The sequence below is a fragment of the Thunnus albacares genome, chromosome 3 (genome assembly GCF_914725855.1).
Source record: "Thunnus albacares chromosome 3, fThuAlb1.1, whole genome shotgun sequence".
NCBI lineage: Eukaryota > Metazoa > Chordata > Actinopteri > Scombriformes > Scombridae > Thunnus > Thunnus albacares.
This window is the reverse complement of record NC_058108.1, coordinates 11,375,669-11,436,616: the sequence shown is the minus strand read 5'-3', so window position 1 is coordinate 11,436,616 and position 60,948 is coordinate 11,375,669. Positions and strand designations below refer to the sequence as shown.

General features: G+C 38.6%; 2 protein-coding genes, 1 long non-coding RNA gene and 1 pseudogene across 4 annotated transcripts; 2 read left to right on the top strand and 2 right to left on the bottom strand.

Moving 5' to 3' along the window:
* The first annotated feature begins 3,955 nt into the window (after window positions 1-3,955).
* LOC122979156 (von Willebrand factor A domain-containing protein 7-like) lies at window positions 3,956-15,047 on the top strand. Its single transcript, XM_044346385.1, has 17 exons — window positions 3,956-4,149; window positions 4,576-4,712; window positions 4,831-4,975; window positions 5,108-5,201; window positions 5,715-5,843; window positions 7,902-8,088; window positions 8,235-8,404; window positions 8,685-8,797; window positions 8,912-9,028; window positions 9,119-9,292; window positions 9,440-9,572; window positions 9,668-9,820; window positions 10,209-10,301; window positions 13,111-13,382; window positions 13,540-13,673; window positions 13,977-14,136; window positions 14,362-15,047. Exons 1-17 carry the CDS (start codon window positions 3,967-3,969, stop codon window positions 14,740-14,742), a joined length of 2,775 nt encoding a protein of 924 aa, XP_044202320.1. The 5' UTR covers window positions 3,956-3,966; the 3' UTR covers window positions 14,743-15,047.
* Window positions 15,048-21,930: 6,883 nt separating this feature from the next.
* LOC122979157 lies at window positions 21,931-32,173 on the top strand (annotated as a pseudogene).
* Window positions 25,828-35,011, bottom strand: LOC122979158. Its single transcript, XR_006402807.1, has 4 exons — window positions 34,825-35,011; window positions 27,168-27,265; window positions 26,897-27,046; window positions 25,828-25,905 (listed from the first exon to the last, which is right to left on the bottom strand). It is a non-coding gene; the product is annotated as an uncharacterized LOC122979158 (long non-coding RNA).
* A 5,624-nt stretch (window positions 35,012-40,635) lies between these two features.
* LOC122979155 (mucin-5AC) lies at window positions 40,636-56,603 on the bottom strand. Of its 2 annotated transcripts, XM_044346383.1 has the most exons (6): window positions 55,902-56,603; window positions 48,998-49,164; window positions 48,815-48,866; window positions 46,175-48,576; window positions 43,562-43,603; window positions 40,636-42,928 (listed from the first exon to the last, which is right to left on the bottom strand). In XM_044346383.1, exons 1-6 carry the CDS (start codon window positions 56,170-56,172, stop codon window positions 40,748-40,750), a joined length of 5,115 nt encoding a protein of 1,704 aa, XP_044202318.1. In that variant the 5' UTR covers window positions 56,173-56,603; the 3' UTR covers window positions 40,636-40,747. The 2 variants fall into 2 exon arrangements, with proteins under 2 accessions (XP_044202318.1, XP_044202319.1); XM_044346384.1 differs by lacking the exon at window positions 43,562-43,603.
* Between the last annotated feature and the right edge of the window lie 4,345 nt (window positions 56,604-60,948).

The window sequence follows — 60,948 nt, the reverse complement described above, 5'->3', positions numbered from 1 at the left end:
CACACACACACACACACACACACACACACACACACTCATACATATACCTCCCCTTGCTCCACCCTAAATGCTGATAAGATGATTGATGAGTGAGTGTTAGAATACATGAATAGAATACATGAACTTAGGTACACAGCACTACAAGCTGGTCATGGCAGATGGCCATCCACCTAGAGCCCGGTTCTGCTTGAGGTTTCTTCCTGTTAAAGGGGAGTTTTTCCTTGCTGCTGTCGCCAAGTGCTTGCTCATGGGGGAATGTTGGGTTGCTATAAATGAAAGAGCATGTTCTACACCTGCTCTCGGTGAAAAGTGCCCTGAGATAACTTCTGTTGTGATTTGGCTCAGGAGGTAGAGCGGGTCGTCGGAAGACTAGAAAGGTGCTATACAAGTACAGTCCATTTACCATTTACCATTTATTGACTTGACTTGACATGTCAAAGACCCACCTCTGTGTTGAATGCACAGAGATGAAATAATAATAGTTATAGCAAAAAAGAAAAAAAGAAAAAGAAACTCCCAACATAGTGGCTTTAATTTAATTGTATCATGGCCTACATAATAAGTCACAACACCTTGCGAAAGTGTTCGTTATCCAATTACAAAACTAGTTAGTCACCCCTGCTCCCTGTTCCTACTTTTGTAATCTTCTTGCTCTGAGCTCTTTACTCATTCTTCTTTGCTCTTTTATCTTATTTTTCTGTTGTCCCATCCCTCACTTTCACTTTAATTCATGTTTCAATGTGTTTCTTTCTCCTTTTAAGTTCCCATCTAACCACAGTCTTCTTGCTCTCTCTGCCATTTCACTGTCTCTTTCCACCCATAGTGCTATTTGGACCTTTGGATCTGGGAGGAGATGAGATGAGGTTGTCAAATGATTTTTAAGGTGGGGCGCTTGGCTTTTTCCAGGAAGTAGCTACATCTTCTGGGTTGCTGCACTTTCTGCCCTGTCCACATACATGGTTAGACCTGAGTACACTATTTCTCAGAGGAAAAACAAAGCACCTGAGATACCTTAATGAGGTTACCTGAGAAGTGAGAGTGCTTGAACATATTTCCAATAATGAACATAGAGGAACCACTCTGTAATGCTAATGAATTTGACTTGGTTGACCTTAATACCCTGCATAAGAACTATAATATCATATTGTGTTATAATATTTCCCCCAATAAAATAACATTTTCTGTAATGACAATGTTTATGTTGTCTTCAAACTTACTGATGAAGCGCTGAAACTGCTGAGCTTTTTCTGTAAAAGGGTTTTTTAGCAGGGCTGAGAAGCATCAGGTTGTGTTTCAGCATAAACAACAAAATTCACCATATGATAATTTAAACATTAATCCATAACTTCATTTACATTTTTATCCTTGTGTAACACTGGAAAATAAGCTTGTGTAACAAATGATAGCAATTAATCTGTGCCACAATTTCATATCAATTGGCTGACATCTGGCCTCATCTGGAAACAGTCAACATCTACATGAGTCAACATGAGTGTACATTCTTTCAAAAAGCACATTGTCATACAGTCATTTGGCGAGAAATGATAATGTCCCGATGGCCTGACAAGTTAGCTGGAATATGTTGGAGAAAGTGATAGATGAGTACATGGAGAACGTATCAACAAATCAAATTTAAAAAAGAGAGTAAAGCTGTGGACAATATTTATTTCATATTTAGTTTGTCAAGTAAACTTTTTGTGTATACTGCCAAGCATTTTTTATCATTATGAGGGGTATTTATGACAGCGAGAGAATGAACTCATGAAAAACAAACAAATAGATACATAAAAGTAAATTATTTGTGTATAATACTAAAATGAAAGTCCCAGGCAGTGAAGATGAGGAGAAAATAATTTATAGAAAATATCACGCTCTGACCTCAGAACATTTAAGACTATAATCCATCCCAGCACACTGGCAAGCTTTGACTAAGTCCTGTATATCCTGGATACAGATCAGGGATGAAATGGAAAACACATCAAATAAGGGAATATTTCACTTGAAAATGTAATTCATACTCAGTCTACATGTTTGCATGTGGACAGACCAGAAAGCATAGCTCAACTGACATGTTGAAATGAGTGAATATTATATAATGCTATTCAAAGTCTACACCATGTTGTTGGAATCATTACCCTCCACTCCTCCACCTCCAATGTGAGATGTGGGAGGGATGTATCAAGTCATATGTTAACTTGCCCACCCTTGTTTGAACCTTTGTGAACGGTAAAGCCCTTTTTCATTTTGAAACATATTTTTCGGAGTCATTTCCTGATACTATTGATTAGCCACACTGTTCGTTTAATAGACTATGTAAGGGAGAATATACAGTGAGCAGATCATAAATGTTTGGATGTTTAGATGGTCCATCAATAAAGAAGCCATCATCTGAATCCGCCTATAGATTTCACATAGTCTATATAGCGAATGCTGTATTAAGTGGACAGGTTAGGCTATAATATCACTACCATTCTGACACATTGCCTGTGTGCTAGAATGGCAATCTAGTTGCCATGATAATGGATTATGTCCGACAATTTGAGAAAGACTGTTAACCATTAAACAGGAAGTACACTGGCTGGGGGCTTTAATAAGTTGATGAGTAATGATGATATCCAGGTTATTGTTCCAGGGAAACTCTTGAACCATTTCAGTTTAATCAGATTATAGCTGTGCATGACTGGCAGTCACATGAAGGGGAAGATAGTACACACATACACACACACACACACGCACACACACATGTGCATGCACCTCTTTCAGATAACCTGCTTTGCAGTTCCAACCCTCTCCAACCTCAAACATAAAAAGGGGTGGTGAGATTGCACCTGACACTTCTGGTAAAGTCACTGGAGTCATCAGAGGTTAGACACGTCAAGGTATGATTGTATTTCAACAGTTTAATTTTGTTAATTTAATTGACAAGTTACTGTCACATTTTTTCCACATTGCTTATGACATTTTGAAGTGTTTCTTCTAAAAAAATTAAGTAATTTTAAATATTCTTGAAAAAAAAACATTCTTAAAAATTCTTGACTTTTTTTATAATAATGAAAAGATTATGGCAAAATAATTTTAGGTGTAGATAATGTGTTATTTATATAACACATCTACTTTATATGTTATTTTATATTTTATCATATAGTAGTTTTTGATGGGGAAAGTAATCAATATATACAGTACATTATTAAAACATTTTTTAAGTTTTCCTTTTGAAAAAAGTTTTCCTTTACATTACTTCATGTGCAGTTTGTCAATTAAATTGAAATAAAATGTACATTTTTGTGAGCTACTTTCATTGTACATTTCCTTTTTGTATATATTTTATATATTAATACTTTTAATAGTTTTTGGTTTCATTTTCTTTTTACACTTTGTTGCAGTTTATCTCAGAACTTTGTTGTAAATATTGCTGTATAGGAGGTGGGACTGATTGTCTCGATGGCTTTCAGCTCAGTGTTTACATAATCACTCTTATTGAGAAATCTGTCTGAATAGCAAATAATAGGAAAAAAAGTGCAATTATATGCTTGGTTGGGAGTGGCACACTAGGACATTCTTCAGGAGTGTATTTAATGTGTGTCTTTAACCCTTTATGTTAGGTTCAAAGTACAAATATACTGGTTCAGAATAGGGCAGATGAGGCTCCTAAAAATCAGTTCTTCATTATATATTAATTTTCTCTCTTTTTCTCCTTTACATAGTCATTATTTTGGGTTTGAAATCTCCATATTTGACACTGTTCCTGGCATTTTCTTTTCCCTTTGTCATTTTCAGTAAAACTGAAATAACATCATAACGTCATTCTCATTATTCATTAATGCATCTTCCAATATATCTTCCAGAAACATTTGGCAATGTTAGTATACACAATCAGAACACGTATCCATTGAACCAACTTAACTGACAGTCTTTTTCCGTAATTCACATGATAATTAATAACATTTTTCTCTCTGTAGATTGATCATGACTTCAGTGCTCGGCATAGCCCTGCTGGCCTTGGTCCTATCAGGGCCCACTGTTGCCTTTATCTCCATCTGGGGTGGGGCTTCAACTCATGTCAGCATTACAGGAACGGCCCTGTTAGAAAAAGTGACAGAGACATGTCGAGCGGTGGTTGAAGCTGCTGGTCATGAGTTCAAACCCACGGTAGGATTGAAAGATAAAACTGTGCAAACAGCACAAACATAATCACACACACACACACTCCAATATACACACATTCACCCTCATTTCAACATATTAGTGTGTTTTAATTCAGCCTTGATATACAGTATGTAGAATACTGGATAAATGATAATTTTGTGGTTGTTTCATGCTACATTTTTAAAATATAGCCATCAAATCTTACTGAAACTGAGTGTGATGAGAGTAGTGGAGGTGTATAAGAGTCATTTGTATCTAGAACAACAGTCATTAAGCTGATTTTTTGTAACTTCTTAATCCTATTCTTTGTGAGAAACATGGCTCCATTCTTAAGGCAAACAGACATTTGCGTACGTCCATAGTACTACACTCTCCCTTCTTGACTTGTTACTGCAGCTGTAACCTCTAGCCTCTTCCCTCTGACTGCAGGGTTCATCTCCTGAAGAGCTGGTCCAGGCCTGTCTTGGCCCAACAGCAACAGGAGAAGTATCAGGCGCCAAGTTTCACTCTGCTCTTCAAGAGATCTTCATCCAGCACGGACTGGTAGACCGTGACTTTGCCAACAGGTGGGAAAAAAATAACAGCTCACGATAATTAGAAATGAAATAAATGAATGTATGTATTGCAAAGTTTTAGATTTGCTTTCAAACTGTCCAAGTAATTACCTGCGGAAAATTCCCTCAGTGCTCCACATCACTTCAACTCAGAGACCTTCCTGGAGGGACGTGGCCTAATCATGGAAGGCATGACGGCCATTAAAGCTAACATTCCCAGGGAAAACTTCCAGGCTGCCAGGGAAACACTGGGCAGAGTCCTTCATACACTACAGGTGAGAGAGGTGGAGGGAAAGTCCTGGGCATGGAGATGTTGAAAAGAGAGGTAAGAAAAACATTGGAATAACAGACAGTATTGATAACTGTGTCTATAAAGTGTTAATGTGTGTGTTTCCATGTACTGACAGGACTTCTACAGCCACAGTAACTGGGTGGAGCTGGGATACACAGAGCCATACATCGCCCTCATACGTCCAGACCTTCCTCTGGAAAACCTAGCAGGTGCGTGTGTATTATTTTTGCCATATACATAGGAGGACTATCTGTATATTATGGTGGGTTCAATGTCATAAAGTAGACAATATTCATATCATTGTAGGCTGGGTAAAACTTGATCTGGGAAGATATTTATAGACCAAAGAGTAGAGTGGCTGGTGGGTGTGCATTACTTTCAGATAACTTGTTCTAAATGAAAAACAAAGTAACTGAATAGCTGGAAGACTACACAGCTGTTACCAGCTTTCTCCTATCTATTAAAGCAGTCAAGTTTATTTCAATGTTAATAAAAACAATACACACATCTTAATTGCAGAGACTGGTATAAGTGGGATCTTCCACTCTGACTGTACAGTTATGAAAACTACAAGACTCCTGACCACATGCATTTCTGTGTATTATCCCTAACATATACAGAAGAACAGCAGTTGTCAACCCATGTAAGTGATGCTCACTTACCTTGTTTTGCAGTTAAATTTATATTTCACTCTACATCTTCTTTGCATTTTGCTTGTGTAGACGTCGATACTGCCACCTGCCGTGACTGTGCCAGTGGAACTTGCCCCAATCCGATCCTTCCCAACATCCTGCAAGAGAAGAAACTCACATCAGGCTACATGGGAATCTTCTCTGCTGACAAGCCTAAAGGTATCAGTGACAAAGATCTCACCAAACCATATTTAAACACATATTCAAATACGCAGGCCCACATTCACAGTCAGGGCTACTGATTCTTAACAAAAGGCTAAGTGAGGCTTGTGATCACCAACAATAGTCTGTGAATTGTGCAGATGCCCTATCAAGGTCCACCACATTAAATAAATTCAGATTTAATTTCCCTCAAGCAAGAAATTAATTTCCACAGCGAGTCAAAATATGTGAACATTGATATGAAATCATTATTACCTGCATACATGACTCGACAAACACACCATGACAGAAAGAGCAAACAAAACAAGAGGATTTTTCACTTACTGATTTAGCAAATTATATTTAATATTAGCGAAAAATGTTGATTTATATAGGAGGCCACATTAAGAATGAAGTCATTAATGTATTCACAAACAGGGATAGGATCAGCCAATGCACCTTTTGGGAAATATTTTTGAGAAGAGTTTGATAAGAAGATTGATACCACTGACATCACGCCACCAGCTGAGGCTCCAGAAAGTGACTGTTCCTGGCCAAGAAATAGTCCCACATATAAAACATCAAAAGTTATTTTTACACTTTGTTTTTGTATGAATTCAACAAATGAGATAATGTGTCAATTATGGACTTTAAGAGAAGCTACTGGCTGGACACAGAGCACAGAGCCAGGTTATTCATTTCCCCCTGTTTCCAGTCTTTATGCTAAGCTTAGCAAACTGGCTGCTGGCTAGACAGACAGATATGAGAGACATGTCAATCTTTATCAAGTTCTCTGCAAGAAAGCAAATCAATTTTCTATTGGGAATCTAGATAAAACATTTAAAGATCCCCGCCAGACATGTCGTAAGATATGTAAAACATCCTCGGAATAATATGTATCTAAAATAATTTTTTCTCTCAAAAAAGGTACAATTACTTCGTTAAAAATTTCAAAATTCCATCTTTTCCTTCTCCGTCATTGAAAAATCAAGAATCTCTGAATATACAAATATTGAACAAATGTTGTTGTTGTTTTAAATGTTTAACTGCTGGACACAAGATGTCTCCTTCACTCTAAAGTCCCTTCTCAATGTTTGTGCACTGGAGGCTTCAAGTTTGCACGTCACACTTGTGTAAGTTGCATACTAGACCACGATTGGCTCCAAACTATCTAAGATGTCACAAATCATGCTCATGGGCCCGCCCCTTAAAATCAGATTTGGTTTTGAAAGAACAGTGTTGGAAGTTCAGCAGGCAAACTGTTCCATTTTTAAGGTGCAGAAATACTGAAAGCCATCTCACCAGACTTTGAAAGTGCTCTAGGCACACGGATGAGATTTCCACCTTTTGACTGGAGAGATCTGTTGGGGTTATAAACTGACAGCATGTCTGAGATGTACTGTGGAGCAAGACTAGCAAGTGCTTTATAAACCAAAAGGAGGATTTTGAATTGTATTCTGAAAACAATGGGTAGCCAGTGGAGGTTCCGGAGGACTGGAATTATATGGTCTGATCTTTCTGTCCTGGGTAGAAATTGTGCAGCTGAGTTCTGGATAAATTGTAATTAATGCATTGTTTTGTTTAGAAGACCCTGCTCATGACAGTCAGACTGAGAAAGACAGCCTCTGATTCTGGAAATGTTTCTGAGGTGGAAAAAGGCAACCTTGGTGCTGTTATTAATATGATCCTTAAAGCTTAGTTCACCAACCATGGTTACTCCTAGGTTTTTAATCTGGTCTTTTAGTGTCAAACTCTACACATACATCATTCTGCACAGTAAAGCTCAAACACATTTTTGACTAGAGGGGGACTTAAACCGATAACTAACACACATCTCTTCTGTCACTCTCATATGACATTCAAGATATCCCAGCATTTATTGAGTTTGCACTCATGAGCCAGTTGTCTAAAAACATGTTTGTTCTACTTAGAGTACAAGACAAACATAATTTTTCATGACGGGCAAGTCAATCTTCTTAGGAAAAGCACACATGAGTACATTGCAGGCACAAGTCTACTATAAATAGCTTTTTGAACCATGTCCCAGTTCAACCTGTCCCTTCTATCCTGTGACAGGTAAATGTAGCCATGGAGGTGCAGCTGACCTGACTAGCACAGTAGTTCCTCACAGAGGCATTAGCAAAGATGAGCGTCGCTCGGACAATGTGGCCCTCCACAATGCTGCTGTAAATGCAGCCACAGCCGCCAGCCTTCAGCTGCTGGAGGACATCAGGCTGGCCGCTGGGGACAATGACTTCCTGAGGTAAATCATCAGACGTGAAAAACATCTCAATCTAACTATTTGCTGTGCATGAATGAAAGAAAGAATTATACTATATGATGAAAATAAACACTGTGGCATGGTCTATTAGGTTTAACTTGACCTTTAATTTTTCACCTCTCTCACAGAATGATGGGCATTGCCCGTTCCTCTGTTGTGTGTTTTGTTATTGACACCACTGGCAGTATGTCAGATGACATTGATGCAGCCAGGGATGTTGTTTATGAAATCATTGACAGCAAAAAAGGAACACAGGACGAGCCATCCGAGTACATTCTGGTGACCTTCAATGACCCAGGTATGAACTCTTCTATGCAGCTGTTTAGGACACCATTAGTGCTGTTAGACCCCTGTTGTTGTGATATTGCCATATATTGTTTTCTATGTTATGCTTGACTACATAGTTGTTACACTAGTTAAATATTAGTGTAATATAATGTAATGTAGATTTATCAAACTGAATTGCATATAGTATATTACACAGCATACAGTCACAGTCGTTCTGCAGGATGAGAAATGATACAGTCCAAACCAGAATGATGTACTAGCATTTAGCCCTTTTTGTGTTTTATATGTAGAGTTTGGACCTATGATCAGGACAACAGACGCTGATAAGATGAAAACAGAAATCTCTAAGCTCACAGTGAACGGAGGTGGTGATCCCCCTGAGATGTGCCTATCAGGACTTCAGGTGCTAAAATGGATTGACATTTTCAAAATGTAGTTCCACATATTTTTATGGATCCCTCTAAGAGTATGATGATTCAGAATGAACTTAACAGGTTAATTATTTTGATGTCTCCAGTTGGCTCTTACCGGTGCCCCTGCCTCCTCCTACATCTATGTTTTCACTGATGCTACATTCAAAGACATCGACCTCAGGGATACTATTGATGCTCTCATCAGGAGCACCAAGTCAACGGTAAATACTGACATCCAGTTGTGTCCCATGTTCACTCACTATTTAACTTGAGAGGCTGGGGTTATAATCTCCCTATTAACTCATCTACAGGTGTCATTCTTCATCACTGACATCAGCACAAGGCGCCATCGTTCCCTCAGTGCTGCTTCCTTTGATGACTACAAGGACCTGGCTCTGGTCTCTGGAGGCCAGGCGATCCACGTATCCAAGAAACAGTTGCCTGAGGCCACAGACGTCATCCTTGACACATCCACTTCAGCCGTGGTAAGATTGTGCAGTTCTGATTAAGCATAAGTAAGTCCGTTATACAATTCCCACTATCTGAAGCATGTACCAGGCCTTAAATGATTAAACTATTATGAAGAATCGAGAGGTAAATCACTCATTTGGTTCCTCTTGTCCCTCCCTCAGGTGACAGTCCTTCAGCGAGCAAGGAACCCTGGGAAGCAGGAGACCTTCCCCTTCATGTTGGACGAACCTCTGAAAAATATCACCATCTACATCACAGGCACATCCATTACTTTCACACTGACCAACCCTGCAGGTAACACATCACTCCCAATGCAGCAATCAATCTTTCTTGCTGAGAATGCCATTGTGAAACAACTTGATGACTAATTTCATTCTTGTAAATTCCAGGTGTGAGTCAGAGCCACAGTGAGGCCAGCGGTAAGCTGGGAACCATTCAGACAGTAGGTAACCTGAGGAGAATTCGTCTCAATGCCGACAAGCTGACAGGCACCTGGCAGATCAACATCAACTCCAACCAACCATACACACTTAAAGTCACAGGTCAGATACTTATAATTTGATAATCACACAATGTCCTACAGAAAACGAACCTGCTGTTGAAATTGTGTCTTATACATACACATATAAGCTTAATTTGCCTTAATTTAAGGTGATCCAAGCCCATATTCACACCCCGACCCTGACTGTGGCATTTAAAATGGGTTCTAATCAGTAGCATGCTCACATTTATTCCCACTGCTTTTTTTGTCCATGCAAAACATCTAGATTGATAGTGATTCTGGTTTCAAAGTACCAAATAACAAATTATTGCAAATTTGTTAGTAAAACTTCAACAGTTAAGAGGCATTCAGTCAGATCTCATAAAAGTGCACTGAGCTTCTTTTGGTGTGTATCTGTATTTACCGTCAGTCTGTGCATATGTTTCCAGGCCAGAGTACTATCACCTTTATCTATGACTTTGTGGAGAGCTTCAAAGGATCTCACCCAGGTTATGCAATACTCAGTGGACGTCCACAGGCAGGTAGAGTACATGCAATAAAGAAACAGTATCATCCTGACTGAACATTTTAAAAACACAGAGTAAGTATGTGTAATTATCAATCATAAATGCTATGGTCCCACGACATTTTTGTTGTCATTTTTAATTTTGACCTATGGTAGGGGTTTATATTTTTTTAATGTAATTATATTTCTGTACATATTTTTCCAACCATACAGCATGTGTAAAAGTTTTAAGGAAATTTCCCACCCATAATACCAAGCATTCAAATTATTGTTTGTGAGTCATCATATGATGGCTATGAATGAAAAAAATGTTACAAATTACTTTGTAGTAAATTGCTGGACATGTTTTATCTAAATTAGATTTCACTGTGCTACAACTGCCTCATTAAAAAATTTAAGTCACCAGAGGTACCTCCTAAGTGACCTCTGCTCAAATTGGAAGAATATGGAAGAAGAATGGAAGAAAACTGAAAAAAAAATAAAGACACAACAACCTTCTTACTTCATCACTGCCTACTTCAGGCAGACAAGGCAATACCTATTTAAAGCAGCTATAATCAATATTTTTTCACATTAATGATGGATCACATCACTACTCATATGTAAAAGGTGTCACTCTAGCCACAAACCAACAGGCAATAATCATCCGACTACAGTTCTCCACAGCTCTAAGGAACGTTTTAGCATCTTTAAGCTTGTTGTTTTGGTGTTAAGACAAAACTTTATTATTTTGGTTCACTCTCAAAGCTCATAGCAGGCAAAGGGCACATGTGGAGAGCAAGTAAAAAAGCTCTGATAAACCCACTGTAGACAGATAAAGTTAGCAATTAGTTGGTGAACATAGGGAGCATTTAGCAGCTAAAGAGTCAGATATTTCCCTCAGGAGTTCATGAAGTTCATGACAGAGCTAAAACAGGTATCAAATGGTGGCCAGAAACACAATTTCAAATGAACACTAATGTTGCTCCACATCTGCTGGACATGTTAATAGGCACCTGTAAAGCTCTGCATAACAACTCTATTTGCCAACATGATTACAGCCTGTTTCTGCTGCCCCCAAGCGGCCAAAAACAGTTCCTGCAGGTTTAGCTTGACTGATAAGCAAATTACTCAGAATGGGTCAGAAACATGTTTACATGCACTCTAGCATCCTGGTGCTGATGCTGTTTTCGAGTATCTTGGTTATGCTTTGCACGTGTAAACACCTTATCCTGTTCTCAGAAAACTGTATAAGGCCTTATCCTGGTTTTGAGAAACCTGGATATGCTAACTGTAGTACTCTGATAGAAACCAGGATACTGTTGCATGTTAACACCTTATCCAGGTTTCTGAACATTATTGTTCATTATACATTATACATTTTGAAAGGTATGGAAAGAAGCAGAGTATGTTAGTGGTAATAAATACTTGGGTTTATTTCTTGATGAATTTATGACTTATGAGGTTGGAATTGGGTCCCTTGCTGACTCGGCTGGGAAAGCTTTGGGATCGATTATTACTAAATTGAAAGTATGTAATGATATTGGTTAAAAAAGTCTACGATGCCTGTGTCTCCCCCATATTGAATTATGCTGCAGGGGTGTGGGGTTTAAAAGAATCTAAAACTATAGACTTCATACAGAATAGAGCTATAAGGTGTTTTCTGGGGGTTCATTGATTTGCTCCAATTCCAGCAGTTCAGGAAGACATGGGTTGGGTACCAGGGTCTGTCCAATGAAAATGTGAAATGATCCGACTATGGAACCGTCTAATCAAAATGGCAGAGGATAGAATAAATAAGAAAGTATTTATGTGGAGTAAATTATATAGTTCTCCATGGGCAAAAGAGCTTCACTCAATTTTAGAGATGAATATGCTGTATATCTATAGGAATAATCTGTGCTGTAATGTTAACTCCATTAAAAATAAACATTTACTGAAATTTGAAGAAAAATGGTTTGAAAATGTTCTTTCAAAGCCAAAATTAAGGACATATATGCAAATCAAACAGAATTTTGGTCCTGAATTATATGTAACATCTCGTTTATCTAGAAGCCAAAGATCTTTGGTTTCACAGTTGAGAGCTGGTATTCTTCCTCTGCCTATTGATGTTGGTTGATTCAAAAATATTCCGGAGGAAAATAGACTGTGTGAGAATTGTGATCTGGGTGAAGTGGAAAGTGAGTCCCATTTGCTATTGTACTGTGCAAATTATGATAATTTAAGAGAGTTACTGTTTTGTGAAATTGCTCGACAAAACCCTGAAATATTCTGGTGTTCAGATGAGCAAAAACTGGAATAGCTGTTTAATTTTGATGTCTTCAAGTGTGCTTTCTCAAAAGCTTGGAAAAGAAAGCAAGATATATAGTTTAATTAGTATTTACTTAGTAATTTATGGTAAGCTTCTGACAGTAAATTAGAATGTCTTTACTATTTCATGATGGTCTCTAGATTTAAGGGTGAAAGATTTTCTTTTTACAATATATGCGTTGTACTCAGGTTCTGGCTTGTTGGATTTATGGTGTCTTGTAAACCCATGTGGGCTGGGCATACAGTTGTATGCATGACACAATAATAAAGTTTCATTCACTCATTTTCATTCATATGATCAAAACCAGGATAAGATTCAAAACCAGGATACTAGTGCACATGTGAACGCACTCAGTCCACAAATGATGGTGTATCCCAGTTTAAAAATGAGGTAGTGCAAATTGCAGCATCTTTCCACAACCCATTCCTAAAAGTGTACAGTGTTAACTCTAAAATCAGCCGCTGACTTTTGACCATGAAAACGAATTTCCCTCTTGTTCTTCCCCCTACATTGCATCTTTCTTCTCTACAACCAGGCCAGTCAGCCACCCTGATGCTCTCAGTGATGGGTCGAAAAGGCCCATCCTCAATAACAATTGGAGATGTTGGCCTGGTAATTGTGTCTGGTCCTGAGGCTGTTAGAAATGGTACAATAACTGACATGGGCAACGGAGACATCCTGGTGACAGTTGATGAAGTACCTGAGGGGGAGTTTGTCGTCATTCTGAAAGGAACTGACAAAGAGTCAAACAGTACATTTCAGAGGCAGTCTACCACCCAGATGTCTGTCTCCAAAGTGAACATCCAGGTCAGTCTTTTCACTTCCTCTACACATCTCATGTACCTGTCCCCACAGTTTTTATCCTGTTCATTATAAAAATTACATATTGAATTATATTAACTCTTGCAGACCTTGAACTCTCTAAGAGTATAAGAACTTCTTCTCTTACCACTTTTCCCTGCAGGCTCTGGTGAACAGCAGTGTAGAGCCAGGGAAAGCCTTCAAGCTCCCTTTCAGTGTCATGACCCAGGGCTCTGGAGATCAATACCTCATCAGTGCCAGAAATAACAGAGACTTCCACATGTCCTACCCAAACAGGTGAGGGGAAGCAGCCAAAAGCCATTCTTTGTTTCAAACTTTGTTAAATGTCCTGATCAATGCCAACACATCTCAAATCTCAAGTTCCCATTCCTGCTGCCTGTAGCTTAGGGCAAAGTTACATCTGGGTGGAGTACCATGCACAAGTACGCCACCCCACAGTTGGAGAAAAGTTTGAGTCATCCAAAGGTGTTACTCCACATCAATCTGCAAAGAATCTCCCCTATATATATCAAATCAAATGTGTGGCTTGCTCACAATAATTTCCTGTAACCAGTGTACTTTTCTTTTTTCACTTGACAGCCTAGGCTTGACAACCGGACAATATACTAATGCTACTTTGACCATCACGCCACCTGCTGACACACCAACAGGCACTGATGTCACTCTGACCCTGGAAGCCAAGTCATCCAGTGGCGTTGACTCTAATTACGCTGTTCTTAGATTGTCTGTTGTTAATAAGGTAACCAATCAAATTTTCCTTCACACCTAGTTGGAAAGATTAAAACAAATAAATAGAAAGGCTTTGAAACATAGCTACAAAGCCAGCCACAAAGATGGCTATTACAGATGCATAAAGTTATATACAAGTATCCTACGGATCTAAATTGAAGTTTCATGTTCCAATTTCAAAAATCACTGTGATTCATGCATACATTTCCCATCTTTCTTTTTCTGTTCTGTCCAGATTACAGATTTTATTCAGCCTCTGTGTGAAGTGATTAGTGTACTGGCTGATGATTGTCCCCAAGATGTATCTCAGTGTAAACCTTTCCAGTGGGAGCTATCAGCCAACCTTACTGATGGAAACGGCACCGGGATTGAGCGCATTTCTCTGCGTCAAGGTGGTGGAACCCTCACATACACCTCCCTGAGCTCTCCCATCATCCAGGCAAACTACAACGCCTCCTGTTGCTCTCAGATTGTTGAGTTTATAGCTGTTGATAAAGTTGGCAATGTGGGCAAGTGCTATCACTCCATTGTACGTTCTGCCTGCCCTCCTGCTCTGACTCTGTCGCTGCCACTGTGGCTGTGCCTGCTGGTAAATGCCTCTGTACTAAGAACTTGAAGAGCTTTGGTTAGGTTTCGCAGTATCTCATGTCTGTTCTCTGCATCAGGCATTGGACAGTAGAGGTGGACAGGTAAAGTCTAAAGGTATTTTACTTCCAAATATCGATAACAATATATCAATATCAACCTAAAAAGTCCAGTATCGGTCAGGCTACATTGAATAATCCCCCTTTTATGACTGTAAATTACTTAAAACAATGTGCTTCCACTATGGATGGACATTTTCTACTGGTGATGGTCTTCTGCCAAGATAACATATGAGCACTGATTAAAAACTGAATGATAAATAGTGACACAATTTTATCTGATCACTCATAAAAACCTGGAGGACATTATACAACATCTGAAATCCTCCTCCTGCTGCCTTGATATTCTGCCTACAGGCTTTTTCAAAATCATTTCAAATTTCATGGCCTCAGATCTTCTACAGATTGTCAACACGTCTCTTCTCTCAGGTGTCTTCCCACAGGTCCTGAAAACTGCCGTCATCAAGCCATTCAAAAAAGAGCAATCTACACACTTCACTAATGAGCAACTATAGGCCCTAAATGTAACCTCCCATTTTATGGAAAACAACAAAATATGTTACCACAGTTATGCAGATGACACACAAATTTACATAACCATATCACCAGGGGACTATGGTCCAATACAAGTACTGCGTAAGTGCATTGAACAAATTAACAATTGGATGTGCCAGAATCTTCTTCAATTAAACAAAGATAAAACTGAAGTAATTGCTTTTGGAGCCAAAGAAGAAGTTAAAAGTCAGCACTCAGCTTCAGTCAATAATGTTAAAAACCACAAACCAAGCCAGAAATCTTGGTGTAGTCATGGACTCAGACCTGAATTTCAACAGCCACATTAAGATAATTACAAAGTCAGCCTACTATCATCTAAAGAATATATCAAGAATTATAAGACTTATGTCTCAGCAGGCTTTGGAAAACTTGTCCATGCATTTATCTTGAGTAGACTTGACTACTGTAATGGTTTCTTCACAGGTCTCCCCTAAAAATTCTATCAGACAGCTGCAGCTGATTCAGAACACTTCTGCTTGAGTCCTCATAAAGACTGAGAAAGTGAATCATATCACTCCAGTTTTTGGATCTTTACACTGGCTTCCTTTCTGTCAAAGAATTGATTTTAAAATACTGCTGTTGGTTTATACAGCACTGAATGGTTTGGGGCCAAAATACTGATCTGCTGCTACGCTATGAATCATCTAGACTTCTGTGGTGGTCTAGGGCAGGTTTGCTTTCTGCCCCCAGAGTAAAAACTAAACATGGAGAAGCAGCATTCAGTTTTTATGCTCCACATATCTGGAAAACTCCCAGAAAACTGCAGGTCTGCTGCAACTCTCAGTACTTTTAAATCACAGCTGAAGACTGTTCTGTTTGCTGCTGCCTTTCATCAAATCAAATTTGAGGGTTAATATCTTACATTACGCTGTCACTTTTATTCTCCTGTTTTATCTGTCTTATTCTATTTTAGCCTCTTTTCATTTCCAAATGTAACATTTTTTAATTGTATTTAGATGTCATTTTACATTGCCTTGTGTTGCTTTTATATTCTGTCCTGGAGAGGGTGCAGGAATCTCAGAGGTGACAATTGCCAGTTCAATTTAAACCCAGACTATGTATAACATGGCTAGAGACAAACGAGATTATTTGTTAATGCTTATACTTTTATCACAGTAAACATATTCTGCACAATGAATTGTGAAAAAAGTACATATGTATCTCTATGATATTAAATGATATGAATTATTTGGAATATTTTTTTTTCTAACAAAAAGAGTGCAGAGGAGGGTTCACTTGATCATTCTACATTTATTGAATGCCTGTTATCCCCAATGACAGGAACTAAAAAACAGATATCTTCATTTGACAACTATCAAATCGAGCTCAATGCAGGATAGGTACAGTTTCTTGTACAGTTGGGGTTTAGGTTTATATAAAAAGAATGGGTCAGTATTGTCATACAGCCGTTCAAATGTAATTAGCACTTGGCAACAATCAAGCTTTAAACATCTCTTAAAGATGAAAAATGGATTTAAGTAAAGACAACAAACATCTTGTTTTTTCTGTAATAAAGCACAAAGTTAGACACAATGACAAAACGAAAATGTTTAACTTTAATGTGCTTCATTTCAACACAGTTGACAGCTTTAGCTGTGCCCCAGTGCTTCACTATTCTGGGACGGTGACCCACCCTTTATTATTGTGTTTAGACTGAATACAAAGCAAAAATTACAGATGATACAAATGCTTGAGTTGAACAGATGACGATTTATTAAAAAGTACTGAGGAACTGAGGCCAGGTTGTGTTTTCTCAAATTGTAAATGTACAGTATCGATTTGAGTGAAAACAGTGCATTGAGTTTAAGAGTCAAAATTGTGAATGTACAGTCACAAGAATGGGAAAAAATTCACACAAACTGGACTTCCTGGTAAGTTACAAAATCAGTCTGGCCTATTTCTGGTCTGTAGCACACAAGCAGTACAATTAACCCATTATTGCAAATGTAAAGAAAGAAAGAATCTAGACCGTATAAACTCAAACCATTTACATTTTTACAGTTAAATAATACTTTTAATCAAATAATTCATCATATATTTTTAACAGCTTTTAACAGCTGTCAAAATGTTTGCTTTTCAGTTAAAGGTTTACGCTTCCATCTTGATGACAAAAAAAAATCAATTAATAATTATGATTTTTAAACACGTCTGCTGACAAAATTTAAAAATTGAGGGTTTAATTGTAATTAACCAATAGAAGAAAATGTATGATAGCTCTAATGCGCAGCACTAAAACAAGTCTGAAACAGGTGTTTCATGTCGGCTTAACATTTTTTAACATTCTTAACATTACTAAGTTTACAGCATCTTGTGGTTGTGTGCACAATAAAGCTTGTTTGCAACACGGGCGAACCATTAAAAACGTCTTTCATCATAAAATTTCTAATATTTGTTGCCAAAATGTTTTGACAAAATGTCTGTTGCTAATGTGATCACAGCTAAGTACAATCATCATAATGGTGACAACTTTAATTTATTTAGACCTTCGGATAACACTCACCTAGATGTTACATTCAAAGAGAGAGTGAAAGTCTAACTCTTTCATTCCAAATTCCTTTTCTGTCTTCCTTTTTGTCTTACTGTCACAGGCACTCCTCCCTCCAGTTCTGTCATTTTACACAACCCTCCTGTTAGAGACACCCACTGAATCCCTGTCTCGCACACACATACACACACACACACACACACACACACACACACTCATACATATGCCTCCCCCTTGCTCCACCCTAAATGCTGATAAGATGATTGATGAGTGAGTGTTAGAATACATGAATAGAATACATGAACTTCGGTACACAGCACTACAAGCTGGCAGATGGCCATCCACCTAGAGCCCGGTACTGCTTGAGGTTTCTTCCTGTTAAAGGGGAGTTTTTCCTTGCTGCTGTCGCCAAGTGCTTGCTCATGGGGAAATGTTGGGTTGCTGTAAATGAAAGAGCATGTTCTACACCTGCTCTCGGTGAAAAGTGCCCTGAGATAACTTCTGTTGTGATTTGGCTCAGGAGGTAGAGCGGGTCGTCGGAAGACTAGAAAGGTGCTATACAAGTACAGTCCATTTACCATTTACCATTTATTGACTTGACTTGACATGTCAAAGACCCACCTCTGTGTTGAATGCACAGAGATGAAATAATAATAGTTATAGCAAAAAAGAAAAAAAGAAAAAGAAACTCCCAACATAGTGGCTTTAATTTAATTGTATCATGGCCTACATAATAAGTCACAACACCTTGCGAAAGTGTTCGTTATCCAATTACAAAACTAGTTAGTCACTCCTGCTCCCTGTTCCTACTTTTGTAATCTTCTTGCTCTGAGCTCTTTACTCATTCTTCTTTGCTCTTTTATCTTATTTTTCTGTTGTCCCATCCCTCACTTTCACTTTAATTCATGTTTCAATGTGTTTCTTTCTCCTTTTAAGTTCCCATCTAACCACAGTCTTCTTGCTCTCTCTGCCATTTCACTGTCTCTTTCCACCCATAGTGCTATTTGGACCTTTGGATCTGGGAGGAGATGAGATGAGGTTGTCAAATGATTTTTAAGGTGGGGCGCTTGGCTTTTTCCAGGAAGTAGCTACATCTTCTGGGTTGCTGCACTTTCTGCCCTGTCCACATACATGGTTAGACCTGAGTACACTATTTCTCAGAGGAAAAACAAAGCACCTGAGATACCTTAATGAGGTTACCTGAGAAGTGAGAGTGCTTGAACATATTTCCAATAATGAACATAGAGGAACCACTCTGTAATGCTAATGAATTTGACTTGGTTGACCTTAATACCCTGTATAAGAACTATAATATCATATTGTGTTATAATATTTCCCCCAATAAAATAACATTTTCTGTAATGACAATGTTTATGTTGTCTTCAAACTTACTGATGAAGCGCTGAAACTGCTGAGCTTTTTCTGTAAAAGGGTTTTTTAGCAGGGCTGAGAAGCATCAGGTTGTGTTTCAGCATAAACAACAAAATTCACCATATGATAATTTAAACATTAATCCGTAACTTCATTTACATTTTTATCCTTGTGTAACACTGGAAAATAAGCTTGTGTAACAAATGATAGCAATTAATCTGTGTCACAATTTCATATCAATTGGCTGACATCTGGCCTCATCTGGAAACAGTCAACATCTACATGAGTCAACATGAGTGTACATTCTTTCAAAAAGCACATTGTCATACAGTCATTTGGCGAGAAATGATAATGTCCCGATGGCCTGACAAGTTAGCTGGAATATGTTGGAGAAAGTGATAGATGAGTACATGGAGAACGTATCAACAAATCAAATTTAAAAAAGAGAGTAAAGCTGTGGACAATATTTATTTCATATTTAGTTTGTCAAGTAAACTTTTTGTGTATACTGCCAAGCATTTTTTATCATTATGAGGGGTATTTATGACAGCGAGAGAATGAACTCATGAAAAACAAACAAATAGATACATAAAAGTAAATTATTTGTGTATAATACTAAAATGAAAGTCCCAGGCAGTGAAGATGAGGAGAAAATAACCTCAGAACATTTAAGACTATAATCCATCCCAGCACACTGGCAAGCTTTGACTAAGTCCTGTATATCCTGGATACAGATCAGGGATGAAATGGAAAACACATCAAATAAGGGAATATTTCACTTGAAAATGTAATTCATACTCAGTCTACATGTTTGCATGTGGACAGACCAGAAAGCATAGCTCAACTGACATGTTGAAATGAGTGAATATTATATAATGCTATTCAAAGTCTACACCATGTTGTTGGAATCATTACCATCCACTCCTCCACCTCCAATGTGAGACGTGGGAGGGATGTATCAAGTCATATGTTAACTTGCCCACCCTTGTTTGAACCTCTGTGAACGGTAAAGCCCTTTTTCATTTTGAAACATATTTTTCGGAGTCATTTCCTGATACTATTGATTAGCCACACTGTTCGTTTAATAGACTATGTAAGGGAGAATATACAGCGAGCAGATCATAAATGTTTGGATGTTTAGATGGTCCATCAGTAAAGAAGCCATCATCTGAATCCACCTATAGATTTCACATAGTCTATATAGCAAATGCTGTATTAAGTGGACAGGTTAGGCTATAATATCACTACCATTCTGACACATTGCCTGTGTGCTAGAATGGCAATCTAGTTGCCATGATAATGGATTATGTCCGACAATTTGAGAAAGACTGTTAACCATTAAACAGGAAGTACACTGGCTGGGGGCTTTAATGAGTTGATGAGTAACAATGATGATATCCAGGTTATTGTTCCAGGGAAACTCTTGAACCATTTCAGTTTAATCAGATTATAGCTGTGCATGACTGGCAGTCACATGAAGGGGAAGATAGTACACACATACACACACACACACACGCACACACACATGTGCATGCACCTCTTTCAGATAACCTGCTTTGCAGTTCCAACCCTCTCCAACCTCAAACATAAAAAGGGGTGGTGAGATTGCACCTGACACTTCTGGTAAAGTCACTGGAGTCATCAGAGGTTAGACACGTCAAGGTATGATTGTATTTCAACAGTTTAATTTTGTTAATTTAATTGACAAGTTACTGTCACATTTTTTCCACATTGCTTATGACATTTTGAAGTGTTTCTTCTAAAAAAATTAAGTAATTTTAAATATTCTTGAAAAAAAAACATTCTTAAAAATTCTTGACTTTTTTTATAATAATGAAAAGATTGTGGCAAAATAATTTTAGGTGTAGATAATGTGTTATTTATATAACACATCTACTTTATATGTTATTTTATATTTTATCATATAGTAGTTTTTGATGGGGAAAGTAATCAATATATACAGTACATTATTAAAACATTTTTTAAGTTTTCCTTTTGAAAAAAGTTTTCCTTTACATTACTTCATGTGCAGTTTGTCAATTAAATTGAAATAAAATGTGCATTTTTGTGAGCTACTTTCATTGTACATTTCCTTTTTGTATATATTTTATATATTAATACTTTTAATAGTTTTTGGTTTCATTTTCTTTTTACACTTTGTTGCAGTTTATCTCAGAACTTTGTTGTAAATATTGCTGTATAGGAGGTGGGACTGATTGTCTTGATGGCTCTCAGCTCAGTGTTTACATAATCACTCTTATTGAGAAATCTGTCTGAATAGCAAATAATAGGAAAAAAAGTGCAATTATATGCTTGGTTGGGAGTGGCACACTAGGACATTCTTCAGGAGTGTATTTAATGTGTGTCTTTAACCCTTTATGTTAGGTTCAAAGTACAAATATACTGGTTCAGAATAGGGCAGATGAGGCTCCTAAAAATCAGTTCTTCATTATATATTAATTTTCTCTCTTTTTCTCCTTTACATAGTCATTATTTTGGGTTTGAAATCTCCATATTTGACACTGTTCCTGGCATTTTCTTTTCCCTTTGTCATTTTCAGTAAAACTGAAATAACATCATAACTTCATTCTCATTATTCATTAATGCATCTTCCAATATATCTTCCAGAAACATTTGGCAATGTTAGTATACACAATCAGAACACGTATCCATTGAACCAACTTAACTGACAGTCTTTTTCCGTAATTCACATGATAATTAATAACATTTTTCTCTCTGTAGATTGATCATGACTTCAGTGCTCGGCATAGCCCTGCTGGCCTTGGTCCTATCAGGGCCCACTGTTGCCTTTATCTCCATCTGGGGTGGGACTTCAACTCATGTCAGCATTACAGGAACGGCCCTGTTAGAAGAAGTGACAGAGACATGTCGAGCGGTGGTTGAAGCTGCTGGTCATGAGTTCAAACCCACGGTAGGATTGAAAGATAAAACTGTGCAAACAGCACAAACATAATCACACACACACACACTCCAATATACACACATTCACCCTCATTTCAACATATTAGTGTGTTTTAATTCAGCCTTGATACACAGTATGTAGAATACTGGATAAATGATAATTTTGTGGTTGTTTCATGCTACATTTTTAAAATATAGCCATCAAATCTTACTGAAACTGAGTGTGATGAGAGTAGTGGAGGTGTATAAGAGTCATTTTTATCTAGAACAACAGTCATTAAGTTGATTTTTTGTAACTTCTTAATCCTATTCTTTGTGAGAAACATGGCTCCATTCTTAAGGCAAACAGACATTTGCGTACATCTACAGTACTACACTCTCCCTTCTTGACTTGTTACTGCAACTGTAACCTCTAGCCTCTTCCCTCTGACTGCAGGGTTCATCTCCTGAAGAGCTGGTCCAGGCCTGTCTTGGCCCAACAGCAACAGGAGAAGTATCAGGCGCCAAGTTTCACTCTGCTCTTCAAGAGATCTTCATCCAGCATGGACTGGTAGACCGTGACTTTGCCAACAGGTGGGAAAAACATAACAGCTCACAATAATTAGAAATGAAATGATAATTAATTATAATTACCTGCGGAAAATTCCCTCAGTGCTCCACATCACTTCAACTCAGAGACCTTCCTGGAGGGACGTGGCCTAATCATGGAAGGCATGACGGCCATTAAAGCTAACATTCGCAAGTTTGAAAACTTCCAGGCTGCCAGGGAAACACTGGGCAGAGTCCTTCATACACTACAGGTGAGAGAGGTGGAGGGAAAGTGCTGGGCATGGAGATGTTGAAAAGAGAGGTGAGAAAAACATTGGAATAACAGACAGAAGACAGAATGACAGAGGATAGAAAAAGAAAAAGTTGACCATGTGCATAAATAGTCAAGATGTATTGACAATTGTGTCTATAAAGTGTTAATGTGTGTGTTTCCATGTACTGACAGGACTTCTACAGCCACAGTAACTGGGTGGAGCTGGGATACACAGAGCCATACATCGCCCTCATACATCCAGACCTTCCTCTGGAAAACCTAGCAGGTGCGTGTGTGTATTATTTTTGCCATATACATAGGAGGACTATCTGTATATTATGGTGGGTTCAATGTCATAAAGTAGACAATATTCATATCATTGTAGGCTGGGTAAAACTTGATCTGGGAAGATATTTATAGACCAAAGAGTAGAGTGGCTGGTGGGTGTGCATTACTTTCAGATAACTTGTTCTAAATGAAAAACAAAGTAACTGAATAGCTGGAAGACTACACAGCTGTTACCAGCTTTCTCCTAGCTATTAAAGCAGTCAAGTTTATTTCAAAGTTGACAAAAACAATACACACATCTTAATTGCAGAGACTGGTATAAGTGGGATCTTCCACTCTGACTGTACAGTTATGAAAACTACAAGACATCCTGCAAGAGAAGAAACTCACATCAGGCTACATGGGAATCTTCTCTGCTGACAAGCCTAAAGGTATCAGTATCAGTACCAAACCATATTTAAACACATATTCAAATACGCAGGCCCACATTCACAGTCAGGGCTACTGATTCTTAACACAAGGCTAAGTGAGGCTTGTGATCACCAACAATACAGTCTGTGAATTGTGCAGATGCCCTATCAAGGTCCACCACATTAAATAAATTCAGTTTTAATTTCCCTCAAGGAAGAAATTAATTTCCACAGCGAGTCAAAATATGTGAACATTGATATGAAATCATTATTACCTGCATACATGACTCGACAACACACCATGACAGAAAGAGCAAACAAAACAAGAGGATATTTCACTTATTGATTTAGCAAATTATATTTAATATTAGCGAAAAATGTTGATTTATATAGGAGGCCACATTAAGAATGAAGTCATTAATTTATTCACAAACAGGGATAGGATCAGCCAATGCACCTTAAAGGAATAGTTCGACATTTTGGCAAATATTTTTGAGAAGAGTTTGATAAGAAGATCGATACCACTGACATCACGCCACCAGCTGAGGCTCCAGAAAGTGACTGTTCCTGGCCAAGAAATAGTCCCACATATAAAACATCAAAAGTTATTTTTACACTTTGTTTTTGTATGAATTCAACAAATGAGATAATGTGTCAATTATGGACTTTAAGAGAAGCTACTGGCTGGATTTTATTACAACACAGAGCCAGGTTATTCATTTCCCCCTGTTTCCAGTCTTTATGCTAAGCTTAGCAAACTGGCTGCTGGCTAGACAGACAGATATGAGAGACATGTCAATCTTTATCAAGTTCTCTGCAAGAAAGCAAATCAATTTTCTATTGGGAATCTAGATAAAACATTTAAAGATCCCCGCCAGACATGTCGTAAGATATGTAAAACATCCTCGGAATAATATGTATCTAAAATAATTTTTTCCCTCAAAAAAGGTACAATTACTTCGTTAAAAATTTCAAAATTCCATCTTTTCCCTCTCCGTCATTGAAAAATCAAGAATCTCTGAATATACAAATATTGAACAAATGTTGTTGTTGTTTTAAATGTTTAACTGCTGGACACAAGCAGAATGTCTCCTTCACTCTAAAGTCCCTTCTCAGTGTTTGTGCACTGGAGGCTTCAAGTTTGCACGTCACACTTGTGTAAGTTGCATACTAGACCACGATTGGCTCCAAACTATCTAAGATGTCACAAATCATGCTCATGGGCCCGCCCCTTAAAATCAGATTTGGTTTTGAAAGAACAGTGTTGGAGCAAGTCTAAGTTCAGCAGGCAAACTGTTCCATTCTTTAGGTGCAGAAATACTGAAAGCCATCTCACCAGACTTTGAAAGTGCTCTAGGCACACGGAGGAGATTTCCACCTTGTGACTGGAGAGATCTGTTGGGGTTATAAACTGACAGCATGTCTGAGATGTACTGTGGAGCAAGACTAGCAAGTGCTTTATAAACCAAAAGGAGGATTTTGAATTGTATTCTGAAAACAATGGGTAGCCAGTGGAGGTTCCGGAGGACTGGAATTATATGGTCTGATCTTTTTGTCCTGGGTAGAAATTGTGCGGCTGAGTTCTGGATAAATTGTAATTAATGCATTGTTTTGTTTGGAAGACCCTGCTCATGACAAATGCATGCATGAGTTTCTCTGAGTCAGACTGAGAAAGAAAGCCTCTGATTCTGGAAATGTTTCTGAGGTGGAAAAAGGCAACCTTGGTGATGTTGTTAATATGATCCTTAAAGCTGAGTTCACCAACCATGGTTACTCCTAGGTTTTTAATCTGGTCTTTTAGTGTCAAACTCTACACATACATCATTCTGCACAGTAAAGCTCAAACACATTTTTGACTAGAGGGGGACTTAAACCGATAACTAACACACATCTCATATGACATTCAAGATATCCCAGCATTTATTGAGTTTGCACTCATGAGCCAGTTGTCTAAAAACATGTTTGTTCTACTTAGAGTACAAGACAAACATAATTTTTCATGACGGGCAAGTCAATCTTCTTAGGAAAAGCACACATGAGTACATTGCAGGCACAAGCCTACTATAAATAGCTTTTTGAACCATGTCCCAGTTCGACCTGTCCCTTCTATCCTGTGACAGGTAAATGTAGCCATGGAGGTGCAGCTGACCTGACTAGCATGGTAGTTCCTCGCGGAGGCATTAGCAAAGATGAGCGTCGCTCGGACAATGTGGCCCTCCACAATGCTGCTGTAAATGCAGCCACAGCCGCCAGCCTTCAGCTGCTGGAGGACATCCGGCTGGCCGCTGGGGACAATGACTTCCTGAGGTAAATCATCAGACGTGGAAAACATCTCAATCTAACTATTTGCTGTGCATGAATGAAAGACAGAATTATACTATATGATGAAAATAAACACTGTGGCATGGTCTATTAGGTTTAACTTGACCTTTAATTTTTCACCTCTCTCACAGAATGATGGGGATTGCCCGTTCCTCTGTTGTGTGTTTTGTTATTGACACCACTGGCAGTATGTCAGATGACATTGATGCAGCCAGGGATGTTGTTTATGAAATCATTGACAGCAAAAAAGGAACACAGGACGAGCCATCCGAGTACATTCTGGTGACCTTCAATGACCCTGGTATGAACTGAAATTGCCATATATTGTTTTCTATGTTATGCTTGACTATATAGTTGTCACACTAGTTAAATATTAGTGTAATATAATGTAAAGTAGATTTATCAAACTGAATTGCATATAGTATATTATACAGCATACAGTCACAGTCGTTCTGCAGGATGAGAAATGATACAGTCCAAACCAGAATGATGTACTAGCATTTAGCCCTTTTTGTGTTTTATATGTAGAGTTTGGACCTATGATCAGGACAACAGACGCTGATAAGATGAAAACAGAAATCTCTAAGCTCACAGCGAACGGAGGTGGTGATATCCCTGAGATGTGCCTATCAGGACTTCAGGTGCTAAAACGGATTGACATTTTCAAAATGTAGTTCCACATATTTTTATGGATCCCTCTAAGAGTATGATGATTCAGAATGAACTTAACAGGTTAATTATTTTGATGTCTCCAGTTGGCTCTTACCGGTGCCCCTGCCTCCTCCTACATCTATGTTTTCACTGATGCTACAGCCAAAGACATCGACCTCAAGGATACTATTGATGCTCTCATCAGGAGCACCAAGTCAACAGTAAATACTGACATCCAGTTCACTCAGTATTTAACTTGAGAGGCTGGGGTTATAATCTCCCTATTAACTCATCTACAGGTGTCATTCTTCATCACTGACAAAAGCACAAGGCGCCGTCGTTCCCTCAGTGCTGCTTCCTTTGATGACTACAAGGACCTGGCTCTGGTCTCTGGAGGCCAGGCGATCCACGTGTCCAAGAAACAGTTGCCTGAGGCCACAGACATCATCCTTGACACATCCACTTCAGCCCTGGTAAGATTGTGCAGTTCTGATTAAGCATAAGTAAATCCGTTATACAATTCCCACTATCTGAAGCATGTACCAGGCCTTAAATGGTTAGACTATTATGAAGAATCGAGAGGTAAATCACCCATTTGGTTCCTCTTGTCCCTCCCTCAGGTGACAGTCCTTCAGCGAGCAAGGAACCCTGGGAAGCAGGAGACCTTCCCCTTCACGTTGGACGAATCTCTGAAAAACATCACCATCTACATCACAGGCACATCCATTACTTTCACACTGACCAACCCTGCAGGTAACACATCACTCCCAATGCAGCAATTAATCTTTCTTGCTGAGAATGCCATTGTGAAACAACTTGATGACTAATTTCATTCTTGTAAATTCCAGGTGTGAGCCAGAGCCACAGTGAGGCCAGCGGTAAGCTGGGAACCATTCAGACGGTAGGTAACCTGAGGAGCATTCGTCTCAATGCCGACAAGCTGACAGGCAACTGGCAGATCAACATCAACTCCAACCAACCATACACACTTAAAGTCACAGGTCAGATACTTATAATTTGATAATCACACAATGTCCTAAAGAAAACAAACCTGCTGTTGAAATTGCTTAATTTGCCTTAATTTAAGGTAATCCAAGCCCATATTCACACCCTGACCCTGACTGTGGCATTTAAAATGGGTTCTAATCAGTAGCATGCTCACATTTATTCCCACTGCTTTTTTTGTCCATGAAAAACATCTAGATTGATAGTTATTCTGGTTTCAAAGTACCAAATAACACAAATTATTGTAAATTTGTTAGTAAAACTCCAACAGTTAAGAGGCATTCAGTCAGATCTCATAAAAGTACACTAAGATTCTTTCGGTGTGTATCTGTATTTACCGTCAGTCTGTGCATATGTTTCCAGGCCAGAGTACTATCACCTTTATCTATGACTTTGTGGAGAGCTTCAAAGGATCTCACCCAGGTTATGCAATACTCAGTGGACGTCCACAGGCAGGTAGAGTACATGCAATAAAGAAACAGTGTCATACTGACTGAACATTTTAAAAACACAAAGTAAGTATGTGTAATTATCAATCATAAATGCTATGGTCCCACAACATTGTTGTTGTCATTTTTAATTTTGACCTATGGTAGGGATTTATATTTTTTTAATGTAATTATATTTCTGTTCATATTTTTCCAACCATACAGCATGTGTAAAAGTTTTAAGGAAATTTCCCACCCATAATACCAAGCATTCAAATTATTGTTTGTGAGTTATTGTGTGATGGCTATGAATGTAAAACATGTTTCAAATCACTCTGTAGTAAATTGCTGGACATGTTTTATCTAAAGTAGATGTCACTGTGCTACAAGTGCTTCATTTAGCGGTGAAAAATAATTAAGTCACCACATGTAAGTCACTTCTGCTCATATTGGAAGAATATGGAAGAAGAATGGAAGAAAACTGAAAGAAAATAATGAAGACAAATAACAATCTTCTTACTTTGTCACTGGCTTCTTCAGGCAGACAAGGCAATACCTATTTAAAGCAGTTATAATCAATATTTTTACATTAATTATGGATCAAATCATTACTTATGTGTAAAAGGTGTCACTCTAGCAACAAACCAACAGGCAATAATCACCCAACTGCAGTTCTCCTAAGCCCTAAAGAGCATTTTAGCATCTTTAAGCATGTTGTTTTGGTTTTAAGACAAAACTTAATTAATTTGGTTCACTCTCAAAGCTCTCCATGGTATTGTTTCCAGAGATAGCAGGCAGTGGCACTTGCAGAGAGCAAATAAAAAAGCTCTGATAAACCCACTGTAGACAGATAAAGTTAGCCATTAGCTTTTGAACATAGGGAGCATTTAGCAGCTAAAGAGTCAGATATTTCCCTCAGGAGTTCATGAAGATCATAACAGACCTAAAAACAGATATCGAATGGTGGCCAGAAACACAATTTCAAATGAATACTAATACTAAATACTAAATGAATACTAACATTTGCTGGACGTGTAAATAGGCACCTGTGAACTTCTGCATAACAACTCATTAAGCTGATAATATACAGTGTGTACACCAATATGATTACAGCCTATTTCTGCTGCCCCCATGTGGCCAAAAAAATGAAACAGTTCCTGCAGGTTTAGCTTGACTGATAAGCAAATTACTCAAGTATACTAACATTTTAGCATCCAAGGCCATTACACATATTGTAAGTGTAAATATGTGCAACACGTTATATTAAAAAAAAGTTTCTCAACCCTGACAGATTTCCTGTAGCCAAACAGCAAATTCCTTTGAAGCAAAGGCTAAAACGGGTTAGAAGTATGCTTACATGCACACTAGTATCCTGGTGATGATGCCGTTTTTCAAGTATCTTGGTTATGTTTTGTGCATGTAAACACTTTATCCTGTTCTCAGAAACCTGAATAAGGCCCTATCCTGGTTTTGAGAAACCTGGATATGCTACCTGGAGTAATCTGATAGAAACCAGGATACTGTTGCATGTAAACACCTTATCCAGGTTTCTGAACATTCTTTGTTGGTACAGAACATAGTGGCTGAGATGGTGAGAAATCAAGATACAACTGCTCACAGTTGATTAGAAACCTGAATACTGTTAGAATCATGTAAACAGGTATATGAATAACCAGGTTTCTCATGTTCATTGTAAACACCATATCCCAAATATGATCAAAACCAGGATAAGACTCAAAACCATGATACTAGTGCATATGTAAATGCACTCAGTCCACAAATGATGGTGTATCACGATCGTACATTTTAGCTTAAAACAATGTAGTGCAAATTGCGGCATCTTTCCACCACCACAAGTGTACAGTGTTTACTGTAAAGTCAGCCAATGACGTTTGGCCATGAAAACGAATTCCCCTCTTGTTCTTCCCCTACTTTGGACAACCAGGCCAGCCGGCCACCCTGATGCTCTCAGTGATGGGTCGAAAGGGTCCGTCTTCGATGACAATTGGAGATGTTGGCCTGGTAATTGTGTCTGGTCCTGAGGCTGTTAGAAATGGTACAATAACTGACATGGGCAACGGAGACATCCTGGTGACAGTTGATGAGGTACCTGAGGGGGAGTTTGTCGTCATTCTGAAAGGAACTGACAAAGAGTCAAACAGTACATTTCAGAGGCAGTCTACCACCCAGATGTCTGTCTCAAAAGTGAAAATCCAGGTCAGTCTTTTCACCTCCTCTTCACATCCCATGTACCTGTCCCCACAGTTTTTGTCCTGTTCATTATAAAAATTACATATTGAATTATATTAACTCTTGAAGACCTTGAACTCTCTAAGAATATAAGAACTTCTTCTTTTACCACTTTTCGCTGCAGGCTCTGGTGGACAGCAGTGTAGAGCCAGGGGAAGCCTTCAATGTCTCTTTCAGTGTTATGACCCCGGGCTCTGGAGGTCAATACCTCATCAGTGCCAGAAATAACAGAGACTTCCCCATGTCCTACCCAAAACGGTGAGGGGAGGTAGCCAAAAGCAATTCTTTGTTTCAAACTTTGTTGAATGTCATCAATCAATGCCAACACATCTCAAATCTCAAGTACCTGTTCCTGCTGCCTGTAGCTTAGGGCAAAGTTACATCTGGGTGGAGTACCATGCTCAACGCAACCCCACAGTTGGAGAAAAGTTTGAGTCATCCAAAGGTGTAACTCCACATCAATCTGCAAAGACTCTCCCCTGTAGATGTAAAAATTTCAAGCAAAAGCAAATGTGTGGATTGCTTTCCTGTAACCAGCGTATTTTTCTTTTTTCTCTTGACAGTCTTGGCTTGACGACCGGACAATATACTAATGCTACTTTGACCATTACGCCACCTGCCAACACACCAACAGGCACTGATGTCACTCTGACTCTGGAAGCCAAGTCGTCCAGTGGCGTTGACTCTAATTACGCTGTTCTTAGATTGTCTGTTATCACCAAGGTAACCAATCAAATTCTCCTTCACACCTTGTTGGAAAGATTAAAACAAATTTCTAGAAAGGCTTTGAAACATATCTACAAAGCCAGCCACAAAGATGGCTATAACAGATGCATAAAGTTATATACAAGTATCCTACGGATCTAAATTTTAAGTTTCATGTTCCAATTTCAAAAATCACTGTGATTCATGCATACATTTCCCATCTTTCTTTTTCTGTTCTGTCTAGATAACAGATTTTATTCAGCCTCTGTGTAAAGTGATTAGTGTACTGGCTGATGATTGTCCCCAAGATGTATCTCAGTGTAAACCTTTCCAGTGGGAGCTATCAGCCAACCTTACTGATGGAAACGGCACCGGGATTGAGGGCATTTCCCTGCGTCAAGGTGGTGGAACCCTCACATACACCTCCCTGAGCTCTCCCATCATCCAGGCAAACTACAACGCCTCCTGTTGCTCTCAGATTGTTGAGTTTATAGCTGTTGATAAAGTTGGCAATGTGGGCAAGTGCTATCACTCCATTGTACGTTCTGCCTGCCCTCCTGCTCTGACTCTGTCGCTGCCACTGTGGCTGTGCCTGCTGGTAAATGCCTCTGTACTAAGAACTTGAAGAGCTTTGGTTAGGTTTCACAGTATCTCATGTCTGTTCTCTGTATCAGGCATTGGACAGTAGAGGTGGACAGGTAAAGTCTAACGGTTTTTTACTCCCAAATATCAATAACAATATATCAATATCAACCTAAAATATCCAGTATCTGTCAGGCTACATTGAATGGTCCGCCTTTTACGACTGTAAATTATTTAAAACAATGTCCTTCCACTATGGATGGACATTTTCTACTGGAGATGGTCTTCTGCCAAGATAACATATGAGCACTGATTAAGAACTGAATGATAGTGACACAATTTTATCCGATCAACCATAAAAACCTGGAGGACATTATACAACATCTGAAATCCTCCTCCTGCTGCCTTGATATTCTGCCTACAGGCTTTTTCAAAATCGTTTCAATTTGCATTGCCTCAGATCCTCTACAGATTGTCAACACGTCTCTTTTTACAGGTGTCTTCCCACAGGCCCTGAAAATTGCCGTCATCAAGACACTGAAAAAAGGACAATCCCATTTTTAAGTAAAATCATTGAAAAACCTGTTTTTCAACAGCTGAACAACTTCGTGGCATTTAACAACTGTTTTGATGTCTTCCAGTCAGGATTTCGACCACAACACAGCACTGAGACTGCTCTTGTTAAGGTCTTCAATGACATCCACTTAAACATTGACAGTGGCAGAATTTCAGTATTAGTATTAATGGATCTCAGTGCCGCATTTGACACAGTCATTCACAACATATTACTAGACAGACTGGAAAACTGGGTGGGACTTTGTGGCACAGTACTGAACTGGTTTGAATCCTACTTAAAGGACAGGGACTACTTTGTGTCTATAGGAACATCTGACATCTGAGCAGACAAAAATGAAATGCGGATTTCCCAAAGGCTCCATTCTGGGGCCTCTTCTGTTCAACATCTACATGCTCCCACTAGCCCAGATTATGGAAAACAACAGTATATATTACCACAGTTATGCAGATGACAAACAAATTTACATAAACATATCAGGAAACTATGGTCAAATACAAGTACTGAGTAAGTGCATTGAACAAATTAACAATTGGATGTGCCAGAATTTTCTTCAATTAAACAAAGATAAAACTGAAGTAATTGTTTTTGGAGCCAAGGAAGAACAGTTAAAAGTCAGCACTCAGCTTCAATCAATTATGTTAAAAAACCACAAACCAAGCCTGAAATCTTGGTGTAGTCATGGACTCAGACCTGAATTTCAAAAGCCACATTAAGATAATTACAAAATCAGCCTACTATCATCTAAAGAATATATCAAGAATTAAATGACTTATGTCTCAGCAGGATTTGGAAAACTTGTCCATGCATTTATCTTGAGTAGACTTGACTACTGTAATGGTGTCTTTGCAGGTCTCCCTAAAAATCTATCAGACAGCTACAGCTGATTCAGAACACTTCTGCTTGTGTCCTCACAAAGACTAAGAAAGTGAATCATATCACTCCAATTTTCAGATCTTTACACTGGCTTCCTTTCTGTCAAAGAATTGATTTTAATATACTGCTGTTGGTTTATAAAGCACTGAATGGTTTAGGGCCAAAATACATTTCTGATCTGCTGCTACGTTATGAATCATCTAGACCTCTCAAGTCATCTGGGACATGTCTGCTTTCTGTCCCCAGAGTAAAAACTAAACATGGAGAAGCAGCATTCAGTTTTTATGCTCCACATATCTGGAACAAACTCCCAGAAAACTGCAGGTCTGCTGGAACTCTCAGTTCTTTTAAATCACAGCTGAAGACTGTTCTGTTTGCCGCTGCCTTTTACTTAACCAAATTTGAGGGGTTAATATCTTGCACTACACTGTCACTTTTATTCTCCTGTTTTATCTGACTTATTCTATTTTAGCTTCTTTTTATTTCCAAATTTAACACTTTTTAATTGTATTTAAATGTCATTTTACATTGCCTTGTGTTGCTTTTATATTCTGTCTTGATGCCTTTTATGCTCTATGCAAAGCACTTTGAATTGCCTTGTTGTTGAAATGTGCTATACAAGGGTGTTTCTACAATTACGGTCACTTTCTTTAAAATTAAAAAAATCAACCTGTATGAATTTTAATTTAAACCATCAACGACCAACCATATAAACATGTACACAAAATTGCATATATTTGTTAAGATTTCAATCTGGAACATGTTTATTTTTTATGGTTTTTATCACTTTTTATTGCAAAATGTCCTTACAGCAACATTACAACAATGTTCATTTTATACATTTTCCTTTTTTAATTTCTATAAAAAAAAATTTAAGAATTTTAAATTCATTTCCATCAAGCTTTGTGAATCATTGAAAATACTGATAAAAAAAAAATGTTTTTGCAAATAAAAATCACAATAATAATTAAAATAAAGCATTTCTGAGGTAATGCCATCTTGTGTTGGTAAGGACACAAGATGGTAAATGGTAATGGTAAATGTTAATAATGCAACTTAACAATAGGCTACTCTAGAGAACAACAGTAACAGATAAAAACAGAAGGTATTACATGTGTCAAAGATAGTAGAAGTATTGCATTATAGACTAATTTTCATGTTTAAAAAAATATTATGGCCTAAAGTTGATGTGGCACAAACATTAATTAACAAATACTCTAACACAAACCCATAACACTAACAGCATCTCAACACAACATTACATTTGTGTACCAAGTCCAACTATTTCACATTTCAGCCTGAAGAGTAAACTCACTGCAACTTTGAAGCTTTTGGTAAATCTACAGGTAACTAATTAAAATGAGAGCAAAGCACATAGGTGACAGTGTGATTGCTGAAGTAAGTAAACCTATCTACAGACACTGCACCCCCGAGGTACTGAGCTTCAGACCAATGTTGAAGGCTGATTAATTTGGTGTCATCTATGGTTGCAAAACTGAATTAAGTTTACAATAGACTTAATATTTGCAACATAATATATATTATAATATATAACTCACCTTGAATTTGTCTCTACTGCGACACAAGGTCTTTACCACAACACCTAAAGTTGCTGCAGTAAAGACATGCTGTGGAAATGCTAATTTTTGCTAATATTGCAGATAAATGGCAGCTAGCAAGGCCTGCTATCTTAGTTTTGACTCTTGGCATCTAATTTATATGAATTCAACAGTAATATTAATTTATTTTTAAAATTTAGTTAAAAATACACAATTACTACGCTGTACAGTAAGGACACATAATAAATATAAGAAAAGATGATCTTTACCTTGTTTTTCTTGATCTTGAGGGTCACCCAGTGTGAGTGGCCCAACCTGTCCTCCATGTGCTCACTTGTTAACTTCTGTTTCCATAGAAACTAGATTTGTTTGGCTTTGAAAAAACCTTTTCCTACCACATTGGTTCAGTGTTGAAGTAAGGACTCAAAAGTGTGGGACAAGCACATTTAAATGAAAAAAATCATATAAATGATCAGTAAACAAAAAGAGTTTTAATATGATGTAAACTAATATCTATATGGAACAATTTCATTTGAAATAATGTCATATTGTAATTGAATTAGAATTACTTTTCGTGGATCTCAACATTGAGACCAGCGTTGTGGGACATAAACAAAGCGTTTTTTATGTCAAGATTTGTAATAACATTGTGAATATATCTATCAAGCATCATATGACAAATTTTAACATAAATCCAAAATTTCACTGCTGGGACTTAACCCTTTCATGCATGAATTACGATAACCTCAGTCAGGATTTTTTTCCTAAGTGTTTTTATTCTCCTTTGAAAAAAATATTTGAACTTCATTTATTTTGAACATGCATTTTTCAAGGAGGAGTCCACTCAGGTGGACAGCATGCGTTAGTTTTCAACTTTAGGAATATGTATTTAGCAAATCAATTAATTAAAATTGTATATTATTTGAACTATAAAATAATATATATTTTCAAAGCTGTTGAACTAATGTTTTAACATATTTTAACATATTCTAATACTGTTCAATGCAATGCAAAACTATTGAACCTTGTTCCTAACTCCTCAGCCTCTTCCCTCTGTCTTACTGCATTTATTAGCACATGAACTACAGATGACTTGAAATGCAGAAGATCCTTCTTTTCTAATCCAGACATTCTTTTGAGGTGCCAGGTATTCCCTCAGCATCCTCAGCTCCCTCAGCATCCTTATCCCCCTCAGCATCCTCAGCCCCCCCAGCATCCTCAGCTCCCTCAGTATCCTTAGCCCCCTAAAACTACAAGTTACATTCTAATAACATAAATCAATTGATTCACAGCCAAAAGAGTTACTGCAGATGAAGAATTTTCAAGAACAACAAAGTCACAGTAATAGTATAATTGTAGTTGAAATATAGCCAGCGATGAACAATGTCCAACTTAGTGGACAGATCATCAATCATCATTTTCTCCCAACATAAAATCAACACTTAGAAATTTTAACAATTGTATTACTCTTTAATTGTTACTTCATATCACAACATTTTATTTACCTGCAAGGGTCAACTACCATAGAAGGATTGGCAAGATATTCCTGAGCTGCTGAGCGTTGGATGGCAGTGGATGGCAGTGTATGGGATGACACACTAGAGTCCATTTGAGCATTTGAGCAGGAAACAAAATCAACACAATCAATCCTTTTAAAATCATATTTGAGCACTTGAGCACTAACCCTTCCCTTACCCTAGAAAGAATACCCATGTAAATGAAATTCTATGTACAGGTTAAATTTTTATGTCATAAAAATGTTCTTTCTTGCCCAAAGGCAACGAAAAGCTCCTTTTTCAGGGAAACATATATACATAATATAATACAAATAAATACTGATGTGGTATGTTGTACAACTGTCATGTGGAATCAAAAGAAACATATACATATATATATATAACCATCAATGGCTCCACATTGTAGGTACCTTGGTATAGATATATATATGCATTTATTGACAAAATTGAATAAATAAACTACAAGAGGCTAAAGAAAGCAATATCCAATTAAATACATAGATGGTCATCATTATTTGTCTTGCAACCCATATTTCTGATGTTCTCTTTTCCGGGCTCTCTCAAAATTATTGTCATACTAAATTTGGACCAATCATTGCTCATTCAATTTATGTTTGGAAGCACATGGCTAGAATAGGTAGAACACCAAATGAGGGAATATCTTTTGGAAGAATGGTGTTCACCCCTCCAGATGAGTTCCAGAGACTTGTAGAATCAATGCCAAGGCTGAGGAACACCATTCTTCCAAAAGATATTCCCTCATTTGGTGTTTTGATGATGGTGGTGGAGAGCGCTGTCTAACACGTCAGTCCAAAATCTCCCATAGGTGTTCAATGGGGTTGAGATCTGGTGGCTGCAAAGGCCATAGCATATGATTCACATCATCTTCATACTCATCAAACCATTCAGTGACCCATCATGCCCTATGGATGGGGGACTGTCACCTTGGAAGAGACCACTCCCATCAGGATAGACATGTTTCATCATAGGATAAAGGTGATGACTCAGAATAACTGTATTTATTTGCAGTGACCCCTCACTCTAAGGGTACAGGTTTTTCCTTTTATTTGTCACCCACATGTATATACACACATATATGTGTGTGTATATGTATATATATGTGTGTGTGTGTGTGTGTGTGTGTGTGTGTATGTATATATATACACATATATATACATATATACATACATACATATACACACACACACACACACACACACACACACACACACACACACACACACACATATATATATATATATATATGGATGGATGGATGTACAACAAACCAAAATTCCACTTCTTTGCCTTCATTATACTGAAGTGGGTGCAGGAATCTCAGAGATGGAAATTGCAAATTTAAATTACATATTACAGATTACATATAACATAGCTAGACACAAACTAGAAGTGAGATATGTTGTGATTTGAGTGAAACCACTTTAAGACTTTTGATTGACCTGCAGATAGTGTCGTTATCTGAGGGCATTATCTTAACTCGCTTAATAGTCCTTTTACGAACAGACAATGCTTATGTTAGTCTGTTTTAAAGTAAAAGTAAAGTAAATCCTGCACTAAATTATTGTCCTATATTGACATAGTTTCCATACATGTTATCTGAAAATTAATTACACACGTTTGGCAAATCTTGTCACGATTAATTTACATTTGTTAATGCTTATACTTTTGTCACAGTAAACATTCTGAGCAATGAATTGTGAAAAAGTACATTTCTATCTCTATGATGTTAAATAATATGAATTATTTGGAGTATTGTTTTTCTAACAAAGAGTGCAGAGGAGGGTTCACTTGACCATTCTACATTTATTGAATGCCTGTTTTCCCCAATGACAGGAACTTAAAAACACATGTCCTCATTTGACAACTAACAAATCAAGCTCAATTCAGAATATGTACAGTTTCTTGTACAGTTGGGGTTTAGGTTTATACAAAAAGAATGGGTCAGTATTGTCATACAGCTGTTCAAATGTAATTAGCACTTAGCAACAACATAATAGAGCACAAAGTTAGACACAATGACAAAACGAAAATGTTTAACTTTAATGTGCTTCATTTCAACACAGTTGACAGCTTTAGCTGTGCCCCAGTGCTTCTCTATTTCTGGAACAGTGACCCATCCTTTAAAAGTGTGTTTAGACTGAATACAAAACATTACAGATGATGCAAATGCTTGAGTTGAACAGATGACGATTTATTAAAAGGTACTGAGGAACTGAGACCAGGGTGTGTTTTCTCAAATTGTAAATGTACAGAATCGATTTGAGTGAATAAAGTGCAGAGTTAAAGACTCAACATCGTGAATGTAGAGTCACAAGAATGGAGAAAAAAAAAAATCACACAAACTGGACTTCCTGGTAAGTTACATAATCAGTCTGGCCTATATCTGGTCTGTAGCACACAAGCAGTACAATTAACCTATTATTACCATTTGTTTAACAACAGCAGTCAAAAGCAATGAATCTAGACTGTATGAACTCAAACCATTTACATTTTTACAGTTAAATACTTTCAATCAAATAATTCTTCATATATTTTTAACAGCTGTCAAAATGTTTGCTTTTCATTTAAAGTATTTCTTGTGAATACTGTGAAAAGGGAGTCAACAAATACTTTTCCCCATCAACATAGGTTTACGCTACCATTTTGAGGACAAAAAAAATCAATTAATAATTTTGATTTTTCAAGTGATATCACAGCAGCAACATATTTTGATATTATTAAGATATTAACATGTCTGCTAACAAAATTTAAAAATTGAGGGTGTTATTGTGATTAACCAACAGAAGAAAATGTATGATAGCTCTAAAGTGCAGCGCTAAAACAAGTCTGAAACAGGTGTTTCATGTCTGCTTAACCTTAGCATTTTTCTATAACATTACTAAGTTTACAACATCTTGTGGTTGTGTGCACAATCATGCTTGTTTGTGACACAGGCAAACCATTAAAAACATCTTTCATCATATAATTTCTTCAATTTATTGCCAAAATGTTTTGCCAAAAAGGCTATTTTGTATTAGATACAGTTTTTGAGTGAACAAAGTCTTGTGATCAAAAATGAGAGGGAATTATTAGCTAAATAAATTATTTAACGCAAATTTACATTAAATATGAAAAGAGAAAAATGCTGTTGAAAATGCATGTGTATTCTTGGATTTTATCCTCATCCTCTCTACCCTGTAAAGAGCACACAGTGCCCCTTAGAAAATTATATTAAAACAATAGTTCAACATTTTGGGAAATACGCTTATTTGTTTATTCACATAGTTGATACGCTCATATCTGTGCATTAAAAATGGAGCTGGAACTGGGAGACCATTTATTAACTTAGCAAAATGACAGGAAGCCAGGAGAAGCTGAAGCCTTGATCTCTCCAAAATGCCAACTACCTACTAGGGGTGTGCCCGAATCCAAATACATTATTCGGCAAAGCACAAATAGTGGGTTTCTTTCGTACAAATATTTTTTTTTTTTTTTTTTTGGGAATAAAAAAAAAAAAAACCAGCGTGCAGGTCAGTCACATCGTTATCTCAGTTTCTCTCCTCTGCTCCGCTGTTACATCTATTAGCAGGTCTCAACGAGGGGAGTCACATCCACCTGCTACATGATGCACATTTCCTTATTTGGACATCACTCTGGAGTTAGGGGTGTTCCCCAGAGATAAAGCTTCGCTACTGACACAAGCGAAGTGCTCCCAAGGGACTCTCCATAACCTGTTGTTCCCTTTCTCCTTTCCACAAAGTTAGGTTGTAAAAAATAGGCAATAAATTAAAAGTGCAAAGCAATAATAACCCTTGAAGTACTTCCCTACATGTTACACACTGTGCTTGCTCTGTGTTATGGGTGTATACATCCATCCGTAATGCACTTTATTTTAGCTCAGTAGTCAGTGCAGTCGTTTATGATCTGGAAGACTCGAGTTCGAGATCCAGTGTGGGGACCTCCTTCGTAAGATAGTTTATCCATAAACACTTATTTTAACATTATAGTATCCTAAAATGAAAATTGTAATAAAAACAAAAACTGGATTTTTATGCCGATATCCACTTTAATTAAAATACAAATACAAATATAAATAATTTTGCTGCATCAACAAATATAAATACAAATACAAATACCGGGCTCTCTGCACATCCCTACTGCCTACCAACATATCTTCAAGGGGGCATATTATCCACATTTCCAGGTCTATATTTTTAATCTGGGGCTCTACTCTGGAACATCTTTGCATTATTTACAGTTCAGCAAACTCTTTATTTATCTTATAGTGGCTCTTCACGCAACCCTGATAATTAGTAGGGTTATGAAGTGCTGTTTCCAGTCTAAGTTAATCGCTTCCTGGCTCCAGCTCCATACTTAACACAGCCATGAGTGGCAAAAATCCTCACATGTAACTCTCAGCAAAATAGTGAAGTGATTTACCAAAATTTAGGACTATTTGTTGAAGCCTCTAGAAAAATACAACAAAAAGATATCTTCTGATAAAAACATCAAAAAAGCTTGGAATTTCCTATTAACATTTGCTTTAGAAAGACATTGCTTTGAGTCAAATTCAAACCAATCCCTTCCACACCAAGTATTCTCACATTGCAACCTCTCAATACAGAAACAGAGGTTGTTCTCAGTGGAGCATGGTGGCATCTTGGATGTCCATCTCTCATTGGATTTTATGCACATTTTTAACATGCTTTTTCAGGTGGCCTGACTGTGTGAAATTCTTAGAGCAGTGTGGACAGGAATGTGGTTTCTCTCCAGTGTGAGTATACTTATGCCTTTTCAGGTTGTTGGAATCTAAAAATCCCTTCCCACAGTACGGACACCAGTGTCTCTTCTCACCATTATGCCACCTCAAATGCACATTCAGTTCTACTCTCCTTGCAAATCTTTTTTCACAGAGGTTGCAAGGGAATGGTTTCTCCCCCGTGTGGATCCGTATGTGGGTTTCCACATCTCGCTTTGCGAAGAATGCCTTGCCGCAGATCTGGCAAACAAAAGGTTTAATTCTGCTGTGCACCATCTGCAGGTGTTTGGTGAGGCCGAAACGGTAGACAAACCCTTTCCCGCACTGCTGGCAGATATGGATCCTACCATTGCGATGCACCCTGCCATGCCGTTTAAAACCTTTGGAGTCTGGGAAGCTCTTCCCACAGAGTGTGCAAGAGAATGGTCGGTGACCTGTATGGCAACTGACATGGCTCTCCAGGGCAGCACTGCTACTGAGGACACGACCACATTCCCCACACTGGTTCTTGAGCAGGCACCTACCAATGACTAATAATGGCTGTAATGGTGATACAATAGGTGGACCTCTAACAGTGGGGTAAATTACTGTATGATTCTTGGATCTTGGGGAATTTGTCTCTTTCTTTATTGGTAAGAGTGATGATCTCTTTCTCCCCACTGAAGCTGTTTTGCTGACTGGCATTATAGGAGGAATCCACACAGCTTTAGACGTGCATCTTTTCACAACCTCACAGTTGTCAACATTCTTTGCTAAATGACTTGTTTTTGTTCCATTCTGCAATGTTGATTGATTAGAGTTTTTCATTTTTGCTAGTGTCTTTGCTTTTGCTGCTTTAGATAACTTCTTGGCATTCACCAATCTTAAAGACTTTTTTGGAACGGTACCATCTTGAATTAATCTGGGTCTCTTAGCAGGAGTGGATTCCCCAGTCTTTCTAGGACTGGTACCATCTTTAGCCAATTTAGGCCACCTAGCACTTAGAGTGCCAATTTCACCACCATCTGTAGTGGTGCTATACCTCCTAGGACTGAAAAAATTAGATTCCCTTTTAATCTGTTTAGCGCTAGAACCATCTTTTGTAAAGGTGTACCTCCTAAGGCTGACAGTAGTCAATTCACTGGAAGACATTTCAGGGCTACTACCGTTTTTAATCAAACTCAACTTCCTAGGTCTGACAGAAGTAGATTTGGTCTTTTTAGGGCTAGCATGTTCTCTAGCTGATCTAGACCTTCTAGGACTGGCAGATGTGGATTTAGTCTTTTTAGGGCTAGCACTATCTCTAATTAAACTACAGTGTTTAGGACTCACAGAGGTGGAGTTTGTAATTTTAGGTGCAGCCCCATCTCTAGTTGAACTAGTCCTCCTAGGACTCAGAGAAGTTGATTGGGTCTTTTTAGGGCTAGCATTGTCTTTAGCTGAACTACACCTCGTTGGACTCTCAGAGGTGGTTTTAGTCTTTTTAGTGCTAGCACCATCTTTAGTTAAGCAAGACCTTCTAGGACTCACACAAGGGAATTTAGTCTTTTTAGGGCTACCACCATCTATAGTTGAACTAGAACTCCTTGGACTCACAGAAATGGATTTTGTATTTTCAGGGTCAACAGCATCTCTGGCAAAACTAGACCTTCTAGGACTCACAGGAGTGGATTTACTATTCGCTGTTTTAGGGTCAGGACTATTTTTAGATAATTTTGACCTACAACTGACAGATGTTGGTTCACTAAAAGTCCTCTTCGATCTGACACCATCTTTACATAGTTCAGATCTCCTAGGACTAATGGAAGTGGGGTCATTAGGTATGTTTTTTAGAGATGTAACATCATCTACATGCAGCTTATTAAGACTTACAGGTTCACTAGGAGTGTTTGTCTCCTTTTGACTGACATTCTCCAATCTAGGTTTCTCAGGGCTTACAGGGGTGGTCTCAGTTTCTTTGAGAAGTTCTGTATTTGTTTCAGTTCTTCTAGCTTGCAAGTGAGTTCTGAGGTGACTTCGGAGTCGGGCCACAAGGGAATTTTTCTGTAATTTCCTCTTGTCACCAGTGCTGGTCTCTGCACAAGGAGTTGTGGCATCTGCAAAGTCATTCGTGGATGCCTACAAAAAAAAAATATATATATATATATATATGAAAAATGAGCAAAGACAAAAGATATTGCAGAGCCCTAATAAAAACTCAGACAATGATGTGCACACAGTTTCCAAAATTAACCTTTTGCCAACTGCAGGTAAGCTGAGAAAATTTCCCAGCCAAAAATATTTTTACCAACCATAATGCTACATCATGCATCATTTGACTAAAAATAATCACCTTAAGTTTCTGGTATGCAAACTCATCTGTAGCATCACTTGAGAAGAGAGACAATTATGAATAGATAACATTGGATTTACAACTTTTATTCTGAGCTTTGTCAATTGAAGAAAAAGAAAATCAACACTATCAATGTAGCACTTTAGCTCATACCTTTCCAGTGCCACAAACACCTTACAGAAACATGAAGACAAGAGCTTTAGCTGAACCAAACATACACATACAGTAAATACTGAGTACAAATTTTGTCTTTACTTAACTCATATACTATTCTCCTACACCTCATCATCAGACATGCCTGTATCACTGTTGTTCTCAAACTCTGCTTACAACCCTTTGTGCACATTAGCAGTGGAATAACTTAAAACTACCATATATTTGTTCTTTACGTTCATAGAATCATGTGCATGTTAACTTACCATGAACTTTTGACAGTAAAAGGGTTCTGAAGGCCCAGATAGCTGTAATTGTAATAAATGTCAAGGACATGCTGATAACGATAACAGTAATTAAACTAAGTTACTAAGGTTCAAAGTGTTTGTTGTGGCTGATACACTAACCAATTAACAATCCCTAAAATAAATAATATATTTATTTATTGTAAACTTGTTTGTAACAACTAGTTTTTCATTTTAATATGTGGACTAATTAACATCAGACCTTATCTCCTTATTGACAAGACCCTTAGAATAACCTTTCATACTGTCAAAACCTCAGACTCTCTCTGCTGCTGCTGGTCAGACTCACTGCTGTAGGTACTGATGGTAGAGAGGAGAGGCAGGCTGGTGTCAGCCTAATGTCTAAAAGAATTCAACTCACTTAAGAGACTTAGCTAATTAGACTCAGTCATTACATACAGTAAATGTCCATTTTGAGTTTGTTCATAACAGTTCACTATTGACATAACAAGCTCCATATGGCTGTGAAACATATTGGCTGCGGATGAGAGGGGCACAGGAGTTGACTGCTGGAAGTCAAAGATGTATTTATGTTTATTGTTCTGCTAGTTTGACAAATTGCTTGTACTGTCTCCCTTACTGCTGGATTTTGTTGCACTCATGGCAGTGAACAATTTCAGTCGACTAAAGTAAAACCTAAAGTCTCTTTTATCCTGTCCACTATGTGTGTGTGTGTTTGTTGTGATAAGTATGTGCAATGTGAAATTTCAGCTTTGGCATTTATTTAGCAGCGGTGCTCCACCGCTGTTGTAAGAATATAGAGGAAGCACTGAAACACATAAAAAAGACAGCAATGTAAACCTGGCCCAAAACTGTGACTTATTTGTACGCCAAACCCAAAATTTAACTGCATTTAGGGCTTGGTGGGTGTTAATTTTGGACCCTCTGTACACATTATAACCATAAATAGTATTTGCAAAATTCACCGTGCCAAACAATGTACAAATTTTAATATTACATAGTTCGGGTGCTCCGATAAATTTTTTTAGCCCCAATTCAGATCTGAGTCATTCAACACTGACCACCTGCAGGTCCAGATCCCACTTTATGGAAATTTGGCCTGAGGGGTGTACATTAACACACAGTAGCTTATATAAGCTTATATATACATCTGAATACACTGCTCACGAAACTCAGTTTAAAGAGGACCTATTCTGCTCATTTCAGCTCTAAATTTTTATTTTTAGACTCCACTAGAGTAGCACTGCATGATTCAAAGTTCAAAAAACTTATTTATCTTATACTGGCCCTTTAAGCAGCCCCTCAATATACACAGTTTCTCTTACACTCCATTTTAGCTCCTGTCTCTTTAAGGCCCTCTGTTCTGATTGGCCAGCTTTACATCTCAGAATTGTGTAAATTTACGTCAATGCAAACCAAACATTTCCTGCTTTGCTTCTTCAAATTAAAAGGTTTTAAATTATTAACTAATGGGAGACTTTTATTGTGAAGAATTTACAAGTAAAAACGTGTTCCTCACTGATTTAGCGTAGCTTCATTAGCGGCGCTAAAAACTGGTCGAAACAACAACATATGGAGCTATTTGAGCTATTTGTTCAGCAGATCAGTCAGAAATGATGCAGGGAGAAAGAGTACAAGCGAAACAGCCATAGTGAGATGTTTTATAGAGAACTGCAGACAACCAGCACACCTCCGACAGGTAAACTACTTATTTTACTTTGCTGTGCTGTGTAATGGCATCATGGCTACTCCTGGAGCAGAGCAGCGTACTCGAGCACTGTGCACATAGCAGATGTCCATATAAAGAAATCCGTCACGAACTGACGTCAGCTCGGGCTAAAAGTAGAAAAAAACGTTGGAAACCAAGCGTTCAGAGCAGTCTGAAGCTAGGGCTTTTTGCTCACAGGGATTACTGCTACATACGTTCACCTCGTTATTTGACACGTCGGCTACTTAACATGAATATCTGACATTGTGACATTATATATATGTCTGAAAATAAGGAAAAGCATAATAACTCCCCTTTAAACTGTCAAACTAGGCAGTGCTGATCAAATATGGATCAAGATTCTGTTACTGTGTTGGCCATTTCTTGCCTCAAATGTTTTCTGAAACATACTTTAGTGCACTGTTTAGCTGTAATTTGAGAAAGTTTGTGATGTGGCCGCACTGTTAGAAACTGATGTGGAATGACATGGAGGGACTCTCATGCACCAACATGCATGCTCACATGCACACACAGCTAGCACAGCTATCAAAACAAAAAACAGAGAGGCTCAGATAACAACACACACAGAGGGAGCGTGACTTCATTCACTGCTCAGATTGCCATTACTCCACTATAACTTTACATAGCAAATATCTGTTTTCTGACACCTAGTGGGGCTGAATGTCATTTATTGGACCTTTTAAGTAGCACTTAGCCGCCTAGCTGCTGGGGTGTGCATCATCACCTTATCTGAGAGTGATAAATGTTAATCAGTACTGTCACAGCCCTGGTTCATCTTCCTTTAAATACCCAATATCTGAATGTGCACTAACCAGTGTAAACATTTTTACCCTCCTTGCGATAACAATACTACACAGACTGAGGAATGTTTACTACTACATTACCTTTTTTGGGGCTTGAACTACGGGTGACACAGCCAACTGTGCAAGGAACTGGGCTTTAGTCATCTGCAAATGAGGGTCAGCTATGTCTTTGGATGTGATGGAGGTTAGCTGTATGAAGGTAGCTGATTCTTTCTCTTGTATAGCTGGGTCATTTGGCAGTACACAGTCTTGCACTGAATTGCTGATTATTTCTTCATCCAAACTATAAGTAGGTTCAATAGCTGTACCAGATACAGCTGAAGACTCAGTCGTGCTGACAGCTGATTTCTCCAAAACTGGTGCTGAGACCTTGGATGGTGTAGATGGCTGCACACAATCGTTCACAGGTGCCACATCCAAACTGATGCATGTTTCAGAGGATAATGATGCCTTCTCTTGAATATCATTTGGCTCTTCTGACATCTGAGAGGCACATACAGACACAGTGACAGAAGTTTCTTTTACATTGGGGCAAAAGTCAGTGGATAGTGCTGGCACCTCTGACAGTGAGATCGTTTTTTTTGATGTTTGTGTTGACTTGACCACAGATGACAGTTTCTCTTGTGTGGTACCTTCCGAAGATCCATCTGAAAGCAGTCTTGAGATCAAGACTGATTCTTTAGTTGACATCGGAAATGGCAGCCTGCTTAATTTGACAACTGCAGAGAGCTTCTGTTCAGTGGTCAATGGGACCTCTGGGGACACAATGATTGGCACTACCCCAACTGACGATGTTGTAGCCTCTTGTTCTGAAGCCATTTGTGAAATGCTTATCTGCTGTGAAGAAGAAACCAACAGTGGTGATGACACCTTGACAGCAGCAGCTGGTTCAGCAGACTCCTGCTTTGTTGTCAGAACAAGTGTCTCCTGTGACTGCTTTTTCCTTGATACCACACCTGACACCTGTCTTGGAATTATAATTGTTACTTTTGGGTATGGTAAGGTCCCTGACTGCTGGTGTGTTGAACTAGTGCTTGTCTGAGAAGTCACAACAGGATGTGATTTCCTGGAGGTAACATATATCGTTTTCTGAGAAACAGAGGAAAGGGGAGGTGTTCCAAGGGGAAGGCCTGCAGCTGTAGAAGCTGGAAGTGAATTATTATTCTGTGCATTAGCAACTTTTGACACAACAGTAGAAAGCTGTGTTGGGGACAGTGCTGCAATGGTATGTGACATAAGTGAGGATGATCTTGGCACAACGATTATTTTATTTGGGACTGTGTTACTCAGTGATTTACTGGGCATTGCCAATGTTATCAGAGGATGGAGTGGGTGCTGCTGAAGTGCAACATTGGTTTGAGTTGCAGCAGTTGAAGATGGCAGAGATATAGTAGTATTGGAAGGGGTGCCTGCATGCGGTTGTTGGGACTGAGTTTTATTGGATTCGGTGGCATCTGTAGTCTGTGAAGCATCACAAGGTGTCTCTTTTGTTGATTGTGTTGTTGTGGACATCTCTGTTACATGTATATCTACTGCAACTTCTTGAGTTACAACAGGAAGCGGTGGTGTCTGTGGTGGGGATCCAGGAGTAAGTAACTCAGCTGGGACCTCATCCACAGTTTGTAAGGTAACCACACAGGGAGCACACTGGATTTGTGATGGTGCCATTCCTTGTGGGGAGGAGAATGTATTTTTCACTGTTGACTGATTCATGGCTTCAACTAGTAGCATTGCATCCTGAAGAGTTACTGAGGTACAGTGTTCTCTCTGCTGAACTGATGGTGCTTGTACTGGCTCAGCTGATGGGGTCTTCAGAGTTTCACTTGCAGACGAAACTTCAGTGGGTGGAGCCTTGAGCACCTCCTGGTCTGTTGGAACATCAGTGAATAGTGTCTGATGTATTTCTTCCACTGGTTGTTGCAGATGTTTTGCTTTCTTTGGAGGACGTCCTCTTCCTCTTCTACGGCATACTGACAACCAAGGCCTGGAACTAGCTTTCCTTTCTGTTGAGCTACTTTTTAATTCTTCATGTACTACTTCTTTGTTTAGCGGTATGGTCTCTGCTGACTGTTCTTCTGTGAAGTGTTGCACAGTAACATACATTTGTTTATTTGACGTTTCATTCGCTGGTAGTTGCCTTTCTTCATGTGGTTCAACCTCTGATAGTTTCTGAGCAGCCACCAATGGTTGTTCTGCAGATGTTACAAGTTTACCCTGTGTTCTCATTTTTGATATCTTCAGACTGACACCAGACTCTTCTTCCATGACATATTTTACTGCAGCGAGTGAAATGACTTGTGAATGCCCTGGTTCTGATAATTGTTTCTGGGCTTGTAAATTGCTATCCATTACCGAGCACAGTGGTTCCATGGCTACTCGGGCCTCTTCATCTTTTTGAGGTAAGGTCATTTCTCCATTTGAACATTCCTGATTAATGAGAAACCCCTCTGTTTCAGTTCCACATGTAAAAGCCCGTGGTGAATCTAGGCAGAGCAGTGACAGAGATGTCAAGGACAATACATGAGAAAAATCTGTAGAAATATATAAAAATATGTAGCTATGAGATTATATGCCTTTTCAGAATGTAAAATACTGATTAAATCTTATCAAAATTCTAAGGTTTATTATAACCTTACAAACCTTACTTTCTTACAAATTATCCAACTGAAGTTGCATCAAGATTGTTTTCAATTATTTTCAAAGTCAGTTTTAATTTCTCACCTGCATTATCACTCAAGCCTTGCCTGCAGACCACAGTGGGTTCAATTTCCTCCTGTACCAATATAAACCACAGAGAAGAAGAATCATAAGATTCCTGAAGAGGTGTGACACAAATTCCAATGTGAAGAAGAGAAGACATAAAATGGGGAAATAACTTTTTTTGCTGTCAAGATACACACGCACTTCTTTTTTGACAAGTGGCATCAGAGAATTTCTCTCTTCATAGTCCTGATCCTTTTGAAGACATTGCTCCATCTCCTCATAACCGCATTGCTGCTCTTGGTTTTGCCACAATGAATGCCTCAATGGTTGACATTCCTCCACCAGCACGGTATGGAAAGGAACAAGGTCTGTAAAGATAAAAAAAAAAAAAAGGTTATTTTTTGAGACTACGGTTCCTGCAATCTTTGAAAAAAAAAAAAATGCTATAGTTTAAGCAGCACATCCCCAAAGGCAGATTGGTCTGACTCCTGTTAAACACATTGAAAAGAAACCTGCTGATCTACAAAGAACTAGTTTGCCAGTTTATTGCAGAGTCAAAGGGCTTGGATGGCAAAGACCAGGGATGAGGCCAGATGTAGAGGGTAAAGGATGCATACGCATGTACACACAGAAATCATGCATACGCTATTTCACAAACAAACTGTGTTTTTAAGACCTCAGTGATGCGCAAATACTACTGCACAAATTTTGTCAGTCCAGAAAATTTTTTAACATTTCATGCTACCGGTAAAATGCATTTATACTCACAGTAAGGGAGTATTACTTATACAGTTCAACACTTATGTTAACATAATTTACTGCAAGTAATTAAAGTACTGCTAGTCCTGAACATTAGCACCCTAGTTACCACAGTTAATTTTAGGTCCTACTCTTTTTAATCTTTATATGCGGCCACTTGAAAATGCCATAAGGAGGCACAACATCAATTTCCATAGCAGTGGGGAGGGGGAGAGGGGGGGCGCTGCTGCCAGATATCGAATTATGAATGGCAGAGAATTTTTTACAGCTCAATCAGGACAAAACTTTCTTCTTGGTCATTGGCAATGAAGCTCAGAGAGAGAAACTAAATGTGAAACTACAGGCACTGGCATTAAACCCCTGTCAACAGGTGAAACACTTAAGAGTCATCTTTGACTCAAATCTCAATTTTGAACCCCACATTAGAAATATAAGTAACAATGCATTTTATCATTTAAAAACATTGCTGGATTGCGACCATTCCTTAAGCCAATACACAGACATTACTGCATGCTTTTATTACCTGCAGGATTGACTATTGTAATGCTCTGCTTTCTGGTCTCCCTAAGAAGATTATATCGAAACTACAATTGCTTCAGAACTCAGCTGCACGTGTGTTGACGAAAACCAGAAAGAGAGCACACATTATACCAATTTTAAAGTCTCTGCACTGGCTACCTGTCTGCTTCAGAACTGTATTGTTTTTAGTTGTGTAAAGCACTTTGTGTTGCATTGTATTTGTATGAAAAGTGCTATACAAATAAAGCCTGAGTTACAGTGGTGCTCTGTGCTGTCTGACACTCAGCTCCCAGTGGTTTGCTGCTTCTGTTGAAGATACTAGTTTAACATTAGCATGAGCCTCAGATCCTCCGAGAGTTGTCACCTTATCGTGGTGGAAGGGTTTGAGTGTTGCTGTGACCCTCAGAGTTGTGTTGTCGGGGGCAACAGCCCCTGGTAGGGTCTCCCAAGGCAAATATCGATCCCAGGTGAGAGTCTAGATCAAGAAAGAATTATAGACCTCAGTGAAGTGGCATTTCAGGTATGGGGGAACCTTGCTGCCAGCCAATCAGTCCTTATAATAACCACAGTGAGAGCCGTGTCCGCATTCTCGGCAGTAAGTCAGACCCATTCTCAGTGGGTGCTGAGCTCCGCTAGGGTTGTCCCTTGTCTCTGATCCTGTTTGTGGTTTTTATGGACAGAATCTCAAGGCGCAGCTAAGGTGAGGAGAGTGTCCAGCAGCCTAATGTAAAGCAGTCGGGATGAGAGCTAGCACTTCCAAATCTGAGGCCATGGTTCTCTGCCAGAAAAAGGTGGACTGGTCTCTGGGTTGGGAGTGAGTTGCTGCCCCAAATGAGGGAGTTCAAGCATCTTGGAGCCTTGTTCACAAGTGAGGGTAAGATGGAGTATGAGGTTGACAGGTGGATCAGTGCAGCATCAGCAGTAATGTGGGTGTTGTACTGGACCGTAGTGGTGAAGAAAGAGCTGAGCCAGAGGGATAGAGAAAGATATGACAATATTAGATTGTGAGCAATTAAAATGTCTCCACAATCTGTCTTTATAGAGAGATTGTTAGTATTGTGTTACAGTGCATATTGTATCAGTTCAGCTCTGTGACTGAAGTGACTGAAAGAATGAGATCACGGACTCAAGCAGCCAAAATAAGTTTCCTCCGGAGAGTGTCTGGGAGATTGCCTTAGAGATAGGGTGAGGAGCTTGGACATCCGGGGGGAGCTCAGAATAGAGCTGCTGCTCCTTGGCATCAAAGGAGTCAGCTGATGTGGTTTGGGCACCTGGTTAGGATGCCTCCAGGCTGACTCCCTCTGGAGGTGTTCCAGGCACAGCCAACTGGTAGAAGACCCTGGGGCAGACCCAGTACCCACTGGAGAGACTACATATCTCTTCTGGAAACACCTTGGGATCCCCAAGGAAGAACTGGAAGGCATTGCCAGGATGAAGGAAGTCTGGATTTCCTGACTCAGTCTCATGCCACCGCTACCTGGTCCCAGATAAACAGCGGAAAACGGATGGATGGATGGATGAGCTTCAGATATCTATGTAAACCAGACAGAAACTCCGCCACAGTTTGCAGGGGGAGGCATGCAGTGACTTGTTTCTTCCTCGGACGGCAAGGAGGTGCATTCATATCACAATTTGTGTGGAACTGATGCACGGTCAGCAGACACACCTATAACTCTTAAACAGTAAGAGTCTCTACCTAATGACGTAACCTGGTACTACAGAAAATGTACAGTACATCATTTGGCAGTTACACCGCACGTCCCTCATCTTCTGCATTATCAGTCAATATGTTTTTTATTTATTGAATTATTAACAGTAATCATTTTCATAACTTTTTGTATTTGAATCGGAGGCATCATTTTAGCTCCCTGTTTTCATTTTAACCTTTACTGCAAAGCACTTTGTAAAGACCATTTTATATGAGCTCTCCAAACTAAATCACAAATTACCTTTCTGGATGAAATTATGATGACTGAGATATCACTGACTTTGACAATTTACAGGTATATGTGACATATGACAAATTAATGATAAAATAAGTCTTATAAAGAGCTATAGCTGCATAATGTCAGCTGCTTTGTTACATTGTTGGAGAACTGCAGTTGTTCTTTGCAATTCTTTTCATCAGCACGTGTATAGAGCAGCGGAGTGGGTGATAATTAAGACCATGTGTATAACATGGCTTTAGAAATGTGATGAAAAGAATACATATGAATAATCTGTCTTATGCTGACACACAGTTTTAGTCTTGAACTTACACAGAGTTTTTTGTGCCTGGTTCCAAATCTGGTTTTGAGAAAACATGGGAAGCACCAACTACTGACTTCTGATTATGGATGTAAATTATTAATTGGTTATGGGTTAATAAGGTGACCTTGGTGAGCACCTGTAGGGGCCACACAAACTGTAAAATAAACCCACCTCCCTGCCTCCCAAGTAAGAAAAAAGTCATAGTGTGTGACTTGATGTGCTCACTGAGTCAGTCATGTTGATGAGCTCTGAAGCATTATGTTGTGGAGATTCCACAGAGTTGTTGTCTGGTGGCAGTGTGGTTTAGCCATCTGGAACTCATGCTAATGCTAAACTAGCAAAAGAAACTGCCTGCTCGAAGGCTGAGAGCTGTCAGACAGCAGGACTCTAACTGCACATGCTTCCAACAAAATCAACAGAAAGGTGATGAACTGTATAAGCGACACTCCCCTGCTTTGAGTATGAATGCATTTTAGCTGCAGCAGTAAATAGAATGATAAATCTGGAGCGACATTATTGTCCCGCTGAGTAGAGCATCTGTCCAGCTGAGCAGCTGTTTCCAGCAGCTGGACTAACGTTATCTACAACGAACAACACACATCACTCCATCATGTAGATCAGGTCTGCAGATTATTTTATATTTAACCAGTCAGACTGAAATCCATTCTGGAGAGACTGGGGTAACCTGTTTTACATGAATACGTTAACGTTACAGGTTATTTACTACTGAAGTTGCAACAATTTTAATTACATGTTAATACATTGTTAGATATGTCCAACACATCTAATCTGATGTAATTGATGCCCCCTTATGAAGCTGCTCCTTCCCACTTTAACCTGAATAACAAACCAGTGCTTGGTGCTCCGGTTGGATCCACCGGTTTGTTATTCAGGTTAAAGTGGGAAGAAGCAGCTGGTCTGATGGGCAGCTGAGTGAAGTGGAGCCTGCAGAAGAAGCACCGGGACAGTCGGGGTGACACAGTCCATCAAGGGAAGCACAGTCAGGCGGCGGAGGGGAAGACGACATATTGGCCTCTCATAATCGTCAGAATTCGCCGATGCCGATATCTTATTCTAGAGCTTTTATCGGCCGATACCGATGACGTGCCGATAATATCATGCATCCCTACAGAGTATAAATCAAATAAGTGACAAAAATTTGTATAGAAAAAACGACAAAAGCAATGCCATAAAGACAATAATAATGCAAGAGTACTATGTTATTTTTTTATTACAGTTTTGACCTGTAACCTTTCACATCTGTCATCAAAGTTCATCACAATTTGAATAGGTACACTTCATTCATATCTACCTTTTCTATAGAGAAATGGAAAAAGCTCTCCGCTCGCCAACCAGTCAGGCTAGTGAGATAAAGGAACACACCCGATCTGTTCCCTGCTAACCTACTTTATAGCAAACATACGGTGAGTAATAATCTGAATATATTTATTGACACAGAGCTGTCTGGTTTGTGGCTCATGTCAAATGTAGCATAAACTGAACAAATGAAAGGTGCTGTTGGAGTGTTAGCTTGATAATCATTTGTTAACTACAACAAATGGGGGGGGGGGGGTTAGCAGGCAGCTACATATTTCTCCGTTTTCTATTTATCTGTTTAGCGTCGTCAGGTTAGGCTAACCCATTGTTGCTAACTTTGGAGCTAACCCCTTCGCTTTTCCAGCAGTTGGGGAAACAATAGACGTGACTTTTCAAGGTCTTGACAAGCTGCAGCATTTATTAAGTGACACACTGTAGTCTGTATTGTACATTTACCGCCAGACTGACAATTTACTGCTAACCTTTTCCTCTGCTCCGCTGGCAGTCAGCGTTATTTTTCTGCCGCTCGCTCTCTCACACAACCACTCCCTCGCTTACGCTCTGCCCTATTACTTAAAAGGAGTTACACTACCTGCAGTTTCCCAGGCAACGACACAGATGTTAACTCACGTTTCCAGACAGCGCTGCTCAGCGGCTCCCGAACGCAATTGATTTGCGGATGAATGGATATTTGGCGTTATTTTTGACATTCAAAAAATTATTTTTTGGCCTCTCAGGGGTTCTAGTTGGTCTGTCGGCCCGCCATGCTTGTACTATTATAGGGGAAACACTGTGTAGTAATAGAATAGATAATTGGTAGTTAAAAAATAACTATAGTACAAGTTCTTCATAAATTCCCAAATTGTTACCCCCTATTCCATAACTTCACATCTTGTTCCCCTGTACCTACATATATGTATTGGTGTGTACAGTACTGGTGCAGCAGTAGTACAAAAGATTACACTGTAACTACGCTAGTAATCATGCTGTATGTTGCAGCCTGCGAACTGTCAGTTACAGTGGTCAATCAATGCCCACACAGCAGAAAGCCACTATTCATCTTTATATCTTATTAACAGGCAACAATTTTCAAAATGACCACCAGCACACTTATTAGAGGCCCTGAATTTAGAGATTGAGACCATGATGACTCACTGAAGAAGTATTTTGACTCAGTTTTCCATGAAAGAAGTTGACATTTCTTGTCTATTGGAGGTCGAGATTTTTTGGAGCCAGCACCCGGTGACAGTCAGTGGTACTGCACTTCAAGGTACTTCAGCATTGGCTTCAATTTCAAACTGTGTTTGTTGCGCTTGGTCTGCATACAAGCAGAAACTGAGGAAGTCTTGTCTTTGCTACAATAACTAACGAAGCCCACAGTTAGTTAATATTACACAGACCAGAGACTACGTAACATTAACTGAAAGAAATTTTAAAAATCCCATTTTAAAATTAAACCAGGCTTTGACAATCTTGTTAACTGTGAAATTAATGTTTACAGTATAGACCTATGTATTTCCATCCATCAAGATTTATAGAACCACTGTGATAGCTAACTGGCTCTGGCTTTCTCATACTGATTTCTGAGTGGTGATGGTGATTTTATCATTTCATAGACCAAACAACTAATCGATTAACGTTAATTGAGAAATTAATCAACAGATTAATTGTTAATGAAAATAATCGTTAATTGCAGCCATACTATACTGTCACACGACAGAATTTTTGACATAGCATTCCTTAACATACTAAGCAGCTGTCATAAAGAGTTTTCAAAATATTTTCATTATGACCTACTTTAATGCTACATTTACATCTACTTCATTTTATTGTATTGTAGCATGAAATAGATATGAAATAACACTAGTGAAACTAAGGCATAAAATCAAAACTACGAGGTCAAATGGTAAAAGAGGAGTGTACAACACATTATCTCCTTGTCTTCGATGATAAATACCGTTTTTCAACGTTTTGGCGCAGATATGACGTTTACTAGAATGTCCTGAAATTGTTGGAATAAGGTCAACCAAGTTAGCATAGTATGGTTTCCCTCCTATTTTGGATCCCACGATTTAAATAAGACTAGCTTAAGCTAAGCCACTGATAGCTTAACTTAATAGATGGAGGTGCTGTATATAACATATTTCATAAAACGAATACACATATAACATACACATATTCTGGCTAAAATCATCACATAGCATCATCATATTAGTTAAGATGACTTGGCTCGTGGCGACTAACGGGCATCGCAACTCACCACATTGAACAGCTGTATCACGTTTCTCAGAGCCGTCTATTGGTCCTGGAGGAGGCTCACTTCCTCCTGTATGAACGGACGGTTGGCTTTTCGCATTTTCGAATTGGCTGCATCTTGTTTTGAGGTCCTCGTTCTCCTTCTTGATCATGGATATTTCAGCCTTCAGCTCGTCGACCATAGTTTCGAAAAGTTTCGTCGTCTCAGCGACAGCACTCCTGAGCATGCTCTCCATGACAGAGGCGTACTTCGTCTGAAAATCGTCCGCCGACATCGTGGTCCGAGTTACGAAACGGTCCACTTTGGACAGAATATTTACTGTCGGGTTATTAAAAACATGGTATTAGGAGCTGACTTAACATGGATTCTTCCCACGAACAGACGCGGGTCCCTGCTTTGTGTGACGCACATCGGCCGAGCAGAGTATCCGGTGATTATTCTTCTTCTTCGTCTTTCTTGCGCTTTACGGCGGGTGGCAAACAGTGTTAAGGTGCATTACCGCCACCCGCTACTGGCGTGTGAACGCAGTTTTATACAGTCTATGGTGTGAACCAGAGTTATCTGTCCTCTTAGACCAACACAACAAATAAAAGCAAATAAATAAAGCACCTATATTTCACTGAACATTAAATTCTTTTGATCAGCCCAGTTTCTGTCAAATAGAATGGTGAAATACACTCTCTAACCAATTGATGGAAAATACATTTTTTACACTGCAAGCTTCCTGATTTCCCTCTTTAACGTTTCTCGTTCTCGAGAGTGGTTACTTCTTCTATGTGCCTAACTCTCCACGGGCCTCTACGTCAATATCACAGTGCCGCCTAGTGGACTAGCGGACTTGCATCCAATTTTACATTTACAACAGGTATCGAAATATTAATTATTTTAAATCTGTACAGGGTTTCATATATCTCATTGACTATATGTTGTTGTTATTTTGTAACTCTTCTATCTGTGATTGTAATGCTGTTGCAATTGCCACAATCTCAACTGTGACAAATGGTTTCATGTTCTTTTAATAGCATCTTGTAAGGCTGAAAGCAAAACCTGCACTCCCTGTATTAGGATCGTTGGCGCCATCTGTATATACTGGGACAATAGTTTGATATAATGTTTGTAACTTATCATCAACCAAAACTGCAATATCTCCAAAACCATTATGTACCTGCATTTTTTCCCCCCAGAATATAGAAATCAACTGACACTGAGGGGAACAGCCAGGGTAGTGTTACTGGTAATGGTACTGTAGGGATATATGTTTTCTGATTTAATGTCAAGTCTCTACTATTTTCTGCCCGCTCCATACAAAACATTACTGCTTGGCCCTTTCTCTTCCAACATGGGAGAAGTACCTTTGTAGTATAGCATAACATAGCATGGCACCACTTCCTTGGGTCCTCAGTGTGAAGTCAATTCAGAGACCAGAAGCCCCACCCTGCTGTGATGTGACAGTGTTTATATCAAACAGCCCGGCCACACTCAGACAAAGAGCTGAGCAGCTCGCTGTTTGCTTGTTTATTCAAAGTTTATTAATATTAAATGTATTACATGTCCAAACTGCACCAAATTCAACACTGCAATAGTTCCCCAGCAATACACCCACAAAATGTGAAGTCAATTGGATGAACGGTTGTCAAGATATGCAAAGGACACACACACACATACAGACAGACAGATTCCTTGCTTTTAGTTAGATGAACTGCAGTGCCCATTCAAAACGTGTTTGAGACATCCTGCAGTAAGTCTTGAACATACATGCCAATTCTCTTTCACAGTACATAGTTCAATAGTAGAGTTTAAGTCTCTCAAACTTTTTCAGTCATTACCACTATGGATGTAATCCCACCTCTGACCACAGTGTGGGTTGCAATGGCAGAGCGGCACTTTCTGTATTTCCGCTTGTTGACTCCACAGGCAAAAGAAGAGGCAAATCAACATTGTTTACAAGGTATTTTTATATATTTCTCAAGAACCACTCATCCAAACAACTTCACATTTGACGCTGCACTTAAATCTCGAGCAATACATTCACCAGGTATGAAGTAGATTGGATGAACGGTTTTTGAGATATGTGAAGGAGAAACATACATACAGACAGACAGACAGATAAATTCCTTGCTTTATATAGAGAGATGTAGAGAGACTACTGCAGTGCCCATTCAAAGCGTGCCTGTTTGGAACAGGCCGATTGCTTATTATTTCTTGAGAATCGCATATATATGTATCAATTAACAAATATGTTAATTAAAACAATAAGGATTTAATAAATTAAATGGAAACTTCTTTTTTTCTTGGTGATACTGTTAACAAGACACAGTGGAAAGGAAAAAAAAAAAGACAAATCAAGCAAATAGACAAACAAACAAACAAAAGTAATGACAAACAACAGCAATGACAACATCATATTACAATGAAAAAGATAGTAAACGTAGAGAGCAACTAAGCAATATGGATTGATTGTGGGAAAAGGGAAGGAGGGGTGAGTGAATGAAAGTGAGAAAAAGAGAGGGGGGGGGAAGGGAGGGGAGAAAAAAAAAGTGAGAGCGTTAATAATTATAATAATAATAATAATGATAATAATAACAATACAACAATATATAGTAATAATGATAATAGTCTTGTTTGATAGTATACTGTGGCGGTGGTAGCGGCAGAGGCAGCCACAATAACAGCAAAATGGGCTAAATAATTAGATATTTATATTAATTTATATCAATTTATATCTATTTGCGTTTATATCAATTAAATTAAATTAATATGACTATGGGGGGTGGAGCCAAACACAAAGAGCCCAAGGAGGGGAGGACACCATCACCCTAACACATGACAACCAGCCCCCTAGCAACACAGCCGCAGCCCAGGGACCAGACCAGCTGAGACCAGCTAAGGGGTATTCCTCGTATAGTATTTGTTTGTTTTGCTTCTTTCCCCTTCTCCTCTCTCTGTCTTTTGTTGTTTTTTTGTTTGTTTGCTTGTCTGTTTTGGAGACGGCCCAAACCTAATCCAGCTGGACCGCTCTCAGACCCTTTGGGAGAGAGTTTGTCCAGTGGAGGTGACCACAGATTTTTTTACTATAAGAGGGGTAGGGGTGGAGGTACCACAGCCAGCTACCGCCCGCCACTCTCGTCAAGATCCGCGGCCATACCACCGGAGGGCAAAGAATCGGGAGAGGCGGGCGCCCCCCGCCCCACGCCCCACATGGCTCCACCACCCTGCAAATATGACATTACCCGAACTTAAGACAACAACAGCAGTAATAATGATTATGATAATAATAATAACATCAACAGCAACAACAACAATAATAATAGTGTAAGTGATAATATCTGGAATAACAATAATAGTGATAACAATAATAATAGTGTAATTCATAGTATCTGGCATAAATGACAATAGTAGTGGTAGCAATAACAACAATAATAATAATAATAACAATAATGATAAAGATATTTAGTTTCTAAACAACAATAATTAGCCTATTATGATACATATTGATGATATATATGTATAACTGAAATGAGAGGGAGTGGGGAGGGAAGAAGTAGAACAAAGAAAGAAAAACAAACAAAGAAAGAAAGAAAAACAAAACAAAAAACAAAACAAACAAGAAAAAAAACGGAAAGGAAAAGTGAATTAAATTGGTTGTTATTGGTTGGGTATGTGGTCTGATATGTGGTCATGTATGTGGCTCTGGCTTTGGTTACTGATTTGGATTGGATTCTGGGTGTAGTTTTAGGTGATTAATGAATATGTTCCATGTTTCCTCAAAGGCTGATATATTGTTTGTTTATTGTTTGTTTGTTGTTTGTTTATTGTTTGTTTGCAAGCTGTTATTTTTTCTATTGAGATGTGTTCTGAGAGTAAATTGGTCCAGTGAGTGATATGGCAGGAATGTTTGGATTTCCAGTTTTGAAATATTATTTTCTTGGCGATAGTTAGAGAAATCAATAACGGGTTTTTGTGTTTAGTTGGGATTGTGATATGTGTCAAGTCTCCCAGCAAGCAGAGCGATGGGGATGCTGAGATTCTGCAACCCAAGATACACAAGAGTTTTTCTGTGACTGTCATCCAAAAAGAAAGAACTGGCTAGCAAGACCAAGTGGCGTGAAAATAATCATCTGTGTGACCCAAGGTGCAGTGTGAACAGATATCTGTATTAATCAATTAAATTTTAAACATTTTCCCTTGAATGATGCGTATTCTGTGGATGGTGTTATGTTGTATTAGTTGTAAATTTGTATTGGTAGTCATGGAGAAGATGTTTTTACTGATTTGTATCCAGAAATCGGGGTTGGGAGATAGAGCCAGGTCCTTTTCCCATTTCGAGGTTGGAAGTGTTATGGAGGTGTCTGTCAATGAAAGAAGTTGATAAATTTTTGAAATTATTCTTTCGGAGTTTGTAATTTTAAAGATTTCTTCGCTTAGTTCGGAAGGCTGTAATGTGTTATTGGATATGTTGATTTTAGATTTAATAATGGATTTTAATTGTTGGTATTGGAGGAATTGGTCTCTCCCAACCCCATACCTCTGGATAAGTGTATTGAATGATATGAACTGGTTGTTTTCAAATAAGTGGTGAAGGTGAGTGATTCCTTTTTGGTGCCATGATGGAAAGTGAACAGAAGTGTTGTACAGCTGGAAGTCCGGATTGTGCCAAATCGGGGTGAACCTACATGGTGCTAGTGATGATTTGGTGATTTTGTGGGCTTTCCACCAGGCTGTCAGAGTTGAGATTGTGATGTTCTTGTAGTAGTCTTGTTTCTTGATTGATTGTGGTAGGAATGGGAGGTCTGTGATTGAAGTCGTTTTACATTGATTTTGTTCTATCTGTAACCATGGTGTACTGTAATTATCTTTATGGATCCATTTGAGTAAATATTGTAGCTGATTTGACAAGGAGTAATGAGGGCAGTTTGGTGCTTCTAGGCCGCCCTGTGATTTTATGCTCTGTAATGTTGAAAGTGAGATTCTTGGTTTTTCAATGCGTCCAATAAGAGTAAGTGGTAACTTGGTCCAGCGTTTAAAATCATCTTCTATGTTTTTCCGCAGA

Excerpts from the sequence above, each read along its gene's own strand:
- LOC122979156 (XM_044346385.1), top strand. The coding sequence starts at position 3,967 with ATGACTTCAGTGCTCGGCATAGCCCTGCTGGCCTTGGTCCTATCAGGG. Across the intron at positions 9,573-9,667 it reads CACACTGACCAACCCTGCAG|GTGTGAGTCAGAGCCACAGT; the intron begins GTAACACATCAC and ends TGTAAATTCCAG. Across the intron at positions 13,383-13,539 it reads TCTCCAAAGTGAACATCCAG|GCTCTGGTGAACAGCAGTGT; the intron begins GTCAGTCTTTTC and ends TTTTCCCTGCAG.
- LOC122979155 (XM_044346383.1), bottom strand. The coding sequence starts at position 56,172 with ATGTCGGCGGACGATTTTCAGACGAAGTACGCCTCTGTCATGGAGAGC. Across the intron at positions 49,165-55,901 it reads TGATACAGCTGTTCAATGTG|ACCTTGTTCCTTTCCATACC; the intron begins GTGAGTTGCGAT and ends TTATCTTTACAG. Across the intron at positions 48,577-48,814 it reads AGGCTTGAGTGATAATGCAG|ATTCACCACGGGCTTTTACA; the intron begins GTGAGAAATTAA and ends TGCTCTGCCTAG.